General features: G+C 37.4%; 3 protein-coding genes across 14 annotated transcripts; 2 read left to right on the top strand and 1 right to left on the bottom strand.

The window, feature by feature from the left end:
• The first annotated feature begins 14,663 nt into the window (after window positions 1-14,663).
• LOC128858157 (DNA-binding protein Ewg) lies at window positions 14,664-47,084 on the top strand. 11 transcript variants are annotated; one of them, XM_054094184.1, is made up of 8 exons: window positions 14,664-14,923; window positions 36,755-37,711; window positions 37,776-37,979; window positions 38,384-38,665; window positions 38,972-39,103; window positions 39,172-39,316; window positions 43,645-43,772; window positions 46,829-47,084. In XM_054094184.1, exons 2-8 carry the CDS (start codon window positions 36,929-36,931, stop codon window positions 47,024-47,026), a joined length of 1,872 nt encoding a protein of 623 aa, XP_053950159.1. In that variant the 5' UTR covers window positions 14,664-14,923; window positions 36,755-36,928; the 3' UTR covers window positions 47,027-47,084. The 11 variants fall into 11 exon arrangements, with proteins under 11 accessions (XP_053950159.1, XP_053950163.1, XP_053950160.1 ...); XM_054094188.1 differs by having other exon boundaries at window positions 14,665-14,923; window positions 36,755-37,705; window positions 46,829-47,080; XM_054094185.1 differs by lacking the exon at window positions 38,384-38,665 and having other exon boundaries at window positions 14,665-14,923; window positions 46,829-47,080.
• Window positions 47,085-51,539: 4,455 nt separating this feature from the next.
• Window positions 51,540-61,668, bottom strand: LOC128856529 (odorant receptor 2a-like). Of its 2 annotated transcripts, XM_054091833.1 has the most exons (5): window positions 61,609-61,668; window positions 61,203-61,288; window positions 57,656-58,251; window positions 57,220-57,580; window positions 51,540-51,802 (listed from the first exon to the last, which is right to left on the bottom strand). In XM_054091833.1, the coding sequence occupies exons 2-5, from the start codon at window positions 61,248-61,250 to the stop codon at window positions 51,752-51,754; spliced, it is 1,056 nt and encodes a 351-aa protein (XP_053947808.1). In that variant the 5' UTR covers window positions 61,251-61,288; window positions 61,609-61,668; the 3' UTR covers window positions 51,540-51,751. The 2 variants fall into 2 exon arrangements, with proteins under 2 accessions (XP_053947808.1, XP_053947807.1); XM_054091832.1 differs by lacking the exons at window positions 61,203-61,288; window positions 61,609-61,668 and having other exon boundaries at window positions 57,656-58,428.
• Window positions 61,669-69,240: 7,572 nt separating this feature from the next.
• Window positions 69,241-69,713, top strand: LOC128858156 (uncharacterized). Its single transcript, XM_054094177.1, has one exon. It carries the CDS (start codon window positions 69,322-69,324, stop codon window positions 69,610-69,612), a length of 291 nt encoding a protein of 96 aa, XP_053950152.1. The 5' UTR covers window positions 69,241-69,321; the 3' UTR covers window positions 69,613-69,713.
• The last annotated feature ends 2,376 nt before the right edge of the window (window positions 69,714-72,089 follow it).

The raw sequence follows: 72,089 nt of genomic DNA, 5'->3' as shown, positions 1-72,089 counted from the left end.
GGCCCAAGGCAGGCAGGTTTTGCTTGCTTGGCTTCGATAACTGTCAAAAAGAAAAGAACAATACTGAAATATATGAAATGAGACCAAATGGCAACTTTACTTGAAGCGCTTGAAGTACGGCAAGATTTCAAGAAGCTTAGTGTACTTGACATTGCGAATTGAACACCTTTATCTCTCATTTAATTTGATTAGGTTTAGCTTCATTTGTGGATTTAATGTTGCACAGTGAAACCGAAGCCGAAAATGAAGAGAAAGACGTTTCGTTACTGCTAGTAGCTCAGAGCATTGGTCAAACGAAACGTTAAGTGCCCTCTGTAGTTGGAGTACAAGTATTGCAAGCAAGTGCAGCCTGCATTGTACCAGCACCTTAAGTATAGCCAAAGCCTTCGTTCCAAGGCGAATATACTAAGGGGCTATCGGTAGAGCAGCTGATTTGTTTTTTTTTCTTTCGCCGTGAGCATCCGGCTGTCAGCATAAAATGAATTGATGCAAAGCTGTTCTATTCGCATAATCGTCGTATGCTTCTGGTTCCAACTTGTCAGCTGTGCAACATAGTTTGCCCTCTTCTTTTTCTTTCGTACTTTCTTTCTGTATAAAACGTTGATATTGGTCTAGTGGCACCAACGAGGTGGAGGATCACGATTTACGGATAACGGTTTTTCAATTTGCGCATAATTTACATTTGTCCTCTCGACCATTTTTAAACCGCATACATCACGCATGGACCTCTTATTCTTCTTCTTGACCGGCACCATAACCGCTTTAACGATCTTCGCAGAATTTAGCAAAGCGTGGCAGTCGTTTCTTTGTTGGACACATCAGGTGAAGCCAAATCCTTCTTCACCCGATAGTTTAAACGCAAGGGAGGCTTACCGCTTCCTCTGCTACCACCAGCTGGTACCGCATCCGAAGACATGACATAGTTAGTGGAGTCGCTGGACCTTTTTTGACTGCACTATGTCTATGCCGCCATACAGCATGAGAGAAATATACTTAGTCTTGCCATAAATTCTGTTACAAATTTTACAATGCGTACGGCGAGAACAAATTTGTAGAAAAATGTTCCGTTATTTTTGCTTTTGTTCGTATAAATTGTCTACTCATAAATTATACTCAGTTTCGTAGCAAACTTTGCTTGTTAACAATGCTAAAGAAAATCGCATTGCACAGTCGACCAGATCCATGTTCATGTTAAGACTAATTAGATATGACCTCCACATGAAAGCCTTGCGTCACCCAACTGGGCATCTTTTGACAACGTACTTGAAGAAAATTAGACTTGGCAGATGCAAGCAGCTTCTTCGGTGGCACGCGATCTTCGACCATGAAAATATCCTTTTCACAGATGAAAAAAATTTCACTGTTGAAGAAGTTTATAATAAGCAAAACGACAACATCTTTGCTAAAACTTCTAAAGACGCGAAAAACGTTGTTCCAAGGCTCCATCCAGACTCCGTAATGTTTTCGTGGGGAGTGTCTTATAAAGGCGTTACATATCTTCATTTCTGCAAAATAGGAGCAAACGTGTACCAGGAGCATGTCTTTAAAGGCGTTGTACTGGGTTTATAGCCACTGAAGATTGACCGTCTAGAAGTCCAAATCTGAATCCATTGGACTACAGTTTGTGGTCAGAATTAAAGAATATAGCCTGTCGAAGACCTCACAGAAAGTTGGAGAGTCTCAAACAATCTTTGGTTTGAGCAGCGCCGTCAATATCTATGGAAATCGTGCGTGCTGCAAGAGCTGACTGGCTTAATCGTTTAAAGGCTTTGGTAAAAGCAAATGGTGACCATTTCGAATGAAAATTGAAATTTTTTTTTGAATATTTACATAATTAAATAAGACTAACTTCATTGAAAGAAGTATTATAATTTCATATCTATAACGGACTTAACTTGTAACATAACTTATGGCGGGACTAAGTATAGTGTGATTTCTCGGCGAGAGAGCACTTTACTACTCAGTTCCCTACTTAGTACATAGGATCATTTAGATTTCAAGGCTGACATTGCTATTCTCCTTCACAACAACGTCAGGTCCCATGTTGCACAAGTCATCAAAGCTACACTCCAAGTGCTCCTTCAACATGCACCGTATTCTTCGGACCTTCCATGTTCGGTCGGTACCATGTTTTCCACTCCTTGTCAAACCGTATGAAGGGCGTTACTTTCGATAACATAGAGATCTTTAAAATTCGGCTCAACAACTTCTTTGACACCAGAGCAGGCGAGTTTTGGCGGAACGACACCAACAAATTGGTCGAGAGATGGGAAGAAGTTGTAAATAAGGACGGCGAATATATAAGTTATTCACTTATTGATACAATTATTGTTTTTTGTTTAAATGAAAATCTTCGGTAAAAAAGCTATGAACTTATTCCCCAACCAAATAAACAGGCAATTTTCAAATTTGGCAAACATTTTTTTTTTAACTTTGTAAATACTTGTCTTAAATACATCATGGAAAAATAAAGCAAGAGCAAGAAGAATTTAATCACCTGTAATTTGATACATGACTTGTTTTGATCGGTTAACGGTTTATCCATATATTAGACATTTTTATAATCAAGTTTTTCCTTTAATCCAAAACCGTTACTTGACGTTATATCAAAAGTAGGTAAATAGGTAGGTTAGATGGCAAGAGTACCCCAGGTACACTACAAGTAGCACTTACTCGCGGTTTTGATACCATAATGTGGACCACTACCTGCGAAAAAAGGTAGGGAAGAGAAAACAGTCTACAGCCATCCAGTGCTGTTGATGTAGTGGAGGAGAGAAAAGGGATCTTGGCTGGGGAATTTCTTTAAGCCATCCCCAAAGGGTACGCTAAGGAATCTCAAGCACCTAGCCCCAAAGAGCCGGACATTTGCAGAGAAAGGGCTCAACAGTCTATTTTTCTGCAGGATCCCCACAGCTTCTGCAATAGGGGTTGTACGGAATTTCAAGTTTCTCCGCATGAGTACCAATCACCCAGTGATCAGTGAACACCGCAATGAGTTTGGAGATTGAATGACGGGGGATTCCCACCATTTTAAGATTTCTGTTTACATCGTATTGAGGCCATAGTGTTTTCGAAATAGCACACGATGAGACAGACCTTCATCTGTCTTGCGCTTTTTTTAGAAAGAAAATGTGTAGTTTTCCTTTAACAACGGTCAAGGGGACACCAATGTCTGAGAAGGGAACAACTGAAACCGGTTCTGTCGACCCCTTCCTGGCAAGCTCATCGGCAATTTCATTTCCCTGTATATTCCTGTGCCCAGGAACCCAGATAAGAGAAATGTTTCCTGCACGTTCGCGACGTTTGAGTTCCTCCTTACAGGAGCTTACGAGAAGAGAGCTGCAATACGGCGACGGCAGGGCCTTGATCGCAGCTTGACTATCGGAAAAAATATTTACGTCTCCCTCCCAACAGCGATCTCGAAGCATTTTGCATGCTTGCAGGATCGCGAAGACCTCTGCTTGAAAAATGCTGCTCGTTTCCGGCAGTTTAAAGGAGACCGAAATATTGACTGATTTAGAGAAAACCCCCGTTCCCACTCCTGATCCCATCTTGGATCCGTCAGTGAAAACAGAGGTATCTATATCCGTGCCGACTCCCCCCTCTTTCCAAACTTGCCTGTTCGGAAAGATAGCCCTAGAACAAGTACATGACGGAAAAAAATTATGTGGATTTTCGGATTTGGCGATTGAATTTACTTAAATGAAATAGAAATTGGAACCAGACTTCAAAATATATATATATACATATATATATAGGAAAGAAATCATTAATTATTTGAAAGTCCGTATATAGTGACTGGTGCCAGAACATCAATAGTAATTGTATATAAATAAATATAAAAATAAATAAATAAGAAAATGTATTAAAGACATTTTTCATTTTTTGTTTTTTAATATTTTGTTGTTATGCGTCAATTAACCAAATCCTCGTATTCACATATCTGTGTGATATACGCATGTACACTCTTCCATATGTATTAGTACTAGCGAGAAGATATGTATTAGTAAATATTTTATATTTGATTTTTCCATATTTATGCTTTATAGCAGTTTAGGTTCCATTTTATCGCATTCACTTTTAGTTACAAGCATACATACATACATACCTCCTTGAGCATTCGTTGCGCCTGTGTCTGGCATTAAGCCGATAAGCCAATACAATGCCAGCCCTCAGCACATGCGCAGGCGTGGTTTGCTGATAAATCGCCGCCGCCTTCTTGGTACACGTTTTTAAGAAAACACTGCATTTTATACATGCATACATACACATGTGTGTGCATATGCATACTTACTTAAATATCCAACCGTTTTTAATCTAAGTTTCGCAGTCGCTTTGGTTTACTAAGACGCGCTCGGATATATTTCTTTGTATAAAACTTAGCGTGGATTGAGTTGGTGATACTCATTTGTTCTTAAACTGTGGAATCGAAAGGAAGTGATTAAATTGTATACAAAAAATTATAATAAGTAAATTACAAGCCGGTCCGTCATTTGGCAATCTGACTGTATTCGATTGTTAGCTGCCTTGTGAAGGGCTTCCTTGTAATTGAAATGCAACTGAGAAAAATTCATTTTGGCATGAAAATCCTGGATTGGAAAAGTTTTAACGTTATGTTCAAAATTAAAATTGCATTTTGGAAAAATATAATAATTACGTACATCTCTTCATAATAATTAAAAATAAAATTTCTTAAGAAAGTGGAGCAGCGTAAAACAAAATCCTGTCGCAATGTGGAAATAATCGTACATCTCAGCAAACAATGAGTGTCTCGACTGTCAACAAAAAAATTTAAAAATTTGCTTAAACAAATTTTTTTTAATAGTCCTGCTCATTAGTTTTCAATCAAAATTTGAATTTATTCTAAACGGAAATTATAATTTTTATTTATTAAACAATTGAAAAGTGCTGGGAAAAAATTAAAAATAAAGTATTACAATTTTATAGGAGTTTCGCTTAAAATTACCTGTTGGTTCGACAACTTTTTTCAAATGAAACGTTCTTTCCATAAGAAACAAAATATTTCACATTCAATAATAAGAAAGTGTCAAGTGCGGGTGGAACCAAAGTTTGTGTTATATTGTAAAATAATGAGCATGTCTTTTTTTAAATAATTGTTTTCAAAATCTCGTACTTTATATCTGAAATATATTTTAAAAATGAGATCTATACAAAGACTAAGATTTCTATCAAGTTTATTCAAGGGCTGGGGCAAGTCAAGTTGAAAAAACAACAATTTTGAAAATTTCTTTCGTCAGTAAAAGTAATTAAAACGGTATTAGCAGCAAAATGAGCTCATGCATGCTACCATTCGGAATTTCCTGGGTTCGAAAAAAATGATAGAAAATGATTTTTATAATAGCGGCAGCTCCTTCGAGCGTATTTTGTCATGAAAAATCCCCTCAAAAAAACCGTCTGCAATTAAGAGTATAGATATTCCTCTAATATTTTAATTAGCTTGACTTCACCAGATAGGTAGGTAGGTGAAATGGTTGAAGTGCCATTCTGGCACTCCTCAAATAGCACTAAAGCGCCGTTTTGATACCATTATGAGACCTCCAACAGACATATATCTAGAGCCAGCCAGAGCTGTTGATATAACGGACAAGATTGCTGGGATTTAGGTTGGCGCACTGCCCCAGGCTGTCGAAGAAAGGAATACCCAGTGATTTTAATTGTCTAGCTGCCAAACCCGAACATTTACAGAGAAAGTGCTCAACAGTCTCTATCTTTTCCGCGTGTGTGCTGATCGTCCAGTGACCGGTAAACACAGCTGAGTCCTTCGTATATCGCATTGGGTCCAAAGAGTTTTCGAAATAGCACATGAAAAAATGGAGCTCCATCTTTTCCGCGCTTTCCTGAGAAATATTTAGTGCAGTTCCCCTTTAACAACTGTCAGGGGGATGTCGATGGCCGGGTAGGAGGTCTCTGAGGCCAATTCAGTCCCCTTCCTGGCAAGCTCATCAGCAAATTCATTTCCCTCTATTTTCCTATGTTCTGGAACCCATATTAGAGAAATGTTACTTGTACACCCAAGGGATTTGATATCCTGCTTACAGAAGTTTGCTAGCTTCCTTCTGCACCATGGCGTCGTCAGAGCCTTGATCGCGGCTTGACTATCGGAGAAAATGTTAATATCTCCCTCGCTCTCGCGCTCCCTAAGCATTTTGCAAGCCTCCACGATCGCAAAGTCTTCTGCCCGAAACACACTAGCAGTATTCGGCAATTTAAAGGACATAGATAGATTGGCTGATTTAGAGAAAACTCCTGCATCGACTCCAGATTCCATCTTGGAACTGTCAGTGAAGACAGAGGTGCAAGCTCGATCCAATCCTGCCTATTTGGAAAGATTGCCGACCATCAAAATTCTTAAAAAATATTTAAGTATGCAACAAAAAAGAAAATCCTTCGATCAAGCACTAGTTTTTTGTGCTTTCAATAAGATGAATAAATTTTAATCAAATTTATAGATTGGTTCCTGAATTACAGTGGCCACAGACCTTTTGAGAAAAACGTTTTTAAAGTTTCCGTCACTCCTTAACTTCCGGATTTTTCAAAACTATTAGTCTGTACCAAATTTCTTTCTTTAAAGTCATGCCCTGGCACCAAACTTAAGCTGTGACCAAACTATGGGGCTATGCCACGTGTAATCCTTATGGAGGAGGTATAACCAAAAGAGGTTTTAAAACTCATAACTCTTTGTTACAGTATCACCAGTTCAAAAAACGAAGTTTTGAGAAAAATGCATTTAAAGTTTTGCTATTGCTTTGGAGCGCCGAGCGCCCTTTGTTAATTGTTGAATAACTCGAAAAATATTTGTCGGGTTCACTTCAAGCACGAGTAATGGGAGCATTACTGGCATACTTAGTTTTAAAGTTTCCCCCATAAAAAGGGTAGAAGTTCCTAAGAGATCGCAATTTAAGAAAAATCATCAATGAAATTTTAGCCATGCCCCGATAGTTAAATCTTTCTCCTTTATTAAGTTTTGAGTTTAAGTGTTTTCCACTTCACCATCATCGTTTCCTTCATCTCGCATTGGAGCATAGAACCTCTACTCCACATCATTAAAGAAAAAAAAATATATGGATACCTTTCTGTAAATTATTTGAAAACCGGGTATTCTTTTTAACTATCCAAACGTGTATAAAAGAATAATATAATAACGAATCATCGATTCCAAACATTACCTGTTTAGCATAATTATGACAAATTTAAACAATCGAAAAAAAAAAAATTGAAACCATTTTATGCGAAAGAATAAGAATTTGTATTAGGAAAAGAGCAGTCATGTTGAAGTATCATAAATAAAAAAGTTGAAACTGATAATTTTTTTGTTCAGGTCACACGCTTTTGCAATTTTCGCCTTTTTATAAAATTTTACTCTGCACTAGTGGGGCGGGCAATCCGTCTACGGTTATTTCTTTAATTTACAATAGTTAAATGTAACAAAATGAATCAGAAATTGTCAAAATAATAATTTATCTAGGACGACTTCCCCGGCCACCCTGTATATATATTTCGATCCCTTTGGGATGTTGTGAAGCCGTAACTTGTATGTGAAAAAAGTTTTAATACTCTAGGGCCCAAAATTCAATTTATTTAGGGATATCATGGATTTATGACTATGACTCGCAGTAGTGCATCCAAGCTTCTTGGCTTTCGCGCTTAGCTCACAATATTCGGCTTAAAACTTTGGCTTTCACTGGTTTCAAAAATCATTGTCCAGTGTATCACACATTTCTGATCTCTACAAGAAAAAGAGTATAAGGAAATTTATAAATTTATGTTAAAATACTTAGTATTTTACTCCATAGAAAACAAATTGAAATAGACAAACAATTGCACCATATTACTTAAAATAAAATTAACAAAATACTTAGCCTTTTGTCGCATATGGGCCCATATATGGTATTGAAGTTTTGATGCAATTTTATTTCCAAATTAATTATTATAAAATAATTCAAGCTATTTTAATCCATCAAATAAATATTTATGATTGTGTGACATTTCAAAATAACCTCACTTGTGGGTGAAAAAGCGGAATTGAAATGCGAGAGATTCATTTTCAAAAAATGATAAGAGAGTAAATAGTAAGTACTTTTTGACAAAAAAAAATATTTTCATGGAGTCAATATACTCATCTTTCTCGAAGAATAATAATTTTTTTTGTTCATTATTTTTCTTTTAATATGTCTTATTGATACTGACGCTTTATTAATTCATACAGTAAAGGGTTAAAATAAAATTAATGTATGGTAATGAATTACTATTAATAAACATGTCTGGTGAAGCATTAATAAAATAAATAATTAAATAAAAAACATTTACAACTTAAATCTTGTAAATACAAACTGAGAAGCCGTCGGTATATTCACCTGCAAATACTCGTACTTCCATAAATCTAAGGAAATCCATATTTGTTGTTGGCAATTTAAGCAATACAAAATTTTCGATAAAATCCTCCTTTTTAGGTCGAATCTTATTCCCACTGAAAATGAAATGCTGAAATGAAAAATATAGGAATATTTGTATAGTATCATATCGCACCCTAAATACAAAAGGGTCACAACTCAAAATGTACCTTCTGTTCAAATATGAGCGAGACGTTATCAATAAAACGGTCCGCGTATGACATATGACAAAAATAAATTTTTTGTTTTTTGGTAGGACTGTTATAAGCTTACATGGCAAATTTCAGCGTGATATGTCACATAGTTTGTTTTCTGTGCTACTGTAAACAAGTCAAGCTCGAGTGTGGAAAATTTTGAGTTGTGCCCCTTTTGTATTTAGGGTGCGATATGAGTAATATTTTTTTTAAATCCACATTCACATACCAGTGATTGAAACGCAGGTGAAACGCGCAGGTCGGAGTCTCCGTGCATGAAACACCAAATGATAGATTTTTTTTTTTCTTAAGCTTAAAAGAGAAGATCCCTCCGTTTGTGGAACAATATCAAGCGCCAATTATATATACTTGTATATCTATTATCATTTTAAGTTCTCAAGCTCTTAAGAAATCAGTCGATATAACTTTTTTCGATTACGTCAATAGAATTTTATGCGATAACATTTACTATGTTAAGAAAATATTTTAAACTATTTTAATGGCCTGCAAAGATTTAGTTTTCGTATAATATTTTCGTTTTTCAGCTCAAGGCCGACTTAATAATAAAGCAATAAATTTAAATATTGCTACAAATTATTTATTGATATTTCGACCACAAGTAAAAGCCATCTTCAGGAATTCTTAGTACTTAGTACCTGACCAAATATATTTAATTTAAACAACTTTTTTATAAATATGTTGAATCCTGTTTAATTTAAGATAGTTTTTTTTAAACATCAACATGCATTCTGTAAAAAAGCACCAGAAACTGATCATTCAGTTAAATTAATTAACTAATTAAAAAAATGTTATCTAGGCATTATGTGATGTTTTAGAGATAAAATTCGTTAAAAAGGACAAATTTGTTGAAAAAACTTCTATCGTATCATATTACAAAGCAATTACTGTGAACAAATCTCTGGTCAAGCATTTTTCAGATATCATCGAGCAATCGCCGCAATCTCCCGCAATATTTCAGAAGAGGCCTATTTTGGCTGCAATATAATAAATCTAGTGGACTATAAATGCTTTGCTTTTTTTACCGACTCTTGGATTTTGTTTTTTACGCAATTTTTTATTTTAAAAATTTGATCTTAAAATCTAACGAAATGGAATTCGAGATCTCATTAAATTCGCTAAGAATACAAGCAATAGATGCATTGGAGTCCAAATTCATTTTGAATGTCTTGAGATAAAATGGTTAAGAGCTTCGTAAAGTTCTAGCTGGAACAAGAAAATTAATGAGTTGCAAGAGAAATCCACAATTAAAGCCACCTTGAATAAAATTAAACACAAAACAGCGATATAATCGACCTTCTGCATTCGAGCGATTTTAATCTATTTAATAACAAGAGGCAACTTTAAGAGGGAAATTAAACAGAAAAATTTAAAAATCTTAGGAAAAACTCAAGAAACGTCTTTTGAATCCGTTCTGTTCTTTTGATAGCAAATTGTTTACAAAGTTTCCTAATAAATGAAATATGTTCCAACTTAGTCCGAACAAACGCGGTGAACAGTAATTTCATTGTGCAAGGGTCTGAGAAGTTTGAAGTGCCCGAGTATGATTTTGCGATAATAATATATGATTGATATGACTTGAGAATGCCAAATTAGGGTCAATCCACAGATAGGAAGACATTATTAGAAATATAATATGATGATTGTAGAATATCACGAAATTTACAAGATACAGATTGATTAAGACCAGCCTGGAGCATAATCACATCCCATGAGTTTCTTAATGTGCCAAATTAGAGAAATCTTGGAGAAATTAGTGTAGATGCAATCAACTTGAAGTCCAGATGAAAAAGATTCAATAAAATATTTACTGAAAATTGCCAGTTTGGAAGCAAAGGACCTACCTGTTAAAAAAAACATTTTGATTGGAATAAATTAAACATTTCGTACCAATGTATAATTTTCTCTCACAATAGCTTTGAATAGCTATAGCTGTTATATCAAACTTAAGCTGGGTAATATACAACATAGAGGTAGATTAGTAGGTGAAATGGTTGAAGTGCCAGTCTGGTACACCTCAAGTAGCACTAAAGCGCCGTTTTGGTACCATTATGAGACTTTCAACAGGCAGATATCTACAGCCAGCCAGAGCTGTTGATATAATGGAGAAGATTGATGGGATTTAGGTTGGCGCGCTGCCCCAGGCTGTCGAAGAAAGGAACACCCAGTGACCTTAATGGTCTAGCTGTCAAACCCGGACAACATAGAGAATGTCAAAAAAAATAATAATGTGAAATATTTAAGGAGATTAATAGTATGGACTAAAAGAAGCAAAAAATTAAAATGGATTATTTTCTGAAACATTTTTTCCCAATCACCTGTTTATTTATTGTGCACAAAAAACCATACAAACAAACATAGCCGAAACAAAAAGCAAGTACGAAATGTTAGTTTAAACTTTAAAGGATATTCGTATGCACAGGGTGAGCAGATGGGAGATAGGGTTTTTTTGACAGATCAACGACATCTAAAACTAAAAACATAATTTTTCAGTATTCATTGACATTTCATCATGGAAAGATTTATGCCTCAACAATGTTTACAAATCGTACGATTTTATTTTACGAATATCGAAAGTGTACATTGCGCGCCCAAGCCAACTTATGGTGTTCAGCGATGAGGCCCATGTTTGGCTTTTTGGCTACGTGAACAAGCAAAATTGTCGTATTTGGGCTGAAGAGCAACCCGATGTCATTCAAGAACAGCCGTTATATCCATTGAAAACAACTGTTTGGTGCTGCCTATGGGTTGGAGGAATTATAGACCCATATTTCTTCAAAGACGAGGTTGGCGTCGATGTACGCTATGCGCCATGATAAACGACTTTTTGATGTCGGATGAACGGAAATTGAAGCCTGTGATCTCCCCAATATTTGGTTCCAACACGACGGCGCTACTTGCCATACAGCTCGTGAAACAATGGATTTACTGCGTCGTCGTTTCGGTGAGCCAATTTATTTCTCGTCTCGGACCAGTGGATTGGGCACACGAAAGTAAGGTAAAGTCTAAATGCTTTGTGGATAAACCAGCTTCGATTGAGGCATTGGAAGCCAACATTAATAAAGTTGTTTACGACATACCGGCCGAATCATTCAAAATTGGAGTTCACGTATGGCCGAATTAAGGTGTAGTTGCGGCATACGTTTTAAACAGATTATTTTTCAAAAATAAATGTCTTGAATGTTTCTACACAAAAGTAATGAATTTATAATCCGATCATCTCTAATTGATCACCCTTTGTTTCTAAAATCCTCTTAGTAGGTTGGGTTTGTTGGCAATTTTAATTAATTTCTGACTGAAGCTGTTCAATGATATTTCCAGGATTACCATAGTCTAATGTTTTCAAAAAATAAAATAAAATAAAAAAATAAATCTGGAGGGTTTAAATAAAGCAATCTTGTAGGCCATAACACAAGTTCGCCTCTTTCTACTCATCCTGGTGGAAAAGTTTAGTGTAAATACTCTCCAACAGCATTCGAAAAAGGAGCTGGATCACCGTCAACACGAGTATTTTCGCCGATCCAGCTTCATCAGTAAAAAGGATATCGTCACGAAGGCGGGTATTGCCAGCTTCATTGCGTAGAAAGTAGCGTTAAAGATCCAAACACACTTGATGGTCAAGTTGAATGAAGGCATGTACTCGTTGTACACGGTACAGATAAAGTAGCTGCTCGTGGATGATTTTTTAAACACGAGGAAAACTAATTACAGTCTTGGCTAATTTAATTTTTCTTTTCATGTAATAATGTTGAATTTATTCTGCTTAGTGCTAGTACTGTCATATCTTTTTTCTAAATATTTAAATAGTTGGGTGTTCTTCGTTGCTCATTATTAATGCAACAATACTTACACTTTTTGTTCCAGATGATTAATTGGTTCTAGCTGTCTGAATTGTAATGCTTGGAGCCGACGGCTGGGAGAACCCCACGGAATATATCTGCCTTAAGCAGCACCTTCAGATGTCCAACATCAGGGATTAAGAGACAGTTGAAGAGATGAATTTTCATGGGTAAATCAAAGGTGGTTTATCAAAACTCTATCCAGCAACGATGAGAGTCTTTGATGTATTGCACTTTGGAAGCAACTCATATGAGCGAAATAGGAAATCAAAAAAACAACGTAATTAGGAATTTATTGAAATAAAAAAAATTGTGACATGAATCTATTTAACAAGTTTTATTTTAATAGCAATATTTTAAATGACTTGTTAATTTGTATGGAATGTGAAAATGTCTTGCTTGCATGGCAGGTTTTATATTATTTAAATGAATTAAGGAACACCAAATTCTTCTTATTCTTCTTGATTGACGAGTTCAACAAAGCGTGCCAGTCATTTCTTTCTCGTGCTAACCGGCGCCAGTTGGGCACACCCAGTGGAGCCAAGTCCTTCTTCACTGAATTGCGTTTATTTAATATGTCTTATTATTTTAATATTTAATACTTAATTGATTTTATTTTCATAATTTTTGCTCAACCTTCAACAGAACACAAACAAAAGTAAGAATGTAAGGTACGAATGACGTCACGGTTATCAGGTGTTTTCGTTTTTTTTTTTTAAATGTATTTTTTCTCAACATTTAGTGTGTTCGCCATGCAAATAGTTTTTATGAATTATCATAAGTTTTATCAAATCGCGAAGTCCGAAAATTTGCAAGGTGGGGGAAATTAATGAGTAAAATTACATTTAATTTTATGGGGAAGATGCAAATCCTTGCAAGACAAAATTTTTCCTAGCGAAAATGTGTAAGTAAGCAAAACAGCTGATTTAGAATATGGTTTTGCCAACAAAACAACTGAACCGAAAATAATTATTTAGATAATTGTATTCCTTCCAAAAAGGTACCCTCCAAAAAAAGTCGTCGGATATCTGCTGTGAATGAAAAAACTTGAAGTTGTGTTTAAATTCATGAATAAACGAAATATTCATTGCGTCACATGGAAATGGGCAAAAGTTAATGTTATCTCGGTGTTATAAATTGTTTGGTGTGGCGAATTCGGCATGTTTCACCAGAATACCGTGAAAATAGAAGTTGGCGCCTGATGCGCGATAATGCTCTAGCTGATTTAGCTCCGTGGGACTTCCTTGAAGGCATTCAAGGATCGACGACCACTATAATGAAGATATCTCCAAAAACACTGTAAATAAGATGTTTGATATGCATCTCGACCGATTGGATGAAATAAATTAACAAAATATCTTTTAGTTTTATTGGGTTTCTTAATGAAATTGTTGAAATGAAGCTGAAATGCACACAATTTTTTTTTAAGTCAAATATTTAAGACGTTTATTACAATATTAGCTTGTTTAAAATTAAAAAAAAAAATTTCATTTATTAGTGCGGCCCGTGATTCAATTATTAATTATCATTGAATTACTATTTATCATTGAATTATGGTGCGGCCTTTCTAGCATTCATGTATAGAATGTAAGCCCGGTTGCGTTCTGCTGCATTGTCTAGTACGTTTATATTGCTGTATGCCTAATAGATGGTATTGCCAGTTCGTTCCGTATGGTACTATTTTCCTAATAAGAGTTCGTGCTGTGAAAACTGGAATATAAATTTTGCCTTCCAAATTTGTTGATAAAACGAAGAAATAATAATTCATATTATATTATTAGCGAATAAAGAGAAATGAAAATGTAAACTCGTCCTTTGACTTTTTTAATAGAACACATCAGGCAAGCATTTCATTGATTTAACACAGAGTGCATCAGACACCGGGTGTTAATGGAAAAATATTCTTAAACATTTTAATTTATCTTGCATTGTACGAGTAATAGTCTATTTCTTTTGTTGCGATCCATAAAGCTTTAATTTGCTCTTATATCAATATAAAAAATATTCTAGCAAATTGCCATTGAAAAGTTTTAAAGAAAATGCATAAATAGAACATCCCTGTTTCTTTTCTACAAAGGTAATGTTATGATTTGGCAGCACTGTTCTTGATGTACGTTCTGTATTCTATGTGTACCACCCGCCACCACCCTGCATTATCATAAAATACACAAACAACAAAAGCAGCAACAACACTGCATATAATACAGCCCCAATCGCCCGTCTTGCTGTGGCGTATTTTTGTGGGGTTCGTTCTGTCGTGTCTTCGGGCAATTTTCTGAATAAAAATTTTCATCTGCTCGGAAATGTTGGCTTTTCTAGTTGAAAAAGTGAAAAAATTGTGCAAATCGTGCCAAAACTTATGAAAATGTTAAGTACAATGTGAGCGTGGTGCAGTGCAGTGACTTGAAATGTAATACGTTGAATAAACCCACAATATATTGTCAACATAATTTACACGCAGGTGCGTATATTGCACGCAGACGTGATAGACATTTCGATTTTCCGCACTGAGTTTGCTCTGCTCCCAAAGAAAATGGGAGTAATAAAAAATCCAAAAACCTAATACAGAGGCATTAAATAATGTTTCTATTGGCGTATACAAGAAGTGCAATCACTTCGATAAGTGAAGATTTTCAAGTTTGTAATATTTTTGAATCTATATTCGTCGAAAGAATATAATACGAACATATGTATATATGCACATACATAACATATGTATATCACTGGTGGGGATACAACTATAGCACAGCGCCTTTTAGGCCCGTACAAGGAATAAACGCAGCGCGGTGTGACAGTGGTGATATATTTTTCTGGTTAGATAACCGATTACACTTGCTGTGTACTTCAATTGGAATCTACTTAGTTGACACTGGGCCTGCACACGATTGTTATTGGCTGCACAGTGATTCTAAACAATTTTGCACCTTGTCAGCAATTATTTTCGTTGATGTTGTATTTTGTATTATCGTATGTCGTTCGTTGCTGTTGTAGTGGCCGTTAATGTGATACTGCCAGCAAATGCTTATCCGCGCTGCTCTGTGTGCGCTGTGTCTGATATTTGGTCCGGCGCGACACCGCTTGGTGCTTCTGCGAATGTCCGGAATCCATGCATGCTCAATGGCGGCCCGCATTAATTTGTATGTCGAAAATTTCCCACCATTCAAATAACGTTCGCATTCATTATAGTTTTGGCCATACTTGAATTATAACCATGAGTTTGAAACAGAGCCAAAACTCCGGCTGTAGAAAAATACAAATATCTATATATGTGTACATGTATGTATGCAATTACGTAGGTATATACATATGTACATCCAAGTAAATATCAAGTGTTTGTGTGCGTATATTTTAATTTTACCCTGTAGGGAAAGTATGTACTCGTGGTTTATTGCAGGTATTAAATTAAAAAGGATTTGACTAATTTTTTATAGTCATATATTAACCTTTTTGAAGCCTAATTGAGGGATTTTGGGACTTCAATTAATAAAGAGGCTTCACTTCATTAGTTAATGTTATCTTACACCACATTTACACTTTCTATTATAAATATTAAGTTAAAAGAGCTCCGCTAAAACAGAAATGCCAGGTAGGGATTGCAAATTTCATTTTTAAACATATCTGTCCTAACGATTTCTTGCCATCACTGCCTTAACTGTTACTCCATAGTTTAATAACTATAGTTTATAAATTCTCATTTCACCGCTTCAATTGTATGCGTGAATATATCAATCCGATTTGCTTGTTGCCATTTTTAAAATGTTAAGATAGCAAGATGCCCGCATTAGAAAACCGGAGGAAGTCAAAACAGAAGTTTGACAAGATGTTAATATCGTAGAAGCAGGAGATGTGGGGGTATTAGGGTAGGCTTTAAGCAAAATATGCACTAGGAGAATTTTTACTTACGTGTAGCGAAATATACTGACGCTCATTTTAATTTGAGGCATTCGCATGAACTTCGATATTTTTCGTACTTCGCCTCCGCTTTCCAGTTAAACTAAGTTTAAGCCCTCAAATTTACTATTATTGCGTAAACTGAAATTAAAAAGTCATGCAGTTAAACTAGCACTGCAAAACTGACCCTCAGTGATAACATAATCGAATGATGGTTTGAAAGAATAATTTAATTTTTGCCCAAATCTGGTTAGCTGAGTTGGTTCGATCATTGTGAATATTTTAGAAAGAATTAACAAAAACTAATCGTGAATACTCGATAGTTTCAATTCAGCTGAGTTTTGTTTAGAATTATAACAATAGTTATTATATGGAATTTATGCCGTTTTCTACGTTTTCCGCAGAAAACGTTTATAAAGCTTTAAAAGCGTCTGACCAAAGAAAATTTATAAAGCTAGTGTCACTAGGCGGCCGCCGTAGCCGAATGGGTTGGTGCGTGATTACCATTCGGAATTCACAGAGAGAACGTTGGTTCGAATCTCGGTGAAACACCAAAATTAAGAAAAACATTTTTCTAATAGCGGTCGCCCCTCGGCAGGTAATGGCAAACCTCCGAGTGTTTTTCTGCCATGAAAAAGCTCCTCATAAAAAGAAAAATATCTGCCGTTCGGAGTCGGCTTGAAACTGCAGGTCCCTCCATACATACATATGTGGAACAACATCAAGACGCACACCACAAATAGGAGGAGGAGCTCGGCCAAACACCCAAAAAGGGTGTACACGCCAATTATATATATATATATATATATAAACAGTGTCACTAGAACAACGACAACATTTACATGAATTTTGTTTTTGCAATTTTGCATACTGCTTGCCATTAAAATAAGGTGCAAGTTTAAAGTGGTTTTTGTAAGCTTTTGCATTCGAGCGTGTGTTTTAGTTAGGAATTTCCCAGCTTATCTCTCAATAAACTTTATAAGTAGTGAACTGGCAGATGGAAAACGGCATTTAAAGTTAACACCCTAGAAAAAGTAACTCTTACTATTAACCATCGTACACGATGTCATTCGAATAACTTCTACGGCTAGCTTTATAATGGCCAATTCTGTCGCACCCATTTTTCAGTACAATTTCGCTATTTTCATCTCTTATCTTACCTATGGCAAACTCATTTTCATGTTTTAACTCTTGAATCGCTTGTTGGACCTGCAGGACCCAAACGCCTTATCAGACTTTGAGAAAATGGTCTTATAGATATACCCAGCTAACTAACTTTAGAGCCACATTAGGGTTGACTCATAATTTAAGAATTTTTTTTTATAATAAAACCAAATGTTCTTGCTTAATAAAAGAGTTTTACGTCTGATGTATGTATGTAAGTGGAACATATTATTATTACAAGATTAATAATTATAAAATAAAACCCCAAGGAGTACTAGATGAATTATGATATGTGAAGAAGTGCTGTGCATAGTTTCAATAGATTTTGAGATTTCAAAAATAAAAAGTTTCTAAAAAACGTTTTAAAGTTGAGTAGGAACAGAAATCTGGCCTGGAGATGATTGACTTGAAATTTTGACAGAATATTTTTCAATTCATTCTCATTCTCACTTTATTTATGTTTATAATTACATTAGCCTTACGGTCTAGATACATATTTTTGCTCAAAATGAAATTTTACATACTGGAATAAAAAAGAGCTTTCCCGAATAGTGGGACCTAATTTTCAAATGGAAAAGCAATCTTGTCATAGCAAATTGATACATTATTCATTTATAAAAATTTTAATTAAAAAATTTAGCTTCCTTAATTCCCAAAACTCAGAAAATAGAATTATTTGTTGTTGGGCTCGACAAATGCCACTAAAGTAGCATTTGTATAACTTGAAAAGTATTTAAAACAGTTTGATTTGATTTTGACAATTATTTGGGCCGTCAAATTAAAATCTGCGTTCTGTGTCCCGTACCCACTGAAATTTGTCTACCATTTCTTTTACGAAAATGTGATATATTCGAGGATCAGCAATTCACTTTAGTAAGCTTACTGCCAAACAAAAAAAAAAAAAAATAAAATAAACAATGTAATCGCACGCATTGCATACTCTATTATAGGATTTTCTCTATGTTAAGTTAAATTTTGTGCCTATTTATGGACAATCTGACAATTGACAGCGTGCAACAAAGTCCTAATGAAAATTTATTGACTCTTAGCTAAGCCGAACAGCGCAAAAGTAACAAATATAAAGTGCGGTTCATAAGAACGAGTATATTATTACAGCGACTTATTGATTTGTTTTGAGAATTTATTTATTTTTGTTCAACTAGCAATAATAATTATTATAATTAAATATTAATAATTATATTATTATTAAAAACATAGTTCAATTTTCTACAAAAAACACAAGTTTCAAACCTTGTGCAAATAAAAAAAATCCATCCATTTTCTTGAAAATTTAAAACTTTTTAATCAAATTTTTACAAAAATTTCTAGTATGCAGTTTTATAGTCCAATACATTTGAGTATAGTAAAGTGTAAATTTAAAGAAGGTCAAAAATCACGGTAATTTTTGATAATTTTTTTTTTTATTAGCGGTCTGTCGCATTTTCTTCATGTAATGAGGAATGCTCGAAATTTTTTTACAATATATAGAAGAAAACATCCAACATCGTAAGAAAAAAAAAATTTCAAAAATCAACGCAATTTTTGAGCTGGAGATTTTAAATCAGTTGGCATGAAGATACATATTGAAATGATGTGTAGAAAGAGTTTGTGTGTTTAGTGTACTTGTATTGGATTGATGGATTTTAAGCCTGTTATAATATAAAATGCCTAATTAGTTGTGGTTTCCAACAACGCAACATCAACATAAAGCATTAACAGCGAAGGTGTCCCTGAGTTATTTCAAGTCTTGCGAGAAAATCAAGGTCTCTTGATGAAGTACGCGTGAAATTAGAGGATGTGCGGAGAAAGTTTAATCTTTAATGTTCATTCTACACAATGCCACTAGCCCAAATAAAGTGGTTTGGGCATCCAAGATATTGGTTTGGAAGGAAGATATTTGTACTGTATACATACATATGTATATATTTGTACATACACACATACTTACATATAATATGATATAAAAGACTCCTGAACATGGGTTTTATATGAAAGAAAATTCTCAATCGTCAAAAATCGTATACAAAAACAAAGAATTGTCAAAAATCAATATGATTTACATTTTATACTTAAATTGAATGGGCTATAAAACTGCATACCCAAAGTTTTCTAAAGATTCTGAATAAAAAGTTGAACATTTTACGGACAATTTGTTAAATTTTTTTGAATTTCGGGCAAAGGTTGCAAGTTTGATTTATAACAACTTTATAAGGTTTTTGTTAAGCAATGAACTATATTTTTATCAAAGATTAACGAACAAATTTTAGCATTAAAAATATTGCGAATATTGTAAACAGATAAATTGATTTAATTATGTGAGTAGAAAGTACTTATGATCCCATTTTATCAACTAACCCCTAACTTTACAAGCCACTTTATCGGTGCGTTAAATGCATTTTCATTTTTTCAAGCGCTTATTAAACTTAGTGGCTTAAATTAGTCGCCGTCATAGCCGAATGGGTGTGTGCGTGACTTCCATTCGGAAGTAAAATGATAGAAAAAGTATTTTCTAATAGCGGCCACTCCTCGGAAGGTAATGACAAACCTTCGAATATATTTCTGCCATGAAAAAGCTTTTCATAAAAACCATTTGCCGTCAGGAGTCGGCTTAGAAGTGTAGGCCACTCCATTTGTTGAACAACATCAAGACATATGCCACAAATATGTAGGAGGCGGAGCTCGGCCAAACACTCAAAAGAGGTTGTAAGTGCCAAATAAAAATAAAAAAAAATAAAAAATACTAAGCTCTTAGTTCAATATCTTTAAAGGCCAGTTGATTTCGCCTTTAGAATCTTGTAGAAAACCGCAATTAGTCAATTTGAGTCCAAATTGTAATTTGCAGATATTTTACTCGTGCGTTGCCTTAGTTTCGTATTTGATAAAATTTGCTTGACGGTTTGCTGAGTCAAAGTAAATAATTTATCGTCTCGGTTAGTAAAACGTACACTGTTGTTATAATAAATAGGCTTTGATATAGCAATACCTTTAAAAGCCCAGAGCCTTTTAAGCATTTTCGACGAATTCAGAATATTTTCCAAGAAGATTATGAGTTTTTTGGTATTCAAAGGATTCGGTAATACTAATTTAATCAAACTAGTATTTCTCATGGGACTCTTTTCTGTCTCCCAGTAAGATTTATAGTAGTTGTTTTTCCATCAAGGGTTGAATTCTCACAAAATAACTTTCCACGATGAGAGTACGATAGACCGTAGAGCGCAAGCTACCCTTGTACAAGAGCGTTGGTGTGAATGGAGTTCACTTCCAGCCCAATTCGTATGCGTGTGTGTGTATATTTGGGCTCGTATTTATGTTTTGTGTGTATACTGTATATCACTTATTTACCCCCTTATCACTGTTTAATAGCTAGTGGATGAAACCTGCTCATAATCAAGTACAGTTTTCCAATTGGAAATTCGAAATGCACAGAGGCAAAAATAAACACAAAAACACTAATTAAAAATGCACATACGCTTATACATACTTATATATGCAGATATGTTCGCTTTCACGTACATACATATGGTATACACTCAGGTCGAAAGCAACTCCAATCGCGCCACGCAAACGCATGCAGTACTGCGCTGTGTCAGCCAAAAAATAGGTGGCGACAGGAAAACGGCGCAGTGTAAAGCTACTAATAGGGCACATAAGTATGGATGTGTGTAAGTACCAACTCCGTCGGTGACCAAGTGAGCGCATTTCAGTCATTCACCCTGCGCATGGGTTTGCTGTGGTGCTCGCACTAACGCTGACACAACCAGCGCTGCGCTGAAAAGCAAGTGCTCTAGATATTGATTTTTCGTTTGCGCGTGGTTAGTTCGCTTTTTCGGTGCTTACATATGTACATATGTAAGTATGCATGTATATGTATGCAAAAGTATAAACGTGCCTAAATTTATATGTATGTACGTATGTATGCATGGGTGGATTGGTGTTTGTATATCTGTTTTGCCTTCCTGCGAGTTGGCTGGTTCTTCTCTATGCGGCATTGCGTTGGCGCGGTGGGAGATGCTCTTCAGTCGCCTTTTCGAACATACAAGCCTACGAACATAAATACGTACACATATATACACAATAACATTTGTTTTTTATTTTTGCTTATGATATGAAAAATAATATGTTGGAGCGGTGCACATGAGCAGTGGCAAAGAAACTGGCAGACACGAACATCAACGATGGCCAGCAAGAAGAATACATTTATCCTCGACGCTCATAGATATTTGAATTCGATTCAAAAGTCTTAAAATAGAAAATTTCTAAATTTCTCAACGTAAGCTGGTGAAGCTAAATAGACACAGCCGAAATGAGGAATCTGTAGCAGTCACGAGAAGAGTGCGTTTAGATAATTTTTTTTAGTAGTCTATGGCTGGGGTTTGTGCAATAAGCACATTTTACTTAACTTTGCTTTTATATATGTACATGTGTATGTCTGTATATACACACGTATCGTGTATTTATGTATGAATGTACAAATGTATGTATATGTATATTAATGTGCATGCTGCAAGTTGCATAAGGTGATTGTTTGATTGCTATTCCATGTACATGTATGTATGTATGCATGTATAGTATTGTGTAAAATATATGCAACTGGAAATGAAGTTGCTTCTTTAACGGTTTTCCCACATTTCATTAACTTAATGTTTTTATACATAACAAGAATACAGAACGTGATAATGTAGCAAAAATAAAAAAAACACGATTGAATTTAATTTAAATAATCTAGGCGCAGCTGTGACTTGTTATGAACTTACCAATTTAAATTTCGAGTTCTATCAATTTGGAATTTTTCGTTTTTAAGTTGGTAGTATTATATATATATGTACATACATGTACATACATATATTTGGAATTTTGTTTTGGTAAAAAAAACTGGTGCTAGGTTCTTTCTTCTATGCACTTTGTATAAAAAAAAGTGGGACACCTCAGCGAAAAAAATTCTCAAAACTCAACCGTAGTCTGCAGTCACTTATATGTACATATATACATATATAATACACAGTCATGTCAAAATAAAGTTTACACCATATTTTGACAAGCTTTAATTATTTATTTATTTTTTATTTTCAATTATTTTTTTATAAAACTATAGTTTATATTACAACAAAAAACTTATAACGCAAAGTTTCAAACATTGCGTAAAATTTATGAAAATTCGGTGAATTTTCAACAAAATTTCCAGTATGCAGTTTTGTAGTGCATTGCATTTTGTTAAGTGCAAGTTATAAGAGGCTCAAAACTTGCGATGATTTTTGACAATATTTCCTGCTTCCGGTGTTGGGTATTTTCCTCCATATAAAAAAATTCGAGCATTCGTTTATATATTATAAATAATTTGGTGTCCTCCTATTTGTGGTGCGCGTCTTAATATTGTTCCACAAATGGAGGGTTTTTTATGAGGACCTTTTTTATAGCAGAAATACACTCGGAGGTTCAGCATTGCTATTGAAGAGGCTTTTTTTGTTTCATGCACGGAGATTCGAACCTAAACTCCCATATTCGCAGTATTGTATAGGCGACAAAACAATAAGAATATGCAGCCTTTCTAAGTGAGCAAAATTTATTTTATGTATGTATGTATGTATATATTCAGTCGGTTTCAAAGTGATCACCCTTAGCACGCATACACCAGATCAATTGTTTTACAAAATTCTGGGCTATGAGCTGCAGTCGCTCTATCGTTATCTTGTACGGATTCAGACAGGGCAAGTAGAGTGGCCATTCTTGGATGTTATGAAATTTGAAAATAAGCTTTGAACCGCTTTTGAGTTGTTTTTACGCCGAGTATAGATGGAATGCGGTAGCCCCTCGGCAGGCAATGGCAAACCTACGAGTGTATTTCTGCCATGAAAAAGCTCCTCATAAAAATATCTGCCGTTCGGAGTCGGCTTGAAAGGAGGAACCCTTTTGTGGAACAACATCAAGACGCACGCCACAAATAGGAGGAGGAGCTCGGCCAAACATAAAATTCACACACTCGTCCCATTAGTCGTTGTTCAGATGGCAACGAAGTGTCATTGGTTAAATTTTTCGTATATCGCCAACAAAATCTCAGTTTCTTTGTAAACACACCTCAGCTGATTCTGTCAAATTCGCTCAGAGTCGAATAACGGTGTGTTAAAGAGCTCACCTTTTTAGTCTTTTGCATGCAATATAAGATTGCGCATTTTCAGAATGTTCAATGACGGACGAAAGTCCCCGAATTTCTATTGAACAGTTTCTGTCGTTTTAACGATTGTGGCCTTGTTCAGCGGTAAACGGCTTCCTATCCGTGAAAACTATTTTTGCCCAGCTCATACCTGCTTTCTGACGCTGGTGCGGCCAACATCTTTCAAGCCGTACTTTTTTCTTTTTATCCGTGAGTTGCTGGCTTTTTTGTAGCTTGTAACGTTTGAGTTGAATTTAATTTTCGGCTACGAGGTGCACTGATTGATATTCGAGATAGGCAATTTTTCTCATAGATACCGCAGGATTTCATTTCACTCCTGTTTTTAATAATTTTTCGAACTCATTCATAAAATTAGATCTGGGATAGAAAAGTTTAAAATATTAGCGGTATAGTGTTCTTCAAATTTTTGCAATTTTTTTAATAGAGTAAGAGCATAAAATTTGCTTTCTTCAAGTATCATAGATAGATATACAATACAATTTTACACGAAAGCGAACAACACCTGAAAATTATTGAAATTTAAGCAGAGTACTAAGTTCGAATTTCACGTGAAATTGCTGGGAAATCCATTCAAATTGCATTGCCGTGAAATATGCGTGAAATTTACTTTACGGCAAAGTATTTAGTACTCAGTTTACGCCGTGAAAACACCGCGTAACATGATGGCAGCAAATTTTTTCACACCCATTTAAAATGTACATTTCGCTCGCGAGTGCAGTGCCTCAGCTTGCATACTCGAAGATATATGAAGAGATATGGCATTTTTAAGCGAAACACCTTCGCAAAGAGTGTATGTAAAGCCTTTTTATATTTGTGTCACATAACATATATGTGCATTTGTTTCAAAATAATTAACCTACCAAAATTTGCCAATTTGTTTCTGGGGAGATGCTCATAAATTTCATGTTTCTTCTCATCAATGCTGCTAGCAACATTTCACGGTAAGCTGAGTGCTGTTGCTTGCGAAATAAACGGCTGTGAAATTAGTACTAGACTTCATTATGAAACTGGTCGATCTTTAAGAACAACATATCGGAAAATTCGTGATTTTTTTGGTGTAGATAATCGACCTAATGATTCAACAAATCAAAGGTCGCTGAAAACATTTCAAGAAACTGGTTCTGACGAGAATAGAAAAAGGCATTCCCATGGCAGCCGGTTCTACGTTACCGGAATGACTCGGGTTTTTATTCCCGACCAAGGGCTGCCGCCCCAGTACACTAGCCCTGTCTAGTGTATCGTATATCACCCCACCCCTTACGTCACAGGAGCAAACTCCCGCAGCTAACCTGCTCCAAATACTTCTCCTCAGGGCTGGTGTCGAATCCAACCCTGGGCCAGAGGTATTCTACTGCTGCGTCTGCCATCAACGGCTCCACCCGAACTCCACCTCGGTTAGGTGCAATAAGTGCAACGGGTGGAGCCACCTTAAGACCTGCTCAGGCCTTAAGTCGCACAGGGAGTGGTCCACACGGTATGTGGCCACGTGTTGCTCCCGCCAACAGGCGTCTGATGCCTCCACGGCTACCACACCCCCTGATAGGCCGGCACTACCAACCGCCACCACAACCCACACCTCCACGGTGAGGAGCCTATCGGAGCAACACAACTCCCCTTTAACCCCTCCTATCCCTTCCTGCTCCAACCCCAGTGCGGGGACAAACCAGCAGCTCCTGGTCCCCCGTACAGTCTGTTCCGTGTGTCAGACCGTAATACCTCGGAATCTGGTATCAGTCCAGTGCAATTCCTGCAATGGCTGGTGCCATTTTCGGAGATGTTCCGGCCTGCGCACCACCCGTGAGTGGACAACTGCCTACGTTGCCCCCTGCTGCAGAGCTCTGCACCCACTACCTCCCCCGGAGGAGCGGCCGCCCACCACCATCAGGCCGCAACAACCACAGTGGATTGCACAGCAGGTCCAACGTAGACAACCCCACGCGTCCCTCACCCCCCGGATTACACTGACCTCACCGAGAAGCTTCAAGCTTCTCCAGTTTAACTGCAACGGACTTACGAGTAAGGTCGACGAGATAGTCGACTTTATGAACCGGCACAGTATCGAGATAGCTGCGGTCCAAGAAACAAAGTTGAACGCTAGGTCATCTCTGATCACCAGGGATGGCTATAACGTGCACAGACACGATCGCGAGCGAGACAACGGTGGTGGCCTAGCGTTTATAGTCCACCACACTGTGCAGTATCGTCTTATCGATGAAGGAATCGACCCCAGGGACAGCACCTTAGAATGTCAAGGCATAGCTGTCCGGTCAGGCGATTCCGAGCTCGAAATTTTTAATATATACATACCCCCTGTCACCTGCTGCCCGGCAGGATATCACCCTGATATAGGTGCGCTCATCAGAGGTGAAAACCGATTGGTTGTAGGTGACTTCAATGCGCATCACGATCTTTGGCATTCAAGCCTGCCGCAATTGGCAGAGCAGATAGACGACTCGACATTCAGCACAGTGAACGACGACGCCCCCACCAGGGTAGTGGGCAATTGTAGCAGCTCGCCTGACCTAACAATAGCTAGCGCGGGTCTGATAAATAGCATAACGTGGCGACCTATGCTATCGCTTGCATCAGACCACCTGCCCATTATCGTCTCGATCGAGAGACCTGCCGATTTCGTTTCCGCGAATCACCGGTCCTATTTTAACTTTATAAAAGCTAATTGGGCCGGCTTCACGGAATTCACCGAGGACACCTTCGCCGCTCTTCCCATCCCCACTGATGTGCGCGTCGGCGAACGCGCATTCCGCAAGGTGCTCACAGCTGCTGCGGCTCGCTTCATCCCAGCTGGATGTTATAAGGACATCCGTCCCCACTTCCCAGCAGAAGCAGCCAGTTTAGCAAACGAGCGTGACCACCTACGCCAGGCCGATCCCGGGGATCCCCGCATAAGGGATCTCAATTTGGAGATCCGGCAACTGGTAAATCAACATAAGCGGACTAAATGGGTTGAGCACCTGAAGACTTGTAACCTCACCTCCGGAGTGAGTAAGCTCTGGTCCACCGTTAGGTCCTTGTCGAACCCGACGAAACACAACGACAAGGTGGCTATCACCTTCAACGGTTGTACTTCGTCGGACCCGAAGAGATGCGCGAGCTATTTTAGCCGGCTGTTTACACTGCATCCTCCGGGCGACAGAACCAAACGTCGTGTTACCAGAAGGCTGCACAAACTGACGAACGACAGTGCGCCACTTACTTTCTCCGGTGATGAGGTTCAGGGCACCATCAACAAGTCGAAATCATCGAAAGCCATTGGCCCTGACGGACTTAACGCGCTGATGCTGAAGCATCTGGGACCCCTGGGAGTAGGATACCTCACAAGGGTCTTCAATTTGTCTCTGGCCACTCTCATCATCCCTGACAAGTGGAAAGCAGGGAGAGTGGTCCCACTATTGAAACCTGGGAAACCCGCCAACCAAGGGGAGTCTTATCGGCCGATAACTCTCCTTTCCCCAGTAGTGAAGACACTTGAAGCCCTCCTACTCCCACTCTTCACGACCCACCTTGCCCCAGCCCCACATCAGCACGGATTCCGACGAGTGCACAGCACCACCACGGCACTCACCGCCATAAACGCCCAGATAAATCGCGGGCTTAACCAAAACCGCCCCTGCGAGAGGACTGTCCTAGTAGCGTTGGACCTAAAGAAGGCTTTCGATACAGTCAGCCATTCCACGCTACTAGATGATATTTATCAGTCGGCACTCCCGCCAGGGCTGAAGAGGTGGTCCGCGAACTACCTGAGCGGTCGGCACTCGTCAGTGATTTTTCGAGATCAATTGTCAAAGCAGAGGAAGATTAAGCAAGGCGTACCGCAGGGTGGTGTCCTTTCACCCTTGCTTTTTAACTTCTACATCTCGAAGCTCCCCCAACCACCAGCGGGAGTTTCCCTGATCTCATACGCTGACGACTGCACGATAATGGCGTCGGGCAATGACATCGATGGCCTGTGTTCCAAAGTGAACAACTACCTCACCGACCTTTCTCGCTTTTTCACTGCGAGGAATCTCCAACTTTCCCCCACTAAGTCCACGGCGACCCTTTTCACCACCTGGACAAAGGAGGTCAAGCTGTCCCTTAAGGTAAAAGTCGACGACACACCAATTCCGACTGTGAATAACCCCAAAATTTTGGGTGTAACCTTTGACAGCTTGCTCTCCTTCTCTGCGCACACAACCGCAATTGCCACTAAAGTCCAAAATCGCAGCAAGGTCCTCAAATCGCTGGCCGGCAGCACTTGGGGCAAGGACAAAGAACTGTTGCTTTCGACATTTAAGGCAATTGGCCGGCCGGTTCTAAACTATGCTGCGCCTGTCTGGTCGCCTGGTACTAGTGATTCGCAGTGGATAAAGCTTCAGACATGTCAGAATACCGCCATTCGGACAGCGACCGGGTGCCTCCTAATGTCACCCATACAACACCTGCACAACGAGGCACAAATGCTCCCAGTCGCGGAGCACAACAAACTGCTCAGCAAGCAGTTCCTGCTGGGGTGTTACCGCAGGTTTCACCCCTGCAGACACCTGCTTGAGCCTGAGCCGCCTCCCAGGCACGTCAGGAGACACCTCCTCGACTACGCTGACGAACTCCAGGACAAAACTGACCGAGACCTACTGGACCGGACAGTATTCAGACAGTCAATAAACGACATTCACCGGGAGTCCGTTACCACCTTCATGAATTCCCGTCCCGTGAATGCCGTAATCGGAGTCCAACCACCACCCATTGCAGATGAAGAGCTCCAGCTTCCCCGTGAGACTCGTGTAACATTGGCACAATTACGTTCTGGATATTGTAGCAGGTTAAACTCCTACTTATCCAGAATTGACCCCGACATACCAAACACATGTCCGGCATGTGAAGGTACCCCGCACGACACTAACCACCTCTTCACATGCCCCCTTAATCAGACTCATCTAACCCCCCTCTCCCTCTGGACCCAACCCGTCGAAACAGCATGTTTCCTGGGCCTACCCCTAGATGAGCTAGACGAAGACGACAGATGATATACCTACACTGACAGGGCAAACTATGCTGTTAAAACAACAACAACAACAGAATAGAAAAAGGATTGGTAAATCTGACTGTAACGCAAATTATTCAACCTCGAACAACCTTCAACATCGATATCTCTTCATGGTGGACATATAAATGTAATTTTTCACATAAAATTGTTAAGAACCGTATTTTGAATAAAAATAGTGAAACCTGAAGCAATCTAAGTTTTTGCATCTCTTATCTTAACACTACACCTAGGCACGTCTTTTGAAATACCCTTCATTTGCTCTTTGCCTTTGTTAGAAATTATTAGTTTAATAAGTGTATAGAATTTATTTGAAAACCGCAGAAAATTAAAATTTTCCAGCTTTATAAAACGTCGCAAATCCAAAGTAGTGCAACACCAATTAGTTGCATTTGCTGTGATTGACTAAAAATTGTCTCTTACACAGTTTTGGTACAAAAATAGTAATATTTGATGCGCAGGAATCGTTATTGTAATTTTTCCGTAATGTTTTCGGGTTGAGAACTTAAATGGGACTAAAAATGAAAATAGTAATGTATGTATTATAGTTGCATATGTTTTGCACAAAACTGTATGCAAATGTACTTGGCTCGTGTCCAGAGTGCTGCATGGCCTGCTCGCTCACTTTCAGTTATACATACATACATATGTACGCACGAACACACACACAAACTCACGTATGTATGTACACGATTCTCACCTACCACCGAACAACGTGTCGCGCAAGCTTAAAACACAAGTGACACCCAACTGGTTTGGAGGGTGTGGAGGAGTCAGCTGCACGAGTAGCTTAAGGGTGCAGTGCATGCGCCATTGTCTCTACACTCTTCAAGGGTAACAAATTGGGGTGGGTGGTAGAACGCAAAGTTGTTGGTAGTTGCGCGGGTGCACTCCGCATTTCATTTGGCCGACAGTGCGGACTGCGTCGACTTCGGCAGCAGCAGTGGCGACAATAGCGCTTTGTGAGAGCACCATCAGCAGCAATAGCAAAGGCAACGGCGGCAGCACCATTCGACCAAACAACCGAATGACTCCTATGCTGACGCAAGGCAATATTGATTTTTCCACCTCTTCCAGTCGTTTTTGTGCACGCCGTACGTATATGCGCCGTCGCTCAGTCTGTGGGGTGGTTCGTCATTGTGTGGAAGTCTTTGAGTTTTGGTTGTCGAGCCAGTGCGTTTGCGTTAAAGATTTGTGAAAAATGTTAAAACAAATGTGAAATGAAATTGTGCGCAATTGAAACTTTTCAAGTAAGATTTTTTGGAAAAATTGTGCGATTGTGTACATTAAAAAAAAATTATTCTCTTTTAATCAATCAGTTGATTACATCCGCTAGCATTCTCTGCCAAAATACAGTACACTAGCGTATATGCACATATGTATGTACGTATTATACTCATATGTACATACATAAATATGTAACATATATATGTATATGTATGCACAAATACAGACATTTTTGTAGCAGCATCTGTTTTATTTTTGCTTTGTGTAATTTCATTGATTTGATCGGTAAAATTGTTCTTTATATGAAACAACAAACTTATGCACTTCCAATGCGTGTATATGTAACTTCACATATACCTACATATTAAATGTGTATGTGCCTACAAGTGCATGTACAAATATAAATTGTGTAAAGTGTTTTGTTTGTTCAAAAATGTGTTTTTTGAAATTTTTAATCGGTTCTACTTACTTTGGTGTTGTTGTTGCTTTTGCGGGAAAGCAATCCACGCAAGCGCAAATGTTTATATAATGAAGTTCCTCACACTGAGCATTGACCTCATTCCCTTATCTATGGTGTATGTATGTAAATAGTATGTATAAATTAAAAATACATTTGTGTCGGCGCTGAATAATAAATTACGAACCAAAGCCAATTGTAGGCGCTTAGCAGACAAAAAAATAAAAATTATTTCTGTGCAAATTTTAAATAGGCATAAAATTTAACACTAAATTATAGGCAGTGAAAATAAACTGCCTTAACAAGTAGAGAATACCTAAAAATTGAAATTTGAATGTAACTTTTTTCCACATACATACAGACATAGCTAGATGTAGCTGCAGTCAAAATAATAGTCGCATAAGATTTTGATAAAAAATAAAGCCGACTTTTCCGTTTAAATTCTGCTGTATGTATATATTGATTAGAACTCCGTACAAGTCCTTTGGAGCGTTGCCGCATACGCCGCTTATGCCCCAAAAGATAAATTAGTGCAACTGCATAAAAACATCTCCGCAAGAACGTCTTGTTTTACTGGGCGTTGATAACTTTTTTTTTTGACCACTGCTCTGAGCTTCGATCCTCTCTGCAACATAAAAATCACAAATGAAGCTAAACGAAATCAAATTAAATGAAAAACAGGGGCGTTCAATTCCTAATGTCAAAAGCGCTGCAAATAGAACATTGAGCTATTTGAAATCTCGCCGTACTTCAAGCGCTTCAAGTAAAGTTGCCATTTGGCCTCATCTTATAAATTTCAGTATTATTCTATTTATTATTGACAGTCGAAGTCAAGTAAGCAAAGCCGGACTGCACTGAGCCTACACCTTTAGTTCTGGTTCGATGTAATAGACAGCTCGTTCTACATTTTTTACAAGTTTTGCGTAAAATCTAGACAATCAAATGAACAGAAACATTTGTTATTGAGCTAATATGTTCTTGAAAACGGCCTATAATGCAATGAAAAAATTAAAAGTGTTTAAAATAAGAACTTTTATTCTTATCGGATTCATATTTTTTAGTTGATAGTTTAGTCTGAAAATTCTTCTCTATACTTTCGAATTTTGGTCTTATATCGGGTTGTTTTTTTTAGCTGCATGAGACCTATCGATATCGATAACTATGGTTTGACAGCTGAGAATGGCTGTTGATATTTCTGTTCAGCAAAGCTGCAATTAATGGTGACATAGCCATAACGCCATAACCGTAACCATAACTAAAGTCGCAACATAACAGCATTTGTCGAATAGTCATGCCATAACCATAAACAGTTGATATTGAAGTATAATTAATGACAACATTTGCATTGTGTCATAAAAATACGGATAATTTTCCACTAAGTCGATTAATTTTTCGTCGTCCATTTCGAATAATCAAATTTTTATCGCAAATATCAAAACAAATGTAAAGTATTTCACAGAGGAAAACCCAAAATTCAATAGAAGCTACGGTTATGGTAACGGCGTTATGGCGCGGCACTTATAATCGTTTACAGTGATGCCCATATGTTTCATCAGAACAGCTGATTACTATGGTTACTGTTATGGTTCAAATACGGCACCACTAATCGCAGCTTAAGATTAGGCAACTCACCACGGATCGTTTAACGCCAAAGCAACGCTCCCAAATTGTGGTAATTTACTTTGAACAAAAAAATCTGTTCGTGAAGTTAATAGAGCGAAGTGTTGAAGATGCTGTAACAGACGGAAATATTCGTTGCAAAATGTAAACATTGTGAGTAAATTTCACGCTGAGAGTTATCGTACGGAGCTCTCTACTTCTTACGCCTACAACATTTGTAAAGCCTGAACAACTTCGAGACCCACAACGCTTGAAAGTACTGGTATGAAATTGTAGCGTAAGATCCTGAAGATGACTTCAGACGGAATAAAATACATACAATTTTTTGTTTTACCTAAATCCCATTGTTGAGCTCAACTTAAGTTAATAATATTTACAATTTGACTGCCAAAAGCAAAATAAACAAAAAATAATCCTTTCAGGGTGGCCCATTTAGGATATGGAATTTAATTCGATTATTGTATATTTCATTGAATGTATTTTTTTACGACGAGGAAACCTTCACCCCATCAGTGGTACACTTTGACCCAAACTAAATTTCCTAATGTCTAGGTACCGATCTCCTCCCGTTACTACCGTTAAGTAAATCGTCGGGGGATGTCAGGTCAGTTACTCTCCACATGCAATCCGTTAAAAGTTGCATGTACTTTAATCTTTCCACATCATTGTTTATTTCAGAAAAAAAACCACCCCAATTGGGTCTGTCTGCCCTTCGCACCATACTTAAAAGTCCATTTCTTTGTCTAGTATCGTCTGTTTAGTTGCCGCTGACTTCGTAGCCGGATGCTTCACTCATTTCTGCGTGTTTTAATGCATTTTGCATATTGTTGACGAAATCTTATCCCACGCATACCTTGAAGTCACTATGATGACAATTAAGTTTTCTGGTATTATCCGATTTTCTGATAGGGCAGCTAAATCGCGTCTGCAAGCCGCAAATCGTGAGTATACAAAAAACTCATGCCTTGTATCTTCCTCTAAAGCGATGTACATACTTCTGGTAGCACCAGTTTGCCTGCAATTACCAGTGTTATACTTATCATCCGTACAGCCAATGATATGTGCATCTGAGGGGAATGGGGAATGTGGGCTGGAACAGCTTGCTTTTTAAGCGTGGTAGAAAGATAAAGATGAACTTTGCCATTAAATATAGCGCACAATTCCATTGAACTGACTTCCAGCCGAGTCGATATTAACTCTCCCCAGTTCAGGCCGATAGTCCCAGCCGCTAGGCACCTTGCTACTGTAACGCAATATAATAAATAAATAAATATTTAATATACATAAATAAATCAAACAATCTCTTCATCAAATAATACCACTCGAAGCTGGCTATCTTCAAACTGCACCACAAACGGAGATTTTCAGTTCTCCGAACTAGCGCGGAAAGGGGCAGAATTTTTTATGATAAAGCCTGCCCAAGTTGTAGTCATAGCACTATAAGTTGATTCTCACAAGTACGATCTCTCAGATAACTAGGCAAATCTCGCCTATAGACGTGGAATTAAGGTTCACGCCGCTAATGAGCGATTCCATGTCAGGTGATCCAAGTATTTGGGCCATTGTCGTACATTTTTTTTTATGTGTAGGATTGGGAAGTAAATTGAAAAAATTTGTAAAAAAATTTTGTACTTTTGGGATTTATAGAATTTATACAAAATGACGCAAAATTAATCACGCCATCGGTAGATTTATAATTTTTGCAAATGGTGTGGTACCTCAATCGTATTTGACAGTCGTGAATTAGACAGCTGCAGCAAACAAACAGTCAAGCGCGGAAAGATCGAAATAAAATCACTCAAAATCATTTCTTTTATTTAATAAAAATTTATTCAAAAATAAAATTGGATGATTACTTTTGCGTCACCTTGTAATAACAAATTTAATTTTAAAATTTTGGTATGGAGTTTTTTAAAGTGAAACATTTTCTGTTCTTTAAAACATACACTGAAGAGCAAAACTGTAACAAAATGTAATACTTTCTATTTCAACACATTTTTTTTAGACATGTTTTAACAAATCAAATATTTTTTTTGCATAACTTTATTGGCATGTATGTACTCTCTCTCTCAAACCGGTTTGGTGTCAATGCAACAACAACAAAACTAGTAGCAAGCAATAATGCAAATAAAGACAAATGTTACAGTTTTGCACTCAACCCATTTTTTATTTTTTACAATAAATAAAATAAATATTAATAAGATGTCCAATATCCTTTGGATTTTTTCAGCTCGTGGATACGATTGGGCATACTTCGTGTATACCTCAAGACAAAGTCAGTCGGAATAGCATCCCATACATCGCGTGTTCGCTCCCACAGCTCATTAACTCCACTGGGCGGACTTGAATATTCGGCAAGCTTCGATTTTACATGACTCCATAAATTTTCGATTGGGTTCATGTCCGGTGATTGTGGAGGCCACTTCAAGTTACGAAATTTTTGGCGTTGCATCCAATTTCGTACAACATGTGCGGTGTGCTTAGGGTCATTGTCTTGCTGAAAAATTACTTTTTCAGCAGCAAGACCCATGCTTTCCACTACACCCGGCAGATTTTGTTGCAATATGGCCAGGTATTCCTCTTTCCGCATTATACCGTCTATTCGTACTAAAGGACCCACACCATTTTTGGAAATGCAGCCCCACACCATAATGGAGCCACCACCATGTTTTACTGTCTGCTTGATGTGATGTGGCTGGACTGCATTTGGGTCTTTAACCCAATACCAGGCCCGACCATCTGACTGAAATCGATTGATTTTGGTTTCATCAGACCAAATAACCTGCAATCGTTTTGAAATTTTATGAAAAAAGGTATTTTATAATCCATTTATAAAGACGTACCTGATCCCAATCTTCAACTGTCCAGCTTTGGTGAGCCGCAACAAAATCCCGCCTCAACCGCACATGTCTTTTTGTCAGCATTGGCTTGGTTTTCTTCTCCGCTGCCTTTAGCCCCAGTTTTGACAGGCTGCGCCTGGCTGTCCACTGACTGGCATCAATATCCAGCATCTTTAGTGCTTCTTTGGGAGTGACCGCCTTGCTGCTTGTTACCAAATTTGCCAGATGGCGGGCATCGCGGTCGCTTATCTTCCTTGACCGGCCTCCTTTGTTACTGGGAACAGCGTCTGGTACATTTTTCCGCAGCCTTTGCACATCCATGTGGCTCACTTCGAATTTTTTAGCTATTTTTCTTATAGACTCGCCCTTCTTCAGCAAATCAATTATTTGGCGTTGTACTTCCCGATTTAACATTTTGTCTTATTCACGGTCACGTTTATAATAATTAAAAATCCACCAAATATATAATTACGAGAAAAATAACGGAAAATTTTAAAATTAAGAGTGAGTGCAAAACTGTAACATTTGTCTTTATTTGCAATATTGCTTGCTACTAGTGTTGTTGTTGTTGCATTGACACCAAACCGGTTTGAGAGAGAGAGTACATATATGCCAATAAAGTTATGCAAAAAAAATATTTGATTTGTTAAAACATGTCTAAAAAAAAATGTGTTGAAATAGAAAGTATTACATTTTGTTACAGTTTTGCTCTTCAGTGTATTTACAAATTTTTTTTTTTGGATAAAATATACTTATCAGTTTTTAAGATAAAAAACTTATACTTAAAAAAATTAATTTTCAAAAAAATTTACAATGTCCAAAATACTCGGATCTCTTCACATTGAATCGCTCCAATGCATATTGATCGTTTCAGTTTGGTATCAAAACACTGTGGGATGGTTACAGGGCAAGTTGATGAGTTTTCCAGCCAAAAGTTTCTATCGCAACTGTATAGTTGAGGAAGCGGCGGAGGAGAGTATTATACACTACCTCTTGTCAAGACGTGACACCAATACTTCCAACAGATCGAGATTCAGCTAGTATTCGCAACTTTATGCAGTATAAAATAATTTTCTTTTAGATCAGCCCCTATACCAATTTTATGCAATTTTTCTTTATTAACTAATGAAATATCGCATTTTTGCAAAGTAAAAAATTAGGGTTATGGGAAAATTGGATTTCGTTACTGCCCATTTCCAATGGCAAATATCCAAGAGCAAAATTTGCACTTCGTCATCAAAGAATTACGGCAGTCGGTGGTCTACGTGGCCGGAATGACTCAAATTTATATTCGACCAAGGACTGTCGACTAGGAAATTCTCTACCCAAAAACCAATTGGAACTAATAATAATCAGTTTAAATTCCAAGTGATTTTTGTGTGTTACATTTCCTAGTCGAGTTTTGCTAGCGAAACTGGCCGGGAACTACATCTTCCTGCCTTTATATGCTCTTGCTGTGGGTTCAGGTTTGCTGAATGCCAATTATAGCATTCCATTGGCATTCAGCCGCCTCTGAACGACAGCTGGGTTTTATGAGAACAAGTGCACTCCCATTGCCTATTGAGGGTCGATCGCTGTTGGCAAACCCGCGGGCACGGCGGCAGTCGACTGTGGAAAGAACACATACATACTTAAATACATAGCTCTGAATGTTTCTTATAACATATCTTATTAAGGTTATGACGGCAGTGAAAGAACTCATGTGATGTCATATCATAGGTCAAGCGGTTTCGAAAATAGTGTTTGTTGAGCAATAGTAGAAATTTAAATTGACCTAAGACTAATACTTTTGGTTTAAAAAACATTCTGGCGTATAAAACAAGACGAAAATTTAGACAATAAAAATACAAAATTAACTTCTTTATTATCTTATTTCATTACAGGTCTTCAAATAACTAACTCTTCCGTGGAGAGGCAGTGCTCAAATGCTACTCTTTTTGTAGTCACTTTGAGAAGCACTGTAAACTTAACCAAAGATTGGGCCCTGTGCCCAGCATAAAATAATAATATAATATTAAATATATTTAAGAATAATAATTGAATAAGTTAAGAATAACATGAATGTGACCACAGTTTCCACCGGCACGAGTACTGGTACCATTAATGCTACACAACAAACAACAAAAACATATAAAATCGAAATGTTGGATGATGGTCAGTTGAGCATGGCGTCAGATGATGACGACGATGATTTAATTAATAGCGATGACAGTCTTTATGATGATGCCGATCTGGCACATATAACCGTACAAGATGATGTGGCAAATCAATTGGCAGCAGCTGGTCCCGTAGGTGTGGCAGCTGCAGCGGCCATTGCATCTTCGAAGAAACGAAAACGTGCACATTCATTCGAAACGAATCCATCGGTGCGAAAGCGACAGCAAAATCGCTTATTGCGCAAACTCCGCGGCATCATCTATGAGTTCACCGGTCGGGTGGGCAAGCAAGCAGTTGTCTTAGTGGCGACACCTGGCAAACCAAATACAAGTTACAAAGTGTTTGGTGCCAAGCCATTAGAGGATGTAGTGCGTAATCTCAAGAATATTGTGATGGACGAATTAGAGAATGCATTGGCACAACAAGCGCCTCCACCACCGCAGGAGGATCCATCACTCTTTGAGCTACCCCCGCTTATTATCGATGGCATACCGACACCGGTGGAGAAAATGACTCAGGCACAACTGCGCGCTTTTATTCCTTTGATGTTAAAGTACTCGACAGGACGCGGTAAACCCGGTTGGGGGCGTGAATCGACTCGACCTCCTTGGTGGCCAAAAGAATTGCCCTGGGCAAATGTACGCATGGATGCACGTTCGGAAGATGACAAGCAGAAGGTGAGAGTGCGTCATCCCACTGTGAACTAAATTGGCCATTGGAATTTTAATGCCTTATTTTTACCCACAGATCAGCTGGACTCATGCACTGCGAAAAATCGTCATCAATTGCTATAAATATCATGGACGGGAGGACCTCTTGCCAACTTTCGCCGATGATGATGATAAGATTGAAATGCTAGATGGCGAGGAGGACGATGAAATGGATGAGCATAAATTAACGTCGACAACAACTGTGCAAACGGTAGCTAATGCTGCAACGAATACAACAAATGTAAGTGGAGTGTCGGGTTTATGAAAATACTACTTATAAGTGGGGGAATTATTATTGGAGGGAATAATTCGAAAACGAAACTAATTATAGAACTAATCAAGCGTAATATTTCTAAGTGCATGCGCTTGTATTCAGATAAAGTAGTTCATGGAAATTGTAAATGCAGGATAGGATGAAATGAAGAAATTTGGAAATGGTGGTTAGGCTAATCAAGTCCTAAGTTAAATTTTAAGCATACAACGCATTTTTATGATCTGATCAGTAAAATACTTTAAATTATTGTAGTTTATTAAATCTATAATTTGTTTATTAAGAAAAAAAAATTCATATATTAGCGTATACGTACATATATCGCAAATCTGTCAATTATTTGACTAACTCATAATCAATCGATGTCCCTATAGCAAGTGAACGTAGTAAAGATCAACAGCGCCGGCACGGTGATCTCCACACATACGGCCAGCGCACAAACGCAAGGCAACACGGTGCCGACAATCATTCAGAGCACCAATAACCAACACATAACAACCACCGCAACACTCCCGGCATCGACTAAGATTGAAATTTGCACAGCACCTGTCCAAACGACCAGTCAGGCATCACAGGTAGCACAGCAAACGAATGCCGTACAGAGTATTGCAAACGCGCAGGTTTGCATCGAACCGCTGACTTTGGGCGATGTTGATGTTCGTACTAACAAACAAGTAGCAAATATCACGAATACAATTTTTGATGTTGTGTGTCTTGATTTCTCTTTAATTAATTATTCCTTTTTCAACTTTTATAGTTTTTTTTAAGTTATTGCATTATTAACACGTGAAATTTGTTTTGCTTATTATTGTATTTGTGTTATATATTTTTTTGGATTTAAATCTTTGCATTTTTTGTAGCTCCGAGTTATTTTTTCACTTTAATTTGTTTACTTTTATTGTATTTGGTTTACGGAAAGAACAGTTAGTAAATAATTACCCATCTGGATTTTCTATTTGCAGTATACCACGCAAACAGTGCTATCGACAATACAGAATGCTGACGGCACAGTGTCTCTCATACAAGTGGATCCAAATAATCCAATAATCACTCTACCCGACGGTACAACGGCTCAGGTGCAAGGCGTGGCCACAGTAAGTCGAATTAAATAATTTAAATAGTTGAACAAGAAAGTTTAGATAATGCATTTTTTTTGTTGCAGCTGCATCAAGGTGACGGTGGTGCTACTATACAAACTGTACAGAGTTTGGGTGATGTCAACGGCCATGAGAATATGACTGTTGATCTGACCGAGGCGACCGTGGCTCAGGATGGTCAAATATATATAACTGCTGAAGATGGGCAAGGTAAGAAAGAAAGCAAAAATCAGACTCATTCTGATTGTTTAAAAATTTATTAACAAACATTTTTTAGCTTAATTTTTGCCTTAAAAACCATATTAGCCCCTTACCTTATGAATCGAGCGACGGTTGTGTGTGCAAGTTTCAATAAAAGCTGTACTTTCAGTCGTTTAAGTATTTGCTCTGTAGAATTTATTGCCTGAGTAACCATGGCCGCCGCTGTAGCCGAATGGGCTGGTGCGTGACTACCATTCGGAATTCTAGAGAGACCGTTGGTTCGAATCTCGGTGAAAGACCAAAATTAAGAAAAACATTTTTTTAATAGCGGTCGCCCCTCGGCAGCCAATGGCAAGCCTCCGAGTATATTTCTGCCATGAAAAAGCGCCTCATAAAAATATCTGCCGTTTGGAGTCGGTCTGAAATTGTAGGACCCTCCAGTTGTGGAACAACATCAAGACGCACACCACAAATATGAGTAGGAGCTCGGCCAAACACCCAAAAAGGGTGTAAGCGGCAATTATATGTATATATAGGGTGGGCCATGTAAAATTTGCTTTTTGAATCGGCTATAAAAAAACTAATCAATATTTTTTCAAACTTTTTTTTTATTTTAAAGATTGAACATTGTCATTTATAAATGGAAAATAATATCTTCAAATGGCTGCCACGACTGGCTTTACAGTAGACCATTCGATCAACCCAATTTTTAAATACATTTTCGATTGTTTGGGCTCCAATTTCAAGAATGGCAACTTCGATTTCGTGTTTTAAAGCATCAATCGTCTCTGGATGGTTCGCATAGCATTTGTCCTTAACGGCTCCCCACAAAAAATAGTCCAACGGGCTTAAATCACAGCTCCGAGACGGCCAATTGATATCGGAATTCCGGCTGATTATTCGGTTTTCAAAAACGGTAGCCAAAAGTTCGAGAGTAACTTTGGCAGTGTGACAAGTTGCACCGTCCTGTTAAAACCAAATGTCGTCCATGTCATCCTCTTCAATTTTTGAAAACAACTCGTTGAGCATGTCACGGTAACGCTCGCCATTTACTGTAACCGCGGCTCCTCGGTCATTTTCGAAAAAAAATGTCCCGATGATGCCGCCAGACCAAAAACCGCATTAAACAGCGACTCGTTGTGGATGCATGTGCTTCTCTACAGTAACGTGTGGATTTTTTGAGCCCCAAATCCAACAATTTTGCTTATTGACGTAGCCACCGATGTGAAAATGAGCTTCATCAGAAAAAAAGAAGAAGACTCACCACTTTGGAAATAGGTTTTCAATATTTCCCAATTTTGTTCAAGCGTATAGCGTCCCATTTCGTAAATGTCAAACCTTTAAGTAAATTATGAACACATTTGACAAGCCATTTGTGTTACCATTCTCAAAAAAATAGGTGGTTCAAAAAGCAAACGCTATATGGCCCACCCTGTACATACATACACATATAGACACGGAGAGCTGTGCTGTGGTGTGAGTGCTGTTAGAACTTTGTTTAGTAAAAAAATAACCGCAGTGGGAACTGAACCCAGAAACTATTAAATAGTTGATTCCTTAATTTTTTAAAGTAACAGAAAAAAAAATTAAAAACAAAAAAAAAATAAAAAAATTGAATAAAATTAAAAAACAAGAAAAAAAAATAAAAAAATTTAATAAAATTAAAAAACTAGAAAAAAAGAAAATTTATTAAAAAAAAATAATAAAATTAAAAACAAATAAATAAAAATTAAAAATAAATAAACACAGAAAAATCACCACACAGTTTACTCGACCACGTAACTCTGACGCAATCATTTTCCTGTTAATGTAGCAAATTAAACTCCTACTTTGGCAGAATAAAGCGCAACATACCAAGCAAATGCGCAATATGTGAGCAGCATAGACCGTAAGAATTACCCTTCTATAGGCACTATTATGCTCCATTTTCAAGCGCTTCAGGATACATCTTTAACCACCACTTTTTGAAATTTAAATTTGTTTCGAAAGTTTGTTGGGATTAATGGTGTATTTTAATAAACCAGAATTTTTATATGTAAAAGTAAATATTTCGACAACTGTGTTATTCAGCGATCCCATTTATTGCAAAATTTTTTTTTTATATATATTGAATATGCCTGCTGGCGGGTCAAAACGAACTCATAAACCTTCACAGGGAACTCGCCCATACCAATACCAAAACATATGGGAACAGCAAACAAACTTCTCCATTTATGTTTATATAACAGGTGGCGCAAAATTAATCAATTATGGAAAGATTTATAATATTTGCAAATATCGTCCTACGGCAATCATATTTGACACTTGTGAGCTAGACAGCAGCAGTATACAAATATACAAGCAATGGATCATGTAAGGGTCAAAATAAAGATTTCCGTCATTCAGAATAATTTTTTTTTAGTAAAAAGTTGAATGGTTAATTTTGCGCCACCCGTTACTTAAATTTCCTCGCACAAAATTTCATGAATAATTTTGGGTTTGGGAATAACAGTAAGGCAAATGCATTTTGCACAAACGTTTGAGACAGCTTGAGGCCATATCTCTTACCTAGGCCATAATTTTAAAACTATTAGACTTAGGATTAAAAATAAAATAAATATAAGGAGTTATTCCAACCTTAATAGCAGAGACATAAGTTTAAGGCTCTCTACTAAAATTATTCTCGGAGGCAGAGCGCAAAATAGGTATATCTAATTAAGTTTCAATTCGACTGTTTTTCTCGAAATGTAATAATCGGGCAGGTTTTGTAATTCACCTCCAAGTAAATTTTCATACAATTGCCAGAAAGTTCCAATGAATTTTAATTTTTGTGTGAGTTTCATTGATATTTTATGACAATAACTAATCGTTGAAATTCATTCGGAAAAGAATTAGAGAACATGCCGAACATTTCCATGATTTTAAAAACGTCATGGTCCAAGTACAGTGTGCTCTCTCCTAACAGACACCTCTCTTAAGCGGACACCTCCCATAAGAGGACACTTTTTTCAGTACATACCACAAATCCTTAAGAATTTTTTTAAATTTTTTATTCTCTTGAGCGGACAACCCTCCATAGCACGTTAACTCTCCCATAACATATTATTATCTTATTTTACAGTTTCTCCATGAGGGGACACCTCCCATAAGCGGACAAATTTGTCAATCCCTTAGGTGTCCGCTTAATAGAGAGTACACTGTACCTACTAGAATACCTACTGAAAAAACAACTGATTTGTATAAGTGAGATATTTTTATTTGGTTTGGTTATTTACAATGTATTAAAACTATTTTTTCAATACAATATCAATCAAGTGGCCACCTTTATTCGCAATCACAAAATGCGATCTTTTTTCTGCATTTGTCATCACCTTGTCAAGCATTTCGTGTTTTATAGCGTCGATTTCGACACGAATGTTTGCCTTAAGCTCATTACTTGTAGTCATTAAAATTTGCTTCCAAACTGGGTTCAGTGTCAACCATTCGAGCGACTGTTTGGCTGTATTCCAAGTGACGTCAATGGTCTGTTGGCAATATTCTTTGTGTCAATTGCACCTTATACGGAAACAAATTTTACGCCAAATGCTGAGTGCGACGACGATACGACACTGTTGGCTCTGGGCAACACTCTCTCTCTCACTGCTTCAACAAGTTCATTAGAACGCCTTGGTCGTTGGTGAACGGCATGTTGACGATCTCCTACTGTCCCGTGCTCAAAAAAATTCGACACCAAACGAAGAATAGTATTGTCAGACGGTGTCTGTTTGCCGCGATACTTTTGCGATATGCGCGTTGAGTTAGAACAATAGAACGACTATTTCCGATGTATAGCGTCACTATTTCAGCGCTTTGTTTCAGTGTAAAGCGATCCATGGTTGAAATTGTACTGAATTGACGTATCGAAAACATGTATGTTGACGTCGACCGGTTGGTAAATGACAACGCTGAATAACTGCGTTTAGCTGGTGCAGCCAGTATTTACAGTATTCGCTCCATCAAACTTCCACTTGCTTAAGTAGTCAATCTTCTCCGATTCACTTAGGTAATTACCAACAAACTGACGAACCAGGAGGCAGTTAACAACACCTTCCCTAGAGCTTCCACGTTTTTCAGCCCTAGGCAGAGATTACTTAAGCTGCTACAATAACAAGATAAACCAGGAAGCAGTTAAAAGTTGTGTTAAAAATTAATTAAGTTAAGAAGGATATTTTCTTCCGTGGAAAAATTAAGTTATTGTGCCTCGTTTGGGGCATTTCAAACACATTCCTTTTGCATATCTTACTATTGTTGATATTCATATAAATACAGAAATAAAACATTCAACTATAATTTTATATGTATTTTATATTTTTGTACAGGTTATCCCGTATCGGTGAGCAATATGATAACAGTACCAGTTTCCGCTTCCATGTACCAATCCATGATGGCCAACATACAACAGATTCACACGAATGGTGACGGCACAGTGTGCATCACTCCAATGCAGGTAGATTCTCATGCTAATAGTAGCAATAGTAGAAGCAACAATAACAACACCAATAATACCAACAATAGTAGAAATCACTATCAGTGTTACACTTTAACAGCAGCGCCGGGTGGGCTGGGTGCGCGCTTAATTGCAACAGCTCCAACTGCAGCCTTGCCAACGACTGTAAATCAAAGCCAAACAAATATAGCCAATAATAATGCGACAAGTTGCCAAATATTTAATCAACCTAATTTAAGTAATAATACATCTAGTCAAAGCAGCCGCGCCGACCACAATCACAACCAGCACCACCAGCACGCGCATCAACAACGGCAACAACAACACCAACAACAATTGCAGGCCATCCCAACTGCAGCGAAAATATTCATCAATGCCGCTAGCTTTGCCGCCATAAACAACAACAACTCTATCAATACAAATAATAACAATAAATTCGGGAATATAACTACAGCAGCTGCTGTAGTGCCTCTGTCATTGCCAATTATGGTAGCCACATCTGGTGTTTCCGTAGCAACCGGTAGTGCAAGTGCCAGTGGCAACGACACTGCCGGAGTAGGGTCGAGTGGAGATGGGGATGTGGTGAACAAAAAATTCACTAAAACACCAGCCACTTCGACGATCGGTAAGAGGGCCATACACAAGCGCCGTAAACAAACTTTCGGCAAAGTGCTGCCCGTTAAACTCGAAAATAATGGTAACTCTAACGGCGAAACGATACCACCGTCAAATATAGAGTTTATAGACTGTGAAGCAATCAGACAGGCAACAAGCGGTGCGAGTGAAATTGCAGCGGATGCTGGAGCTGGTGCTGGTGATGGAAGAGGCTCAGAGGCAAATACAGGCACTTCGGGAGTGCCTAGAAAAATTATAAAAATAGAAAATTTAGAGAACTAATAAGAAATAGAGAGTGAGAGAGAGAGAGAGAAAGAGGGAGAGAGGAATAGAGTAAGAAAGAAACAAACACACGCACACACACGCTGTAGTTACATAAATGCAATTGATTTTTGTAGTTGCATAACTTAGCCAAATGCACCCCACGTTTCATACACTTACAACCCAACGGTGTTTTTCAAGTGTTTGCAGGCATACAAAGAAAAAAGCATACAATTTGTATCTAGTCAACATACATATAATATATAATACATATATATACATATATATGTATATATTATAATAACCAAATTACAAACGCTGAATAGACGCACATAAAAATGTATAAATTTAACGTTGATATAAAATGATGGACAGTGGATAATATATATTAGTTAAACCGTTAAGTGCCTTTGAATGTGAAATGTGAAACATAGCGCAGTGAATTTCACTATTTGGCGACCAGGTTTCAGCTCCAGCTGCGAAATATAGCAATTTGAAATTCGAAATTTGAAATTCGCTATGAATATGAGAAATCTGAAATCGGTCTTAAATAATTCACTTCTAATTTTAATGTTTGTGAACCGTACTTGCCATTGTTGTTTAATTTTGTTTGTTAATTATATTTTTGCTTGTTTACAATGTAGTTCAATTTAATTTACATTTGTAATTATACATAAATTTCGCATTTCATAAATTTATTTGCAACTTTACGTTTTTTTTCCTAATTATAGTTTATTATATTGCAATGTATACATATACATATGCTTGTAAGTATAGGTATACACACATATACTTATACACTCATATTAATCCAATTGGTAGATTTTTATGTTAAGTTGTTTTACGTAAAGTGTTTACGTTTAATTTTTAATTGATAACCAAAGTTGATGTAACGAACCCACATTGAAATGAAGAATTCGAAATGTTCCTAGCATAAAAATAACATAAAATTAAAATAACGAATTGATCATCAAAGAGCCCACTTGCTAATGCGAAACAAAACCAAAAATTAATTATTTAGTTTATAATTATATTCTACACACGCATAGATGTATACACACACACACACATATGTGTATGCCATATTTTAAATATGTTTTCCAACAGCACAAATGTTAGAAAAATTTAGGTCGTTGAGCTTTGTAATCGAAATAGTCAACATTTTGAAAAAAAACAAACCATTTAAAATCGGGTAAATATAGAGAGCAAAGTTTATTTCTTTGAATGATTTCTGGATACAAATAATAGAGACCTACAATTAAATTATGCATATCTAGCCGATCGATTTTTTTTGCCATAATTTTATTGCGATTATTTACATAAAACTGTAGTGAATAGTTTACACCTTCGAAGTTCTTTGTTAAAATTTTCCCCCTTTAATTGGAAACTACTATAATCCATTATACATTGGTTGCAAGCTCTTAACGACCTACTTTAAGTGCAATTGTATAAAAATTTTATTTATTTTTTGTCGTTTTGCGCGACTTTAATCATGAAACGTGTTGGTATCCCATTCTCGACACATTTATTTAGAATAGCGAATTGTGCAAATTTTTAATGAATTTATATTACACCATTATTGTTTTGTTTCATTTCCAATTTGATTGTTTTGTTTTAAGCAAATATTTAGAAAATGGCTATGCCTGTCTACAAGTAATAATAATTATTTTCGGTTTGAAAATTAAAATATTTTTGTTTACTTACATAGTTCGAATTATGATTGTAATTTATTGTAATCATATTATTATTATTTTTTTCTTGATCATTGTAAATATATATAGCTAATACCAAAATATTTGATTTGAATTGCAATAAATGTCACACATAATCCTGACAACTTTTGTATTTGTTTTCCTTATGGAATTATAATTTTCTTAATTTTTTTTTAGCGAAAAAATGGTTAAAGTAAGTTTTGTAGTTGCTTTTTATTTGATTTTTTGTTTATTGCATTTTTTATTTTTTTATTTACAGTTCCCTACCTAAATGAAATATTTCGTTTTTGTGGAGCTCGTCTATAAATATGAAGTTTAAAAATTTCATTATAACAGAAGGAAATGCGTTACACGCCGCTTGATAATGCCTTTCTGTCTAGGAATTATAACAGTAGTCGAACGTACCTATTTATTGTTGTACTGCAATTTGCATTATAATTTAAAAGTATTTTTAAATTTATCTTGCAGGTGGAAAATGGCGATCAGTTAGAAACCATAACGGTTTCGCCCGGCATGCAACAGATGTTGATACAGGGTGCGCCAGGCACCGAACCGCAAGTGCTACAAGTCGTGAGCCTCAAGGACGCCACACTCCTAAGCAAGGCAATGGAAGCTATAACCGGCGGCAATGTCAAGGCTGAGGATACCATAATAATGGAGCAATAAGTTACTTACCAAGTCAAAATACTGATAGGCAAAGAATTTAAACTTAACTTACAATATATATGTTGTTTTTTTTTTATGTGCTGAAATACGTTTATTTTTATACACTTACAAATGCTTTAATAAGTTCATTCATGTATTTTTAGAAAAAAATGCGATATAAAGGCGATTATTATTATTATTTTTTTGATAGATCGTACTTGCATAGGTATATACATACATATGTATAAGCTAATTGAATGTACCTGAAAGGTAGTATTATATTTACATACATATATACATGCATATTTTATTTTCGATTTTTATATTTGCTCTGTTTTTTGATTTTTAACAAAACAAAAATCACAAATATTAACGCACTATTTTTTAGCTTAATCAAATAGGTCTTGGATTTTCTAATTCACTGTCTGGCAGTCTGCTTCGTCTTAAAATATATTTGTTTGCTTACTTTTTATCATAAAGAATGGACACGAAAAATATTAGTCGGGCGAAAGCCGTTATAACATCAAACTTGTACAAGCTTTCGAAACGATTTATATTTTACTTTCTTCTTTATTAAGCTTATTTTGTTAAACAAAAATCTCATATCAATTACCTTTGTTACAAACCTAACCTAACCTACAAACATCTTTTTAAGATTTAACTTCTCTAATCAGGCGATGGAAATCAGTTTTTGTTACGGTATCTGCCATTCTCTGCCTATTCATTTCAACTGCTGCTAGTTTTTAATTTCTGTTTTCATTTTAGCATTTTTTTTTTAATAATTGCTCAACATTTTCCAATGGGCTGCAATTGTGGACAGTTTGGTGGACTGTGGTGATTTTGAACAATATTTACCGCGTGATTTTCACCACTTCATAGAAAGACGACTATGATGATATGAAGCTAGATCGGACGAGAACAGAACTGAGTCTTTACGTTGTTTTATGAATGGCAGCAAACGATTTTGCGAACACTCCTTCTTATACTCGTAAATTTATTGATTTATAGTGCCCGTGGCTATAAACAGTTTGCTTTTCATACCACACTGGCAGATTGCTTGGCAAACCAAATATATTTTAGGCCACTTGTCCAACATTTTTAGCTTAAAGGCACCTGTAACTCCTCTCTTCGTTGCAGTATAAAACTCAGCGCCCTGAATCTGCTTAAAGTCTACTTTGGCGTATGTTTCATCGTCCTTAACAACACAGGCATATTTATGGCTGTACATTCTGTCAAAAAAGTACTGAGAATTATTTAATAAAACGCAAAATAATTGTTTAATCATTAAAATTTATTTTGTCGCCTTCAAAATAGGCTCCATTCGAAGCCATACACATATGCCAACGATTAGTCCAGTCACCAAAGCACCTTTTAAACGCGTTTGAAGAGATCTTCTTCAGCTCCTTCAGCGAATTCTCGTTAAGGGCCTCTCTCGATTCAAAGCGGCGTCCGCGGAGGGACAATTTAAGTTTTTGGAAAAGGAAAAAGTCACAGGGGGTAAATCCGGTGGTAGTTCGATGATATTTGTAGAGCTTTTGGTCAAAAAAGTGTTCACAATATGATCCATGTGAATCGGTGTGTTATCATGATGCAAGATCCATGAGTTTTTTTTCCACAAATTGGGCACATTCTCTCTCAAACGTCGCATAACTTCCAGATAATATTATTTATTTACCGTAGAACCATTTGGAATGAATTCCGAGCGCACAAAATCATGATAATCAAAGAGAACGAGTAGCATGACTTTCACTTTTGACCGACTTTGACGTGGTTTTTTGGGGTTTGGCTCATGTGGATAGCGGCATTCAGGGTTTGCATGTCAAACTCATATACCCACGTCTCATCACCTGTTATGATGCACTGGATAAACATTGGGGTCTGAATTCACTTGCTCAAGCATGTCTTCTGATGAATTTTTGGAAAGAAATTCAATTCTCTTGGAACGTGTCGAGCAGTCACGCGTTTCATGCCCAATCGATGGGGTAAAATGTTGCGAATTGATTCGTGAGACACGCTAAGGTCACGAGTTACCTCCCTCAAACTTAAATGATGGTTCTCCAGTACCATTTCCTTGACCTTGTCGACGTTTTCATCCGCTGACGACGTTGATGGGCGGCCAGATCCGGGCAAATCTTCAACGACTTCTTGGCCCTTTGCAAAAGCCTTATACCACTCGCAGATCCTTGTTCTTAATAAAGCAAACTCGCCACAGGCTTTCTGCAACATTTTCAACGATTGGGCATACGAATTTCCATTCGAAACACAAAATTTAAGACAAATTCTTTGTTAGATATTTTTATCCATAGTGAAAATTGCAGAGCACACCTGCGGTTGACTGATATAATTAAATGCCAAAAACAAGCTAATTGACAAATCAAACTCAAACTCTGCGATACTATAGAGGGCAGTTGTACCAACATTCCACCAAAAAAAATTTAGACTTACATATGTATGTTGTTAAATGAACAATTTCCGATATTTTTTTGACAGAATGTATTGACTGTATAATTTCATGCTGGGCTGTATGTAAACCTTAACTTTTGCGCACTTCTTGGACGTAAACTTTCGACATACTATATAGACCTATTTTGCGACATCTCGAAGTGAAAGGTCAGCTTTTTTTGAGATAATGACTTTCCGCTTCTTTGACTGCGACACAAATCCTTTCTTCCACTTTCAGGCCTTCGTTCCACTGACAAGGTTTCTTCTTCTTGATTGGCGCTATAACCGCTTACGCGATTTTGGCCGAGTTTAACAAAGCCCGCCAGTCGTTTCTTTCTCGCGCTTGGACACACCAAGTGAAGCCAAGTCCTTCTCCACCTGATACTTCCAACGCAGAGGAGGCCTTCCTCTTCCTCTGCTTCCACCAGCTGGTACCGCATCAAATACTTTCAGAGCCGGAGAGTTTGTATCCATTCGGACGGCATGCCCAGGCAGGCAAGGTTTAGTTAAACATTTTTAACACCTAGGTTCCCACACTTTTCGGACAATTTACAGTTTTTGCAAGATCACACTTAACCGAACACCGAACCGAAGCGAAGCGAAGATTATGTAGAAGTTACAAAAATGGAATACGTTAAATTAATAATAACAAACACTATGAATAGCTATACTTATTTTTTATTTACAGTAAATTTTACGCAATCGACTAGTTTTTTTCGTGTGCATGCTTTACGCACATATGTATTTATATACATACATATTTTATACGCTAAACAAAAATGCAAAAGAGTTTGACACGACAGTCGGTTCTACGTAACCGGAACGACCCGGATTTATATCCGACCAAGAACTCGCACTTCAGCAGGATTCCCAGTATATGTATGGGGATTGTTTATGCTGCTACAACAACAACGTGTATGTCTTACAAATAGGAGTTTTGACAGATTTTCGTATTAGAACTGTCAAAAGCATTACTTCTGAAGTCGACTTTGCTTACCACACTCTGGAATACCTTTTATGTTTCATAGGCTCTGGGTTTTTTGTTTTGTTTTTATCTTTGTTTTTGTTTGACTACAATCTACAATCCTCTTTTGTTAGCGGTTCAAAAAAACGAAAAATGTTGCTCTCGAATATTTTAAAGTTATTTATTGCAGATGGTAGGTGTTTGATAATATTGTTCAGTGATAGCCTCATAATACTTCGAAAGTACACCTAGCAAGCTATGCTAGAAATCCGTTCAACTAGTAACACAAAGTAATGCCATGGAAGATACTCGAAAAGTAGGGTTATATTTAAAATTGCTCACATACATACGGCGCATGAAATAACTGTTGCTATCAGTGATATGCCTCTTTATGTATGTACGCATATAAAATGGATAGTAAGTTTTGAAGGAGACTATTTGTCATAAATTTTTCACCATTAAAATTAAACAAAAACAAAAAGACGAAGAAAAAATGAAACTTAATCCTTTAAATACAATGAATAAAATTTGAGAAATATTCGTTTTGCAATACGTGTATTTATTTAAATTGAAATCCTAAATATAGTTGCCAATTTATAAGTATATACCATACATATACATATAAGCATAAACATGCAATTTCAAATAAATGATGATGTAAATATTTTCCCAAAAAATTATGTATCTACTCAAAAAAAATGTAGTTAAGGGCATAACACAAAATACTTAAAATATACCTTTCTGAAAATGTAGTTAAAAACGTATGTATTTATATTTATACACATACACACATGAATAAATAAAATTTATGTAACTGAGTGTCAGAAACTGTCGACTTAAATATAATTTTAAATTTGTGCAAATTCGGTAATCATTTCTAGTCAACTCGATGTGCTACATATTTTTTTTACATATTTTAATAATATTATAATAACAATTTTTTTTACTTACTTTAATTATATTAACAAATTTTTTTAATTTATTTTATTGCAAAAATTAAATTAATGTTAAATAAATTTAAATAAAATGTAATCTAATTGAAAACTATACATTACTACATTATTTATGCAAGTAATTACGGTTTAACACGAAACTAGTCATTTTTTATAGCTACAAAATTATGTGCAACAATAAAATTCCTTATTTCTAATAAAAGAAATCGCTAATTTGTATTTAAATCTATAAGTAGAATAGTATTCATGTATTTATTAAGCTTAGTGAATATGTTTAAGCAGATAATGTGAACGAAATAGATTTTATAAAAAAGGTCACAAATAAAACGAAACAAATTTAAAATATTTACCACCTAATTTCCTCATATTAAAAATGTATTTCAATTCCTATTTGAAGCTGCTTAGCAGTGTGAACATGGAGTAAGAGGACTTCATAGCCTGAAATAATAAAAAAATGTGGTATTTAAAAAGGTATATTCAATGTGTTGGCTATATTATATTACAGTAGAAACTCGATTTCTGGTTGGTTCTGGAGGTTATTGTTGTTGTTGTAGCAGTTAACTTTGCTCTGTCAGTGTAGTGTAAATCACTGGTCATCTAACTCATCTAACGTCAGGCCCAGGAAACTAGCTGTTTTGACAGGTTGCGTCCAGAGGGAGAGGGGTGATAGATGAGTGGGTTTGGTGGGGCACGTGAAAAGGTGGTTAGTGTCGTGCGGGGTGCCTTCACATGCCGGACATATTTGTGTGTAGTATGTCGGGGTCAGTTGTGGATAGGTAGGAGTTTAACATGCTATAGTATCCAGAACGTAATTGTGCCAAGGTTACGCGGGACTCTCGGAGAAGTTGGAGCTCTTCGCCTGCAATGTGCGGTGGTTGGACTCCGATGACAGCATTCGGTGGTCGGGAGCTTAAGAAGGTGGTATAAGTCTCCCGATGAATGTCATTAATTTTCTGTCTGTACACTGTCCGATCCAGTAATTGTCGGTCTGATTTGTCCTAGATCTCGACCGCGTAATTTAGGTAGATACCTTCTGACGTGCCTGGGAGGTGGCTCAGGTTCAAGCAGGTGTCCTCATGGGTAAGACCTGCGGTAACACGCTAATAGGAACTGCCTGCTGAGCAGTTGATTATGCTCCTTTACAGGGAGCATATGGGTCTCGTCGTGTAGATGTTGAAGTGGAGATATCAAAAGACATCCTGTCGCAGTGTTTTGACAAGTCGGCGCAGCATAGTTTAAAACCGGCCGGCCCATTGCTTTAAATGTCGATAGCAACATTTTTTTGTCTTTGTCCCCAAGTGCTGTCGGCAAGCGATTTGAGGACCTTGTTGCGATTTCGGACTTTAGTGGCAATAGCGGTTGCATGCGCTGAGAAGGAGAGCAAACTATCGAAGGTAACTCCCAAGATTTTGGAGTTATTAACAGACGGTATTGGTGTGTCGTCAACTTTTACCTTAAGTTGCAGTTGATCTCCTTTGTCCAGGTGGTGAAGAGAGTCGCCGTGGGCTTCGTGGGGGAAAGTTTTACTTGGACGCAGAGGTCATCAATGTCATTGCCCAAAGCTATTATCGTGGAGTCGTCGGCACAGGAGATCAGGGAGACTCTCTCTAGCGATTGGCGGAGTTTCGAGATACAGAAGTTAAAAATCAAGGGTGAAAGGACATCACCCTGCGTAACTCCAAGATTGTCGCAAGTACTGAGGCTTTTTTTCAAATAAAGCTAAGGCTATCCAAGCTCTTTTATTTCTTTTGTAAACATCAGAGTTTTATGAACAAATATCTTCCAAATTAAGGCATCTGCTCTTTTGTCAAATTTAAATCCATAACTGTTTTCCTAACTTGTCCAAAAATTGGTTTGATGGAGTCATTCTTATTTTCATTCTTATATCATTTTTCTCCGTAAATTTTTAGCCATAATATTCCATGCCTTTTTTTAAAGTGTATAATCTACCCAGCTAGCATAACATTTTTTTTGTTCCTTCTAAAAATGTTTTTTTTTTTTAAAGTCCGTGCAAAAATAAAAAACTACTTAATTGTTTGAGATAAACATTTTTTCATTTCTCGACATAATTTTAGTCGAAGCTCGCAAAATAGCTATTCATGTCAGCAATCCCCTCCTCGTTTGAATAAAATCTTTTTCTCGCCAGCCTTTTCTTCCAATTGGTGAGCAAATATCATAGTAGTCAGATGGATCCGCGGGAGCCAAACCTGAAGAATAGTGGTTATGTGAAGATGGAACCCTATTTATATTAATCTTGCGACCACAACTTCTGAAGCGTGAGCTGCTGCATTGTTGTGATAGAAAAGGAAAATCACTCGACTTCACCGATTCAAACGAATGACAAAAAAAAAAAAATACCGTTTTGGCAGAAATTGGGTATGTGTTTTTCCGAGAGATGCTACTAACGAAACATAATTTCGATACGCACCAGTAATGCCACATCTCTGACTTTGCACGGACTTTTCAAACGGCCCTCCTATATACCTTACTCAATCTTTTTTTCAAGTTGTTTGACGCTCTTTTGTTTAATTAATATGATTTCTTCAGGCCTTCTAATTTTCAAAAATAGGATGCCATTATTTTAGTTTTGAGTATTTCTATATTTGCTTCTTATTTCTTTTTGTGTGTTGAAGTCATTTTTACATAGTTGTGTTATTTACGCAGATTTGTACTCCGCTAAGATATCCCTTTTGGTTCGCCAATCTCAAGTACTTCAAAATTTATTACAAAATCGGATATCAAATAACCAAGTTATAAAAAAAACCATTTCAGGGGTTTTTAGAAGGACCAAACTAATTTATTTTATGGTGCTGCATCTTTGGGCATTAGTTCAATATTGCATGAGCATATGGTCACCAACAGCAATTTTTCTTGTTGGAGAAATGCAGCCACGGTAGTTCGAAGTACGTTTATGACATCATAACAGTGACGAGTCTTGGATCTGTACATTTGAGCCAGAAACAACACTGGAATCGAAACAACACAGGTATTCCAAGGTGAGCTTAATTCAACAAAAAATGTTCGTGGAAGAAACACCTCAAGGTAAATGGTCGCCCGTTTTTTGGGAAAACCTGGACGTGTCGCATTTGTACCACTAAAGAAACTTAAAACAGCCAATTCTGCGTGGACGCAACCATTTGTTTGTCAGACGTTTTCGGGAAATTAAGGAAAACCAACCGCCAAGACAATATGAGTTCTCTCGTATTGGCTCACATAAGAGAGTTTTTGAGCACTCAAAAGATCAAATTAATGGGTGATCTTCCTTACAGCTTTCATTTGACACCTAATGATTTCTTTTTGTTCCTGAACATCAATGCCCGAAGAAGCTATTTTTTTTTTTTAAATACGTTAACAGTATCGCCAACGGTTTTGCAGCATTTCACTCTTAAAACAATATTAATTACAACTTCCTTGTAAAGTAAAACCAGTCTTTATAAAAATTACCATATAACCTCTATATATATATATAATTGGCGCGTACATGCTTTTTGAGTGTTTGGCCGAGCTCCTCCTCCTATTTGTGTTGTGCGTCTTGATGTTGTTCCACAAATGGAGGGACCTACAGTTTCAAGCCGACTCCGAGTGGCAGATATTCTTATGAGGAGCTTTTTCATGGCAGAAATACACTCGGAGGTTTGCCATTGCCTGCCGAGGGGCGACCGCTATTAGAAAAATGTTTTTCTTAATTTTGATGTTTCACCGAGATTCGAACCTGCATTCTCTCTGTGAATTCCGAATGGTAGTCACCCACCAATCCATTCGGCTACGGCGGCCTCTAGTTGTTCACAAAACAAGAAAGTAACTAAGAAACCAATGGAGGTATCAAACCATAATCCACAGCAACCTCTTATGTGGTCTATTGTCCTCGACCGCTAGCCTCTAATTAAAGGATTCTGATGAATTATAGTACCCCCTTCGGCTCTTTGCTTCGTATCTCAAATGGGCTTAGAGGCACACAATCAAGGTGTATGCGCCTTCCTCTTGCGAAAGCTGCATATTTGCTGAAGATGTGCTCTGCAGTTTCAGCATCCAGTTCGCAAAAACGTCAGACCCTTGTTTCTACTAATCATAGTTTCCTGAAATGATAAGGAATACTGCATACTTGGTTTCACTTCACCATTGTTTAAGATCCCAGAACTACTTCGGTCAGATTTTCCAAACGCTACTAAGCACATTTCACTCGTTTTGCAAATTATAAAAGATATCGTGAAAATATTGATGCAACATGATGTCATTTCTTTTGGCATTTTCCAAACATTTTCTGGTTGAAAGAGAATTTGTCGGATATTTTCTTTACCGATGGGTTCAAGAATGAAGTAAGTTCTGGAGCCAGATGATATTTAAACGAGAGTAATAAGTATCATTACGCTATGGGAGGAATGGCATCTGTTTTCCAAATGGAAATTTTTCACATTCTGAAAGTAGCTGAATGGATAATTGAGAGGAGATGGAGTGGGAAACAGATTGGAGACTTTAGTGACAGTTAGGCTAAAGCAAACCTCAAAGATTGTTCAAGAATGCAAGAAGAAGCTTAATTCTGTTGCAAGATAGAATAGAGAACAAGTAAAATTCGTTCTCTCAAACTGGAGGATATTATCAGATTTACCAAAGAATGGGCTTTTTAGCCTGAGTGTTTTAGGAGTTACCAAATCTCTCTGTGCTTCTTGGCTCGACCTTTTAATTAATTAAAAAAAAATAATTCAAATTAAAAAAAAACTTTTTCTGAGTTTTTAATTTGTAAATTGAATTGAACCTCCCATGCTTGCTCGTACTCCAATGCGTTCAAATTTTATGACACAATAAATAGGAGATCATCGGATCCTGAAGTTTACTATAGTGTGCAACTTTTCTTGGTGATACGAGTATCAGCACAAAAGCGTAACATGCAATTAAGTTATTTTCTTCCTATAAAACTCAAACATCCAAAAACAGCAACACCACCAGAAATTGTAGAACAAAACAGGATATAGTATTAGACAAGCGTCGAGTGTCTGAAAGAGGTTTAGTAGAAGCCGTAACCATCTTATTGGGCAGTGTAAGCAATATTTTGACTGAAGTAGTGGGTTTTAGAAAGCTGGGTTTCAGTATGCGCAATGGGTGCCGCATTCGATAACAATGTAACAAAAACAGATTCGAATGCGACTTTTTCAGTAACGTTTAGAGCGTTTTCGAAAGGATTAAGTGGATTTTGTGCGTCGATTCATCACTATGGATGAGATTTGGGCCTATCACCATGATCCCAAATAAAAACAAGAGTTTACAAGTGGTTCTTCGGCTCTAAAACTAGTTCGTTTCCAGAAATCTGCTAAGAAGGTCAGTTTTTGGGGATGCGAAAGGAATTTTTTTGTGGATTACTTGCAAACTGGCAAAACAATGAATTCTAAATATAATTGTAACCTTACAGACCAGCTGAAGGAAAAAATCGAGAAAAAAGACCTAGTTTGCAAAAGAAAAAAATAATTTTTTATCAGGGCAATGCACCATGTCCCAAGAGCATTGCTAAAATCCATGAATTAAATCCCGAATTTTTGCAGTATCCACCGTAATCACCCAATTTGGCCCCCAGCGCCTTCCATCTGTTTTCAGGCCTGAAAAAATGTATGCGTGGAAAGCGTTTGTCATCAATTGATGAGGTATAACAGCTGAGAAAGCATATTTTGCAGCCCTTTCAGGTTCTTACTTCAGGGGTGGAATTCATGAATTGGAATCTCATTAGAATAAGTGTACTGAAGTTCTGGGAGACTATGCTGAATAATAAAGTCTATTTCAATTCATAAAATTGTGTGTTTCTTATCGAATCACAAAACTTATTGAGCAACCTAGTACACACATATACATATATGTAACTAACTCACCATTAAAAAAGTTTGTAAATTTACAGGTACTAAGTTGCCGGCCTTCAAAACACTCTCCCTTTGCGAATGAAAGAGAAAAATACGCAATGCCTTCTTAAATTCGCTGCTTTGAACTGTCCAATTGCAATTGTAGATGGCTTTTGATAGCTCCTCGCATTCTTGACAAAAGAGATCACCACAATAGCAGAGGATTAGTGTTTCTAATGTCACAGCTACGAAGAAGATAGTCATATTCAACATAATCGAGGGATTGAAGCCAACGTAGAGCATATACACGCCTATGCTGCATTGTGAGAAGCCAGTGCCGACGAATTGAATCAGAGATGTGCCTGAGATGGTCTTTTGTATAGTTGAAAATAACCTAAAAAGTGAATATAAAATATAAAATGTAATGAAAATTCATTGTGCGCTATATTTGTATGGGAAAATGGAGTACTCGATAATCGTTTTGTGATCCTTAATGCAAGAGACGAGCTCAGCGTAATTGCGTTCCATTTCATCCTTTGTCAAATGCATATTCTCTGGAGAATCACTGCTATTGGTATTGAATCCGATTCGTTGAATGCGTATAGAGAGAGCGCGCATGTGTGCGGTAAGGACACGGATATAGGCCAGCGGGTATGTGTCCACCGAGCAAGCTTGCGTACACTGCACTAAAAAGCCAATCGTTTGATAGCCATATACAATACAAAAATTAGTCCATGAAGCTTTGTAGTCAAGCGGAAACCAAGCAGGATACATTAGACGTCTTTCGGCAGAGAAAATCACCACCAAATGACTGGTGACAAAAGCAGAATAAAATAGTCGCCAAACGATGAGGAAACATTTTTTAGATGCATCAATGCCTTCCTGTAGAACAGTTATTTCTTCTTTGGTCTTGGCACTGTTGTCCAAGCGCTTCAGTATAGCTGCTAATTCCAACAATTGCTTACGTACGAGGAATAAGGTGAGAAACTTCACACTGAGTGTCACGTCGGACATGGCCACGTAGACAACTTCACAGAAGTCGTTTAGATTATCTGCAAGTATACTCTCCACGGCAAAGGAGATGGGATAAAAAATCGGAAAAAGAATTGTTACAATAATTGCATACAACAGGTGGGGAATATACCAAGGCGAGCGCCTCTTCGGTCCACGGAAGCCGCTTAAGTCCCAAACACGCCAATGATACTTGAAAGCATCCCAGCTATTTACTCTTAACATTGACATCGTAAGAAGTTTCAAAAGCCTATGAGCAGATTTCAACTGATAATAGTAGGCATAGCCCAGCTCTTTATATATGGCTGCATGTTAATGTATACATATGTAAGTGAGATATCCACATAAACCCATATCTATAGTACGGAAAATTTCAAGGCTGTAAATTACTTTGGCAATTTGTTGCACCATTGGCAGTTCTCTACATATATCTGTCCTTGGATTGGTGACAAACATTCAAGCGATAAATGATTCGCAAAATTACTTCTTAAAAGTAACTTTTTATAAGTTTTATAATTGTTTGAAGTTAATTCTGAAAGTTGCATTGTAAAAATTTGCTGATTGTGTGGGTATCATTATACAAAATTTCCCAGGCAGGTAAACGCACGAAAAAGGTGTCACAATAGGCTCACTAGCGAATATATATGTATGTAAATGGCTGGAGTGGCAATGAATGCCCTCAAATTGCTTACCGTGACAGCTTAGGAAAGAAGATTGCTGAGAACATACAAAACGGACTCTTTTAAAATATTATTATTATTTTTTTAATAATAGAAAACTCTATTATCTACTCTCTTTTATTGGTACATTAACCGCCTAAGCGATTTAGTTCAACAAATCGCACCAGTCGATTATTTCACGTGCTAATCAACGCCAGGTCCTTCTCCACTTGGTTCATCCTACGCAGTGGAGACCCTCCTCTCCCATTGCTAACACTCCCAGTCATCGTTTCGAATACTGTCAGAGCTAGAGTGTCTGTGCCTATTCGTATGATGTGAGCCGCAGAATCTTAATTATTTGCACTATGCCCATGTCTGTGCTTATAGAGCTGAGCGTTTCAGCGCTATCGTTAAGGCGCAAAGGACCATAAATCCTCTTCAGAATAATTCTCTCGACCAGTCCAAGGGCCGTCGTATGGTATACTAGGATATAATGAGGGACCTATAGAGCATTCTTTTGCTAAGAGAGGATTTTACTACTCAAATGCCCGCTCAGTCTAAAGTAGCACTTGTTGGCAAGAGGATTACAATGCCATTGGATTTCAATACTTATGTGGTTATAGTATTGATGCTTGTTTTTAAGTAGACGAAGCCTTCTACTTTATTAAATTGCCAACGGTGACGAGGTTGTTAAGGCGTGAATGCGCTGCCTTTTTGTGTGATGGCAGGAGATACTTCGTTTTGCCTTGAAAATGCCTTTACCTCTAGATCTACACGTCTCGCTACCTTAACTAGATTGGATTAAACAGAGCTAAGATTGGCAGGTGACAGGTGTCGATAAGATTGGCATACATTAGTAACTGGATACTCTTAACGCGGCATTGAAATCGACAAAGAGGTGGTGTGCTTCGAGTGTCTTCTCACGGATCTTTTCCAAGATTTGGTTGACTGTGAATACCTGGTTGATGGGTGATTTACCAGGTCTAATCCAAAATTGATAAGGTCCAATTAGTCCATAGATGGTGGGAATTCGTCATTCACACACTACGCTTGATAGAATCTTATGTGCAGTATTAAGAAGATTAACCCTTCTTTAATTGGCGTATATTGCACTGTAGGACTGTCATAAGTGTAGATTGAAAATATTATTAAAAATTGCTGTACATGGATGGTGTATAAATCTAGTAAGACCGTTTATGAAAACGTAGCTTGCCTGTCTGAATACATTATTTTCCGTAACAGATAAATCGAATTCGATGGGACTTTCACATTTGAAAAACAATGCGGCTTTACCTAGGACATTTTACAATTTGGGTTATTTTTTCTAGCCCTTTCATTGAGTTTTTATGCACTAACAGCATCAGGGAAGCATTTCCCAGCCTGGGGGTGAATTGTTAAAAAACAATGTTATCCAAGGGCAAACTGCAAAGAGCAGCATCCCTGCTTATCATAAGAGCAGTACCATCTATACCCATCAAGACTCTCGAAATTCTATTGAATCTTCTCTTCACGGATACATAATATATGACGAATACCGATTTCAGGTTGGGACACTTAGGAAAATTTCTGGAATACTGATTCGTAATTTTGATTTGAAAATAATTTTTTCACAGAGATCTCATGAAGAGATCATTATTTCGTTTGACAGTCAAGCAGCCGTAAAATCTCTATATTTACTTCAAAGTAGCAATTCAATGTAGACTGGGTCCCTGGTAACAGATATACGTAGCACGATTCGTGCGCCACCCTGTATTATATTTCTGCAATCTACTTCATGGATGAGCTAACTGGGAGGAGAACTGATGTTAAATCAGTAAAATCTGCCCAGTATATACCCCACAATATATGGACCATGAAGCCCACCTATAAGGTAGACAGGTCTGGTCTAGAAGGAGCGAACACAGAACTATGCCTTCCATCAATTTGTACCGGCCTTTCATTAATACAGTAATTGGGGAATACTTGGGAAGCGTATGGGGTCTCGCTCTAATTATTTCTAACGTAACTACAGGAATGAGAAGAAAGGGAAAGGAAGAATACTTTCCCTGCTACTTATCAGCTCTAGCCAGAACGCGACTTCGCTGTCTAAATTCTAACTTAATTCGATGTCTGGCAGCCTTGAATCCACAGCCATCTGCAATATTTATTGTTTATTACATAATGATGGTATGAGACTCTAGTCCAAGAAAGTGGTACTGCAATGGGTTTTACTCCCGAATTGCAATCGCGCACCAACCCATTTCACTAGGAAATGTCTGTGACCCCAATAGTCATGTGTATACATATGTATGTATGTACTTAAGCATTTATTTATATGTGAATGTATATCAATACCTAATTACTTACTTTAAATCCCAATGTGACTTCCAGATGTTGGCCCTCCATTTGAACCATTCAATAAGTTGATAATTGGATATCATTAATTATTTATGCTGCAGCAGAAGTATCAGAGTAATTAATCAAAAAAGTCAATCGTCAATCAATCATCAAAAAAAAAATAATAATAATAATAATATAATACTCGTAATAAGAAAATAAAAAATGGGCGTTTCGATGAAAAATAAATGGAGAGTAATGATCTATGCCCGATGACATTTTGACGAATTTTGACTATTTTTCTTTTTTTGAATGTTCATTATGTTTTTAATAAAAGAAAGCCTGTATTGTCATTTTACAAGCCCGATTCTCGATTCGCAAATTTATGTAGAAAAGGCGCGGTTGATATAATAGTAGTTCGAGTGGAATAACTTACTAAATTCGAATAGTTTCTATGCCCGCTTTGGAAGTGAGTTTTCCATATTTGAAAATGTTGTTCGTATCGCTGGTATGATGCCAATCTCGTGAAAAATCTGCCAATGACAAAATGAGTGATTGAAAAAATTAACCAGCCCTAGCTTGCCCTACACACCTACCTTGAATTTTATTTATACTTTACTTCAACAAACTAAATATTTACTTTTATCCTTATCAATTTGCTTATAGAGTAATCGAGGGCAGCAACAACTCGTCTCGCCTCCGTTTGTTGCTGTATTCAACAAATATGTCCAGTAAGAATAATGCTTTAAAATAATTTTTGTTTCTGATTATACGCGACCTTGGTGCAATAATCGGGCAATAAGTACACTACACGACAAGTGAAAGTGTGCAATGACAAACATTTACCAACGTGGTTAACTAATTCTCTGTTTTTGTGTGGTTTAAAAACATTTTACTGAGTTTTCAAATTAAACTACTTCTTAAAGCAAACACTGATGATGTGGTGAGTGGGAATTTTACAAAGAAAACTGCAACTCTGTCTGCGAAAGCCTTTGTAGAAAGGGAAACGGAAACTGAATAAATATTTTGCGACAAAATGATAGCATACCAACATTTTGACCAGTTTTTTTGAATATTAATTATTTTTGTATAAAGGAATAATTTATTGTCTAACAAAAAGCATATAAATTCAAGTGTACTATTTTTAATTAGAATTTCCAGCGAGATTTCTTGTATACAATTTTGTAGCTTATTCAATTTATTTTATATATTTTGTATTTATTTATATTTTACTGCAATAAAGTGCAAGTTTGAAGTAGCTGGAAAATCTTGTTGATTTTTCATAATTTTTTACTTATAATTTTCTAGATATAAAAAAAAATTTAGTGCATTTGTTATATGGAGAAAAGAGGCATTACCGTCAGAAAAAAATAATTGAAAATAAAAATCGACGAAATTTTTTAGCAAAAAGAAAAAAGACGAAAAATTGCTAAACCTGGCCAAAATATTGATGAGCTATCATTTTCCGCAAGCTGTGGGTCCGTACGAAACGACATCAAGACCTCTAGAAGGATTCGATTGACATTTGAGACTCTCATAGCACGGTAACTTTGTTTTTGGTCATGGACCATAAAGGGTTTGATAGAAAAGAAAAGGCTAACTGTATCGAAAAACAACTAAGGCAAAAATTGAAGAACCACTAAGAAGCTTTAGTGCCATCTAAAATGCAAGCAACTGATTTAAATGAATCTGAAAGATAAATCCCATTCGGAGAGGTTTTGAGTGGCAATTAGAAGGACTTTAGCACTCTACGTGTTTACTAAATTGGACAATGCACGTTTGTGAGAGGGATCTTTTGGTGGTGAAACGGAGGTTATGTGGGTTGGTTGAGGAAGTGCTAGCCCTATGAGCGACTACTATCTCTAATCAAAATTTTACACATGCTACTTTCTAAAATATTTAAGTTTCTAAGAAGCTATGAATGGCTGTATTTTTATGCAAGGTGTGGGAATTTAATTTAAACTTTTATACGCCCGGTTCTTACTTATGGTCTTGAAATCTGGACATTGAAAGTTAATGATATAAACCAGCTATTGCGATTTGAAAGAATTATATTCGGCTTGAAAACGGCACGCATCGCATCCGTTACAACAACGAAATTGAAAACCTTATTGGTGGTGAAAATGTAACACGTTTTATTAAAGCGCAGCGGATTAGATGGATTGGCCACATCATAAGAATGCCCAACGAAAGAATCCAAAAAAGTGTTTACATTGCAAAAGAGATACCGACCAAGAAAGAGACGGCTTGATGACATCGAAGCAGACTTAAAAGCGATGAACGTTCATAATTGGAGAAATGAAGCGAGAGAGAGACTGATGAAGCTATGAACCACAGACTGTGAAGCTAAGAGAGAGAGAGAGTGGGAATTCCATTATAGCTCGAGACACTGCGCCGTTTGTTAGCATTTGTACATACTCGTATGCCCGGGCATAGGGTTAATGTTAGGTTAGGTTAAAATGGTTTCCCAGTGGTTAAAGAGGGCACAATTGGACGAACAAATCAAAGTCGTGCTTTGAGATATCATTCCAAAGAAGTAACGAGGAGAAAATTAATCAGAAGGAAGGAGCTTGGGGATTGAGGTTGGGTATTTAAGGATGAGGACCGAGTTATAACTGAGTTGCAGTTGTGTTAACCGCTTCATGTTGCTTATGAAGTTCATCAGGTTGTTAATATCAGTGAATGCTATATCAACTGCCGTAGCAAAGAAATGAGAGCCAAGATGCTTAAATCTTAGCCACACGAGAGCAGAGCAGCTGTAAGAGAAGGTGCTGATACAGTACTCCATACAGCAAACGCAAAAAGGACTCGAAATAATGCCGTGTGTCACAAGATGTACACTTTGTGGACAGTGTTCTGGAAGGTCGACCATGAAATTCGAGAGTTGGAATTTTGTTAACCTCTGAAGATCCCTCGAGAATCTCCGATCTACATGTGGAAAGAGGAGATTTTTTTTTAATTTCAGCTGAAATCGTTAGCACTTATTAGTTTTAAATTTAATAAAAATTGTATTAAAATCTGTGAAAGAAGAATAATTATTATGCAACTGGATACATCTTTCGGTTCATTAAAGCCATAACTTGTAACATCTTCCATATCTGCATGAATGTGCTCCTGCCCAACAGACAGTTAGTGGCGAATTCTTTTTTGGGAACGGATTAACTTAGAAGGATTGGAATCGTAGTGAATTGGACAAGAACTGAAAATGACTGTTGTAATGGTTTTTCAATAAGGGCAGGTAGATGTTGAAATGGAATAAAACAAGCTGTGTGTGAGTTATTGACAAAATTATTTTTTTATTTGAAAGGCGCATATATGCCATTAAGTGTGGAATATGACATGTCGTCTAGGTCCATATGGTTCAATATGGGCCATAAGAAATTGGTTATCATCGTTGTGTAGCGCTCGCTGTTGACGGTGACCACCTCACCAACGTCGTTTTCAAAAAAGTACGGACCAATGACGCCGCCGGCCCAAAATCCACATCAAACAGTAACTTTTTGAGGATGTATTATCACCTGGCGAACCTCGTGTGGATTGGTGTCGTCCCATATACGGCAATTTTGTTTGTTAACACAGTCATTCATCCAAAAATGCGGCTCGTCACTAAAGATGATTTTTCGCCCAAAACTGGGGTTCTCTTCCAAACGATTCGAAGCCCAGTCATCAACTTTGAGCTCCTGGGTCAGTTGGATCTTGTACAGGTGTAGGCCCAAGTCCCGACGCAAAATTCGCCAAGTTGAAGTCTGCGAAAGGCCAAGTTCTTGTGCACGGCGAGGAATAGACTGCCTCGGGTTCTGCTGTACACTTTGACGGACCGCGGCAATGTTCTCGGCTGATCTTGCGTTCCTTGAACGTACGGGTGTTGGCTGAATGTTTACTGACCCGGTCGTCTCAATTTTGGCCACTAAACGTTGAAGAGTCGACTTTGAAGGCCCACCACGTCTACCGAAAATGGGCGCAATGCGTGCAACGTTTGCGTTAATGAACACTCATTTTGATAATAAAGTTTTATCATTTGAACGTGCTGTTCAATCGTGTAACTTGCCATGATGATTTGGCATAAACAACTGAATAATAAATAAATTTGATTGAGAAATAGATTTGACAGATGTCAACAAAACAAAATGGCTGCCACAGGGCGCCAAAATCGACCTGCGCCAATTGAAAAACCCTATATAAAAACTTGTAAATTAAAAAATCATTAAGAAAAGCTATCGTACCCATATACGAGGTGTGTTCAAAAAGTATTGCGAATTTTGTGTTTTTTCAAAAATTATTTGTTTATTCATTAATATCTATTTTGTCCCCTTCAAAGTAATCTCCATGAGATATTATGCACTTGTGCCAACCTTTTTTCCAATCTTCGAAGCACTTCAAAAAATCATTTTTTTTATCTTGTTCAGCTCCTCCTTCGATGTCTTCTTTATCTCGTCAATCGTAGCGTAGCGTCGTCCTTTCATGGGCCTCTCCAGTTTCGGGAACAAGAAAAAGTCACAGGGGGCAGATATGGGGAATACGGTGGCTGTCGCATCATTAGTGTGTTGCTTTTGGTCAAAACGTCGCGCACAAGCAACAATGAGTGAGCAGGAGCGTTATCGTGATGCAAGAGCCAATTTTTGTTCTTCCACAATTCCGGGCGTTTCTGGCGAGATTGCTTCGCGTAAATTGCGCATAACTTGCAGGTAATATTCCTTATTGACCGTTTTACCCTGTGGCAAGAACTCATGATGCACAACGCCCCTGCAATCGAAGAAAACGTGTGTGTGTTTTTTTGTGTGTTTTTTTTTTTGTCGAGACAAACTAGCAAGTATAGCACTCAGACAACATTAAGTCCCTTTTTAATTTTCTTTAAATCTACCTGACCACCGAAAAAACCTGAGCAGACCTTGTGGTGCCAAGGAGCCAAGGTGGTCGGTCGTTTCTTAACATATCAGTGCCAAAGACCTCAAGCCTGATTCGAGCGAAGGCCGGGCAAGCGCGCAGAAACTAGTCCGCCGTCTCATCCTCCTCTTCACATGCTGGGCAGAGTGCACAGTCTGAGATGCTTACCTTTTCCATGTGCTTCGCCCATTGAAAGTGGCTCGTCATCAGTCCAACCAGCTGCCTGCAGACCCTTCTGCTTAATGACAGGAGGATCTGCGACAGCCGGTGGGACATGACAGGCAACATCAGTTTTGTCCATCTGCAGCCTCTCTCAGAATGCTAAGCTCGCTTGTGGGTTGAAGTAACCCGTTTGCTAACCGTGGCTTTAATGGCTGCAGAAGGGAGTGAAGTGGTTGGAAGGCTGTCTAAGGTCATGAGCACAGCTTTGCTATCGCTGCATATCTGCCTCTCCATCTGTTTCCCACAGCAAAGTTCATTGCTTCTTGAATATCATAAACTATATTAGAAATCAATTTATTATTTTATTATTGTCAATCATTTTAGTAGTAACAATACTAATATTATAATTATAAAGAAAAAAACAGGGACTCTACCAGTTGACAGAAGTTAACATAATCAATGTAGATAAAAGTACTAAAATACAAACTTAAATGTTATCCGTGGGATGTCAGGAGGTGCATGATGGGCAGCGTCGGTGTGCTGGAATGTTGATGTTAGATGTGTTCATGTTAAAATTATCCAGTAGCTTGCCAGTAACTTAATTTCCGAGAATTCGCTCTCGAAGAGAAAAATATTAAAAAAAGGCTAATTAAATAGTTGGCGGGAAAAATCACAAAAATTAACGTTTTGTTTCAGATGAGCTACCTTCTATTAAATAAAAAAAAGTAATGCAAATAAAATGGGAAATAACGCGCTTAATATCACACGATTTTACTTTGTCAATAATAACGTGTTCCATTTCATCATCGCTGTCAGATGAAGAACATTCCATGAGCAATTGCATTGTTGTGGCAACCACAGTTTTCTTCATACTTTCCTTGCGTCCTTCTATGTATGTACATATGTACATATACTTGTATATATATTGCCCAAATTAGTTATTGTAACAATCAAGAAGTACGAGCGTAAAACCCAAAAGATTCCTTCAATGCTTTCGATTTGTATTTCGGCTGCAGCAATGGTGACTGGAGCCTGAGGTTACATACCTCTAAATCATTGGCCGATTTCTATTTAATATATGACTTCAAATAAACTTTATAAATTGTATCTAAATATACATATATTTACTTGTAAAAACTTAAAACTTCCTTTCAAAATGAAATGCCATTTTGCTCTCTCAATTTCCCCTACTTTGCAAGTTTTTTGGATACAGAACACCAAAACTTGTAAGTTTGTTGGTTGTAACAATTGTTACAAATGTTCCACATACCTGTTATCTCCTACTCTCTTCAGTTGTTCCCTACATATGCAAGTATGCATGTACCTGGCTTTACATATGTGATAATCGAACTTGTCACAAAAAATGTGTCATGAAAGTAAGAACTTTTTATAGACGGTTGGTTAGTGAAACCACCGAAAGCTTGAGAAAATGTGAAACTTCGTAGAAAATTGTATACACCACAAAGTAAGATATATCCCTTTTCTTTCGTTTTCCCACACAAAAAAGTGACCTTTTTTTAACAATTATTAAATTTTTTGTAATATATCGACTTCTATTTTAGGACAGAAAAATAAGATTCCGAGAAAAACAGGCATACTTATCTTTGAGCAAATTGTAAGCGCAGTGAATGAAAGATGGCGTAATGAAACTACATGCAGAATAGCCCGACAATTGTGGCCGACTCTCAATACTAACCGTACAGAGTCCCTTCTTCATCTTTTTCTTTTTGATTGGCGCGGTAACCGCTTACGCGATTTTGGCCGAGTTTAACAAAGCACGCCAGTCGTTTTTTTCTCGTGCTAACCGACGTCTGTTCGAAACCGCAAGTGAGACCAAGTCCTTCTCCATTGTTCTTTTCAACGTAGACGAGGTTTCCTCTTCCTCTGCTACCATCAGCTTGCGTTTGTATCCATTCGAACAACATAACCCAGCCAAGGTAGCCGCTGCATCTTTATTCGCTGTCGTCGTAACGCTCATACAGCTCATCAGAGATTCTTCGTTGGATTTCAAGGCTGACATTGTTATCGATGTTAATGTTGGTTTCTAAATAAATGATGTCTTTTACAACCTCGAAATCATAACTGTCAACAGTGACGTGGGTGCCGATACGCGGGTGCGCGGACTGTTTGCTTGATGACAGGAAGTACTTCGTCTTGTCTTCGTTCACCACCAGACCCATTCGCCTTGCTTCTTTATCCGGCACGGACTCCTTGCTAAGCCAAAATAAACACAGTCTTACTGATTTCAGTTATAACAAGGCATTTGCTAATCGGCAAGTACGCCCAGAGGATGGGTGTGCAAGCACATGACTTCTGCAGAAGTTGTCTAAATGAGGAAGAGGAAGAGACAAACCCGCACCTTTTGTGCCATTGTCCTGTTTTTTAATGAATTTGATCCTCTCAGTACTGTGGAAATCGGGGCTCTTCTAAAAATGTTTAAAAATACGCATTAGTTTTAGGAGAGATAAGGACAAGGACAATAATAGTAATAATAACATTAATAAAATAACACGGGTTGAATTTAATTTTATGAGTTCAAAAATTATGTATTTTTTTTGTCTTTTATGGAAATTTTGGAAATTTTATTTTATGGAAAATTTATTGGAAATATTTTTTTTGAATTGCGAAAATTTTAGAGAAAAGAGTCATAACAATTATCGTTTCTGGAAGTATGTGGCCACTATTTTGAAAATCGATAATAAAATTTGATCCTAACTGAATTGCTTGTTTTTTACAAGTATTAACAAATTCACGAAAGTTAATTGCCACGTATTTTCAATAGGTATAAAATCGCTTGAGGTATTAGCTTCGAAATAAGAATATAAAAAAGTTGCTATAAAGAATGCCCAAATTGGAAGACTGTTTAAATGCAATGAAGTTCAAATGAAACTATTAACCCTTCTTTTGATGATTTAGTAAAAAAAAACAACTCATAAACCACTTTCATTTGTCGGCTAGCGTACGTGTATCAATTATATTGATATTTTTGTAACGAGTAATAGACAAATCGTTAGAAGACAGATGCTCAGTACAAATTGCAAATCTGAATAAGACGCTTGCTCGCTGGCCGCTCGTCATAATTGATTACCTAAAAACGTAAAATATGAAATTTTTAAAAATTGTTTTGGTGCTGCTGGCGTTATGTGCATGCACTTCAGCTATCACCCGCTTCTCTAGAAGCCAAGATGAGGATGACGATGGATCAGTGGACGATGACGTATCCCAACCCTTGCGTATTGCTTCGGTCAAATCGCGTGCTATCGCCATGGATCGCGGCCTTTGCAGAGAATTGTCGCGCTATCACCCGCACTACCCACGCTGTCAGGCGTATTGTGAAAAGCTTAACCACTGGATGGGCATGTGCCGACGTGACAGCTGTCATTGCTATTCTTAGGAAATAATTAGTGCAATTATTTTTGAATTACCTTTACCGTTAAAGTTTTGTCCCTTTGACTAGTTGAAAATGAACTGCAATAAATATTTGAATAGTGTAAAGTGATTTAAATAACTTCCCCTGACATGGTGACATTTATGGCTAAGGCGACAAACCCAATCGATGTCTTGCCATTAAACCTCGCAAATAGATTGTGCATATCAACACACAACTACTACGTATCTATATATGTACAAGCATGCACATATGTATGTATTGAAACAGAGTACATGTTTGCGGTTTTCGCAGTGAATTGAACTACATTGAACGACATCGAAACGCCCGCAAATTAGGTGCCATTTAAACTATTCAAACAAAAACAATTACAATTACAATATTACAACGCCACTGATGTAGTTGGCGCGCACCATAGGAGAACAAAGTTATTATCGAACATTCTTAGTTGCTTGCAACATCGAATGTTGATATAAGGGGTGTTTTTTAAGGGGCTTGGAATTATATGCGAGTGAGGAAACAGTGAGTGAAAGAACAGAAATGCAGGGAAATGTGAATTTATTTAAATCGGCATTTGATAACCACGGAAGCATATGAGGGGCGTCAGTATGTAACACAAATTACACTGTGTAGCACAAAAAATGAAAATAACAAACTTTTGACAATGAATTCTGTTAGAGAGGATTCTGGGTTCTGTACGCATAATGCGAATTTTCTGGTCTCGAACTTTATCTAACAAAGAATTACTGAGGAAGGCTAATCAATCCGATGTGACGTCTGAAATCCGCAAAAGTAAATAGCAATGGATCGGTCGAGTGACGACAACATCGCCAAAAATCGCGCTGTGATGGAAGCCTTTCCATCAAACAGGACGAAATGTAGGCAGACCACGAACCAACTCGCGCCGTTCAACTTGAAATGAGGTCTTTCAATTAAGACTTGGGATGAACTTAGAGCCCTTGCACAAAACCGTGTTTGAAGGCGAATATAAGTTGTTGATTCCCTATGCTCCAGCTAAGAATTAGAGGATCCTATACACATATAAAGCATATTCTAGTGAAAAATCGGCAAGGTAAAGCACATGATTGGACAATGGAATCTTTTAGAAGGGAAGAAAAAAAATGTATACGAGTATTGGCGATTTGAAAGTTTAGGTGTTCTATGGACAGAGGAACCTATGTGATCCTTCCATTTTAGATAAATGATGTGTTCAGCAGTTCTTTGTAAAGGGAACCATTTTTGTGGAACAGTTCAGTTCTTAGTTGGAGCATAGAGAGAGAGATTATGTGCTAGTAATCGTAGTTCGTTCCGTGTTAGGCCAAGAGATTTTATTTCTGCATCTGTAGAGCAACCCTATGTGGATCACGGTCTGCCAATTCTTCGACTGATTTGCCGAAAAGGACTTCTTTAGTAACGCTACGGTCGTTCCTTCTCAGCCTGTGACCGATCCAGCGCAATTTCCTTTGACGTATTTCGGTTGTTACATTCACCTGGTAGGCTTTCCTGAAGAAATCGGCACTGGCCATTGTTTGACAGCGGTTGATAAATATTTGTAGTCATTTCGTGATCGCTGTAGTTACTTTTCAGGTGGTGCAGCCACATAGAAGCGCTGACTTAACATTGGAGGTAAACTTAACTCCTCAATAGGTGGGTACTTTTTGTCTCTTTTGCGGAAAGGGCAAAAATACTCATATCAAATGGGTATAACGTGGACTCCTTTTGCTATTTGGAGAGTATTATATCTGCTAGTGGTGGCTCAGTAGATGATTTCGAAAACCGTATAAAAAAGCGAAGCAAGCTTTCGGTGCTTTAAATGCTGTGTGAAACTCCCCGCATATCACACGGCGCACAAAAATTAAAATATTTAACTTCAACGTGAAGTCCGCTCTTATGTTTTGTTGCGAAACCTGCAACCTTACATCCTCTGACCTCCAAACGCTGCAGGTTTTCACCAATCGTTGTCTTCGCAAAATATAGAGCATTTCTAGCCCGGCACGATATCAAACACAGGTCTGTGGAGTTGTTGTAACTAGACACCAATGCGTCGGGAAATTTTGAAAAGGAAATGGGGCTGGCTTGGGCACGCGTTAAGAAGAGACCAAAGCGACATCACCTGTACCGCAATCGACAGGAACCCTTAAGGCAGCAGTCGTAGAGGCAGACCAGCACTGCCCTGATCTCGAAGCTGGCGAATTCGAAACAAGCACAACCTAGAACGAAATCAAGAGGTTGGCACATGACAAAGGGAAATGGAGGAACCTTAACCTTGTTGCGGCCCTTAGCTCAATCGCGGAGCCATATATATTGTATATATATATATGGTCCATATTAGGCCAGGTCGATTTGTGGGGAGGCAAAAAAATCGCCCATTGCTCTGTGAAAATCATATTCTAGGGAACAAAATAAGAAACTTTGCCGAAGGAACCATACCTCTAAAACGAATTCTGATGTCCCCCAATTTGGGTCGAACTTTTTAGTTTCTT

The sequence above is a fragment of the Anastrepha ludens genome, chromosome 3 (assembly GCF_028408465.1).
Source record: "Anastrepha ludens isolate Willacy chromosome 3, idAnaLude1.1, whole genome shotgun sequence".
NCBI classification, from domain to species: Eukaryota; Metazoa; Arthropoda; class Insecta; order Diptera; family Tephritidae; genus Anastrepha; species Anastrepha ludens.
This window is presented reverse-complemented; position numbering and strand designations above follow the sequence as displayed.

Excerpts from the sequence above, each read along its gene's own strand:
- LOC128858157 (XM_054094178.1), top strand. The coding sequence starts at position 36,929 with ATGAATGTGACCACAGTTTCCACCGGCACGAGTACTGGTACCATTAAT. Across the intron at positions 37,712-37,775 it reads ATGACAAGCAGAAGGTGAGA|ATCAGCTGGACTCATGCACT; the intron begins GTGCGTCATCCC and ends TTTTACCCACAG. Across the intron at positions 39,317-43,644 it reads AACTGCTGAAGATGGGCAAG|GTTATCCCGTATCGGTGAGC; the intron begins GTAAGAAAGAAA and ends ATTTTTGTACAG.
- LOC128856529 (XM_054091832.1), bottom strand. The coding sequence starts at position 58,428 with ATGTCAATGTTAAGAGTAAATAGCTGGGATGCTTTCAAGTATCATTGG. Across the intron at positions 57,581-57,655 it reads GATCACAAAACGATTATCGA|GTTATTTTCAACTATACAAA; the intron begins GTACTCCATTTT and ends TTCACTTTTTAG. Across the intron at positions 51,803-57,219 it reads ATTTACAAACTTTTTTAATG|GCTATGAAGTCCTCTTACTC; the intron begins GTGAGTTAGTTA and ends TTATTATTTCAG.
- LOC128858156 (XM_054094177.1), top strand. The coding sequence starts at position 69,322 with ATGAAATTTTTAAAAATTGTTTTGGTGCTGCTGGCGTTATGTGCATGC.